General features: G+C 43.4%; 6 protein-coding genes and 2 long non-coding RNA genes across 10 annotated transcripts; 5 read left to right on the top strand and 3 right to left on the bottom strand.

Moving 5' to 3' along the window:
* Positions 1-35: 35 nt before the first annotated feature.
* LOC112073225 (guanine nucleotide-binding protein G(q) subunit alpha) lies at positions 36-1,032 on the top strand. Its single transcript, XM_024140558.2, has 3 exons — positions 36-272; positions 556-709; positions 826-1,032. Exons 1-3 carry the CDS (start codon positions 144-146, stop codon positions 1,014-1,016), a joined length of 474 nt encoding a protein of 157 aa, XP_023996326.1. The 5' UTR covers positions 36-143; the 3' UTR covers positions 1,017-1,032.
* Positions 1,033-8,577: 7,545 nt separating this feature from the next.
* LOC112073224 (TLE family member 5) lies at positions 8,578-13,907 on the top strand. The gene is given in 9 exon segments (XM_070440075.1): positions 8,578-8,611; positions 9,000-9,029; positions 9,032-9,095; positions 9,252-9,315; positions 11,010-11,054; positions 11,570-11,632; positions 11,761-11,835; positions 11,927-12,100; positions 13,702-13,907. Coding segments are annotated over 9 exon segments (636 nt in total). The 3' UTR covers positions 13,789-13,907.
* A 6,064-nt stretch (positions 13,908-19,971) lies between these two features.
* Positions 19,972-38,655, bottom strand: LOC112073223 (phospholipid phosphatase 2). 2 transcript variants are annotated; one of them, XM_024140555.2, is made up of 8 exons: positions 38,411-38,655; positions 38,208-38,307; positions 26,223-26,374; positions 26,039-26,125; positions 25,733-25,908; positions 25,591-25,648; positions 25,333-25,509; positions 19,972-24,617 (listed from the first exon to the last, which is right to left on the bottom strand). In XM_024140555.2, exons 2-8 carry the CDS (start codon positions 38,272-38,274, stop codon positions 24,462-24,464), a joined length of 873 nt encoding a protein of 290 aa, XP_023996323.1. In that variant the 5' UTR covers positions 38,275-38,307; positions 38,411-38,655; the 3' UTR covers positions 19,972-24,461. The 2 variants fall into 2 exon arrangements, with proteins under 2 accessions (XP_023996323.1, XP_023996322.1); XM_024140554.2 differs by having other exon boundaries at positions 38,208-38,654.
* A 1,511-nt stretch (positions 38,656-40,166) lies between these two features.
* Positions 40,167-48,892, bottom strand: LOC112073222 (SH2 domain-containing adapter protein F). 2 transcript variants are annotated; one of them, XM_024140552.2, is made up of 16 exons: positions 48,535-48,892; positions 47,493-47,739; positions 47,209-47,310; positions 46,795-47,047; positions 46,505-46,671; positions 46,322-46,427; positions 45,836-45,998; positions 45,599-45,718; positions 42,576-45,033; positions 41,893-41,974; positions 41,757-41,818; positions 41,567-41,633; positions 41,368-41,494; positions 41,087-41,244; positions 40,687-40,886; positions 40,167-40,604 (listed from the first exon to the last, which is right to left on the bottom strand). In XM_024140552.2, exons 2-9 carry the CDS (start codon positions 47,733-47,735, stop codon positions 44,847-44,849), a joined length of 1,341 nt encoding a protein of 446 aa, XP_023996320.1. In that variant the 5' UTR covers positions 47,736-47,739; positions 48,535-48,892; the 3' UTR covers positions 40,167-40,604; positions 40,687-40,886; positions 41,087-41,244; positions 41,368-41,494; positions 41,567-41,633; positions 41,757-41,818; positions 41,893-41,974; positions 42,576-44,846. The 2 variants fall into 2 exon arrangements, with proteins under 2 accessions (XP_023996320.1, XP_023996321.1); XM_024140553.2 differs by having other exon boundaries at positions 47,547-47,739.
* Positions 48,893-52,744: 3,852 nt separating this feature from the next.
* Positions 52,745-54,404, bottom strand: LOC112073221 (uncharacterized). Its single transcript, XR_002894485.2, has 2 exons — positions 54,304-54,404; positions 52,745-53,277 (listed from the first exon to the last, which is right to left on the bottom strand). It is a non-coding gene; the product is annotated as an uncharacterized lncRNA (long non-coding RNA).
* Positions 54,405-58,918: 4,514 nt separating this feature from the next.
* On the top strand, positions 58,919-59,828 carry LOC112073218 (interleukin-27 subunit beta-like). Its single transcript, XM_070440074.1, has 3 exons — positions 58,919-58,972; positions 59,185-59,334; positions 59,498-59,828. The coding sequence occupies exons 1-3, from the start codon at positions 58,919-58,921 to the stop codon at positions 59,645-59,647; spliced, it is 354 nt and encodes a 117-aa protein (XP_070296175.1). The 3' UTR covers positions 59,648-59,828.
* A 328-nt stretch (positions 59,829-60,156) lies between these two features.
* Positions 60,157-61,633, top strand: LOC112073217 (cytokine receptor-like factor 1). Its single transcript, XM_070440076.1, has 3 exons — positions 60,157-60,278; positions 61,121-61,350; positions 61,526-61,633. The coding sequence occupies exons 1-3, from the start codon at positions 60,248-60,250 to the stop codon at positions 61,541-61,543; spliced, it is 279 nt and encodes a 92-aa protein (XP_070296177.1). The 5' UTR covers positions 60,157-60,247; the 3' UTR covers positions 61,544-61,633.
* A 189-nt stretch (positions 61,634-61,822) lies between these two features.
* Positions 61,823-62,273, top strand: LOC139022501 (uncharacterized). The gene is made up of 2 exons (XR_011476491.1): positions 61,823-61,886; positions 62,037-62,273. It is a non-coding gene; the product is annotated as an uncharacterized lncRNA (long non-coding RNA).
* Positions 62,274-63,496: the final 1,223 nt, after the last annotated feature.

The following is a 63,496-nucleotide window of genomic DNA, read 5'->3' as shown; positions in this document are numbered from 1 at the left end:
TGCATGGATGGATTCAGGAAGCCATTTTAGAGTTTTTAGACAGTCTTATTAGTTGTTCTACAAACACAACAACACTGTTTAACATCTCTTCTCTCTCGTCCTCCGTGTCCTGGCACCTCTCCTCCCTCCGTCCATGCTCCAGGATGGTGGATGTAGGGGGTCAAAGGTCAGAGAGGAGGAAGTGGATCCACTGTTTTGAGAACGTCACTTCCATCATGTTCCTGGTAGCCCTCAGCGAGTACGACCAAGTACTGGTGGAATCTGACAACGAGGTGTGTACACACGCACTAGGGAAAGGTGGGAGAGATGGTTCGCCTTTTTGTCTACCCAGTTTCCCATAGTGAAACATTGGTGCACTAGGTAGAATTTGACTCTTTCCAGTGATCCAGGATCTGATATGCCTTTATCCCCTAATGGTTCATTTTTGGTGTTGGGGTTAGGTAATCTGATCCTAGATCTGTGGTTATCATGTCAAAGATACCACACACTCGCCGCACACATCACGGCACACACACATCAAACACCCTTACTAACTGTCCTCTGTCCCTCTGTCAGAACCGTATGGAGGAGAGTAAGGCGTTGTTCAGGACCATCATCACCTACCCCTGGTTCCAGAACTCCTCAGTCATCCTGTTCCTCAACAAGAAGGATCTGCTGGAGGAGAAGATCTCATACTCCCACCTGGTCGACTACTTCCCTGAGTTTGATGGTGTGTGTGTGTCTGTCTACAGTTACCTTCGTGATATACCATGTGTCTGATGGTTTCTGACTACCGTGATGCGGGATTGACTGTGTGTGTGTGTGCTCGTGTCTGTGCCGCCCCAGGTCCCCAGCGAGATGCCCAGGCAGGCCGGGAGTTTATACTGAAGATGTTTGTGGACCTGAACCCGGATAGCGACAAGATCATCTACTCCCACTTCACCTGCGCCACGGACACCGAGAACATCCGCTTCGTCTTCGCTGCCGTCAAAGACACCATCCTGCAGCTCAACCTCAAAGAATACAACCTGGTCTGAGAGACTCTTGCACACACACACACACTCTTCCCAGTTGCACAGCTTAGCCTACACGCGCGCGCACACACACACACACACACACACACACACACGGACACACGGACACACACACGGACACCTATGAAGCTTACACACACCTACATGTCTAGTTGATCTTTCCCCCTCCTGCTTATCACTCCAGCGATTTAAGACCCCTCTCTTCCAATATCTCTCCTCCCATCCGCTCTCTCATTCCTTCCCTCTTTCTACCCTTTTGCCATAAGCCTGTCCTCTCCCTCGTTCTCAGCAGCTTGTTAGTCTCCTCTTCTCCACACCACACATACACACACGCCATGCAGTATACAGTGACTACGGGAGGGGACAATGGGTGTATGTGTGTGAGAAGGTGAGGAAGAGGACCAGTGTGGTCAGTGAACTGTGGGTCTTTAACCCTTGAACCCTCAGTCAACTAGCCTGAGATCACATCCTCTGATTTGGTGGAAGGAGTGACCCAACCGCAAGGCAAAAAACACCTGAGAGGGTGACGTTTTACACTCTATAAGGGAGGGGCTAAAGACTGGGAGGGGGGTGGAGACGATGAGGTAACAAAGGAAGCCACTAGGACCCGAGCAGGAAGTGATGTCACACACAAGTGAGGAGTCAGACCAAGGATTCTGTTTGCACCTCGCATTGATGAATGTATACTCCGAGTGATCGTTGCAAACGCAAAAAAATATATAATTAAATATGTTATAAAGTAATTACATATGTAGACAAAATACACGAAGACTGAAAGCACCAGAGGGAGAGGAAAAAGCGAATTGATTAAATATGTGTTTCGCTGAGCTTTTTTACAAATAGTTTTTAATAATAGTAACTTGTTGCTACGTCAACTTCTATCCGACGACTAAGAAGTGGTTTGAAAAGTTTTAGAAGCGGTTAACAAAACAAAATCTCGTATTTAAAAAATTTGCAAAATTGCCAAAATATCACAAAAACAAGATGGTAACCAGAAACTGACTCTAATTTTATCCTTTACAGACGGCTGTGGTTGTTCATGTTTAGGTTTGATCACATCGCTTCCCTCCTTCACTGGTATACTGACTGATACACCGGAACCTTCCGTTTGACATCCGCAGTACCACGTTCTGTTTGATACACGCTACATTAAGATTACCGAACATCCGATACTCGCTACTATGTTCTGATTGGACAGTTGCTGAGGGGGAGGGAGTCATGTATGGATATGATGTCATCACCGTACGGTACATCAGTCTGTGAAAGAATGACATCACGTGTTAAGTCGCCCAGCGACCCAATTAGATGTGCTCTGGAGATTCTGGGCAATCCATCCCCACAAATGACACGGTGGCATCCATTATTCCAGACACACAGGAAGCTATATGTTGTTTACCTTCTTTTTTTTTTACTGTATAGACACTTTTGTTTGTTGATGAGAGGTGGTTGTTGATTGGTGGGAGCAGGAGACGTAAGATCCTGTCTCCCAGATGGCCAGGCAAGCATACTCTGAAGTCAAAAAGTTATTGTTTGTGTATATTTCTGTTTGTAAATATATGTACACAGAAACGCTCCTGTACAAAAACACTCTGTGGTACAGTACACCATCTTTGGCAACAACAGAAAAAAGAGAAGAAAATCCATTTTTTTCCCGATAGTGTACTGTTTTTGTTTTCCTATGAATTTACTAGTATTTATACTGTGATTCTGGATTTGTTTGATTATTGATAATCAGTTGATTATAAGAGGACTACACACATAGAGGGCTGCAGTGAGAGGAAAGGAACAGTCTCAGAACAGAGGTTCTTAACCATCAGGAGCCTTCTAGTCTAGAACCTTCAGAACATTCTAGATCCTCGGCTCTCCTCTGCAGCTTCTCCCTACTAACACTAGAGCAGATTAGTTATTCACAATATGTTGACAAAAGACATGATATTAAAAGAGTAACTAAATAAAGATTTTTTTTTTTTTTTTAATTTATCTAATAATTTATGGAACCAGGTTTGAAGGTGTTGATAATTTGACTGCTTTTGTTTCTATCATGTTGAAATGCGGTCGGGGCTAGACTTGAGTCTAAACTGCTGTAACAAAACAAACGTCTACTATAGTATGTACTAAATCTCTGCTTTCTTTTTTTMTCTTAAGACAATTCCAGATGTACTTTGCCATTCTATCTATATCCATGTTAAATTCTATGGTTTTCTTCTCACATTAAGTCAYTTTGTTTCGTTTCATTGATGAAAACTTGTATTTCTCCTCTTGGGTTTCTAATAGGCACAGCTCTGTAACTGCATACATAGGAAATGTACCATATGAACGTAGGTGAATTTTTATAACCAGTGATTGGAGACCAGTACGGTCTATGCTTGCTCTGTCGTTGTAATTTAAACACAGTTTGCGTTGTCGTTGGTTTGAGTTGTTTTAGTTCAAGTTCCGAGGCTTGCTTTGATAGAACCAGTGACGTTGCAGATCTACTTTTGAAACTCTTTCTACAGGCAACTTTTTCTTCATTATTCTCATTAAGGGCTATCGCCATGCACCAGACAGGCAGATGGGGGAGAACTAGTAGAAGACGGGGCTCAATTCGGTTTTCAATTCATGAAGTGAGTGGAAATTCAATGAGTGAATTCAAAAATCCTAGAAAGCGATGGGCAGTAGAGGACAAGGGTACACTGTTGCATTCTGTCCTCAAGGGCTGCAGTCTTGCTGGGGTTTTTTTTCTGTTGCCTTCTAACCAAAAATGGATTTCTACCTGTGAAATCAGGTGTTTGCAATCCCCAGCCGATTGGTAACATTCATTGATCAAGTAAATGCCGGGGAGAAATGAAAACCAGCAGGAATGCGGATTTCGAAGCACTGGGTTGTGCACCCCTGGTTTTAGGTTCACAGTCAACTAAGCCATTCACTCATGAGTGTTTGTGGGATCATTTTGTTCAACAAAGACTGTGTGTGAATACAGCTGTGGTAGGATACATGACCAACACTACTATTAGAAGGTTCATTTTTTTTACTTTTTCTTTCTCTGGATCAACAGTGGATCACACAAGCTTCCAGCTCCAAATGAGGGAATCTCTCAAGCCCCAAGTTCCCTACTGCACTGTTTGATGTGTTATCATCAGGGGTGTGATCCTGGATCAGCTTACCCTCCTCCCTCAATGCTAACCTTAAAGGCCCAGTGCAGTCAAATGTGATTTTCCTGTGTTTTGTATAGATTTCCACACTGAGGTTGGAATAATACTGTGAAATTGTGAAAATGGTGATAATGCTATTTTAGTGTAAGAGCTGTTTGAAAAGACCGCCTGAAATTTCTGCCTGTTTTGGTGGGATGGAGTTTTGGTTTGTCTGTTTGATATCACCATGCGATAAATTAGTTAATAAACCAATAAAAAAAAGTTTCAAACCTCTCTGCCAATAACAGCTAGTTTTCAGTTTTCCCCTCGCCACTCACACCACTTCGACAGTCCTAGCAAAATTCATGCTTGATAAATTACTCATGCTAAGGAGCTATTTTTGTTTGTTTTCACTCAAAATGGTCAAAAATAATCAAAGGTACTTAATTGTTACCCAGAAATGACTTGATTTTGAGGTAAAAACGTCTGCATTGGGCCTTTATCCATTAGGGGGGATGCAAAACTGACCTTAGATCAGTGTTAAGGGGAACTTTCCTTCTACTGTCCTACTGCTAGTTTTACCATCCGGGGGTGTGCTTTGTGCTTGTTGAGGAGATTTTGCACATTGTCAATAGACACTCCTACAGTAGAGGCAGGGTGGTAAACCAGGTGTTAAAATGCTATTCCAAGTTAAAGCATAGCTGCGCAACACACAGCTCTAGCACACCTGTGCAGGATTTTGTTCCATACCAGCACTAACACCCCAGTCAACTGATTGAGAACTAATCATGGTTTTGGATTTAGACCGCAACTAGTTGAACCAAGTGTGTTAGTGTTGTACTGGAACTAAAGCCTGCACACTTCAGCCAGTATTAGAGGATGTTATCCAAGTATGACATGCAGTATTTAATTCAGTGTTGACCTGCCCACAAACAATGTGTTGAATACAACTCGCATACCAAACAGACAAGCACTTGGGCTCCTGTACTGCCTCCACAATGAAGGGTGAAAACAGCCCTAACTACAAGCATCTGACTTGGTGATTAATCAGTCATATTTATAGGAAACACTACTAATCTCTTGTTTACCACTTTCTGTGGGTTAATTGGTTGGCACTCCTGAAGTGTCTGCACATTAGGGGCCAGAGTTTTTCCTAGGCTGTAACTAGGACCCAGAGTTTTACCTGGTCAGATTAACATGGACATGGTGCGTATTGAGAACTTAGCTTGACTTATTTCCTTTAAATCTTTTTTGTAAGATTAAAAAAACATTACCGGAACACTATTGTATTTAGGACCACTTGATTTATTTTTTAATCTAAGGAAACCTGAGGGTTAAATGTTTTAGTTGGTGTATAAAATATACAATGCTGTTTTTGTTTTTCTTTATTTTGTATGTAAACCAAATGTAAATGATGTATTATACTGTGTGCCAACCCAACTCTCTAGAGCCAGGCTCTCTCTCTCTTAAGTGCCAATGCTGACTTCATCATCAGGGGACAGCCATCTTGGATGGTCCCATTTTTAAGAACACCAGAGACCTAAACACGTGGCATGTTCGACTACGCCACCCCTAACAAAAACTATAAGTACACATTTTTTTTTAAATTGTGTAATTATATAATTGCATGTATTTAGTGTTGGGAGGAGGTGAGGGCTCAGAAAAATGTATTGGCTGATGCAGAGACCTTTATGAAAGGGTGGAATCGGTTATTGATTGATCGGTTGGTTATTATGGATTATTGATTTGCATTACTCTCGCCATATTTCTTCATTTTTTTCTGTGTGTTTTCATGCATTTGTTTCAACCACTGTTGCCTGATCCTCATTCAAACATGAACATGATTTATTACGATCATCGTCGCCTTCTAAGAGAGAACATAATGACAAGGTATCTGTTTTAAATTGAAATAAATTTGTTCGTATACTTGCTGATTTTGTGTGTGTGTGTGGTTAATGACTAGTCTGGCATATGCCATGTCTAGAAACGACCCAAGCCCTTCTCTTCTAGCCACTATGCACTTGTGTAGTTCTCATAGGATTTGATAAGTAGGCCTTCAAGTGCCTATGGTTAGGAACAACAGGGGTTGTTTCTGGACCTGGCCATTGTTCCATCAAAGAGGGTCTATACAATATGGCTTGGCTCTATATAGAGGTTTTCCATCCTCTCTTGGTGTTATTGAAATGCTGTCATTTCTCCGAATTGTCCGTAGTCATTCTGTGACTTCTGCTAGTGAAATAGATGGGAGTGTCACAGAATAGAAATAATCAGTGATGGACATATTTCGTCTACATTGAGGATCATGATTACGAAGTTATGGGATTGGGGTTATTATACATTAAATGAGAAGGCTATTATGAGTGTTAGGGAACCACCACATCTCACACTTGCGTGCATAATCAGGGGACAGTTCTGCACACCTTCCACCGGGGGCACACGGCAGCAGCAACACTTCCGCAAACTGTAATTTTATACATTTGACATCTAAAATGGGCCTTCGGAGCGCCACCTCTTTCTCTCATCACATGCAACGCCCGCTCATCGATGACTCGTACATTTTGTAGCGCAAGGGGTGGTTTCAGCTAGTGAAGGCTTGTGTGTGGACATTAGCTAGCCAGCCAGCTAACGGTAGCTAGCTAACACATTGTGGAATTGAAGACGGTTTTCAAGAACAGATTTTCGACACGATTGCCCCAATTGACAGCTATAATATCTACGAGGAATTGGACAATATACAAATCTGCTACCTAAGCTTACGTTGGCTCGCTTCTCTGTGCTAAGATTTGCTAGCTAGTTAGCTAACAAGAAAGGATATTGCTGTTACTTAGTCAACATCTACCTAGCCCAGATTTATTTTAAGATTCTTCAATCGGTGCCATATTATCTAACGTTGCACGTCTTGGTGTTCAGCCTTTTTTGGTGCCATTTGTTAATTTTTTGACAAGGAACCAAATCAAAAGCAACGCTAGCTAGCCAACAACGTTGGAGAAAAAAAACAATCACTACGCGAGACCGGGTAACTGGTGTCCTAGATAACGTTAAGATAAATAGCTAGCCAGTTAATGTTAACGTAGCTGTCTAAAAAGAAAGAAAGACGCTATAGTTGTCCAAAAACGGGGTCTATATATTTTTATCCTGGTTGCTGAGGAACACTGATAAATCCATTGACATGATGTTTCCACAATCAAGACACTCGGTAAGTAGCTAACGTTAGCATAACTAGCTAGATGATAGCTAAATTCGAGCTATTCTAGCTAACTACAGAAGCAATTAAGCTTTTATCCATGTAAGAATAAATGGGGATATCTACGATGGCCATAACGCCGTGGTATGTTTTCATTTGTGTTGTTGATGATGGTTTCAATCGCTTGTCTGTCACGCGCCCCCGGCATTTGTTTACATTCCAGGCTAGCTCCCTCTTAGCTAGCTAACGTTAGCTAAAAAGATTACTAACTACAGCAGTTTTCATTAAGCTTTGTAAATGGGTGTTTACCTTTTAGCTAGTCTATAATATTATACTAAACGTTTGCCACTCATTAGTAACGTAATGTGACATATTTGAACAGGGATATCTCAGCAAAGTGACATGTGCTAATAAAACGTAGCTAACTAGATTGCGGAGACAAATTCGCAAACTTTTTTTCTTGTCAGTCTTTCAGTCAAACCTAACACGTAAGGGCATGTGTAATTAAGTCAATTCATACAATCATAATTAAAAGTTAACTATCAATTGAATGCTCAATCAAGGGTGTCTTTAATTTGGATCCTTGATTTACATTGAAGTCCCAAATACTGCCAGCCACTATGCCATCACAACAGAAGTGGATGTAATATACAATAAAATATGCCATTTAGCAGACTTTTATTCAAAGCGACTTAATCATGCTCACATTTTATGTATGTGTGGCCCAGGGAATCGAGCCCACAGCCCTGGCGATGCAAGCACCATGCTCTACCAACTGAGCTATACAGGATGTTGTAGCTATATAACTTAGGCCTAAAGGTCTTTCAATTGAATACTGGTGCGCTAATGATGATGATACTGGTTGGGAAATAAGAATGTACACGATTTGATATGGTTGAGCCTATTTCTGTGCTTCTTCTTTCTCTTTAGCGTCCTACTACCCCCTAGGCCGGGATCCTAGTTCACACTATCAGGGTTTGCCCCTGCGTAAACCTGTCCTCTCTCAATTCCAAGGATGACCAGCCCCTCCTGGAGAGCTGTTTGTGTGTGTGCTACTGGGTGTGCAGGCTTTTGCTCTAGCCCTACTAATCACCTCATCAGGACCTTGATTAGCTAAACCAAGTGTGTTTGTGTAGGGGCTGGAGCAAAAGCATTCACAGTCAGTAAGTCTACAGGATGGTAGTTGTAGAGCCCTAGTGTAATTTGGGTGGTGGCATCCTTCTACCAGTCTGAAGTAGTAAGGCCTTGGTGAGAAGCTTAACGCTGGATTATGGCTCTGACTCAGCCTGGGGTCATTCTTGTCAGTTGGTCACCTCTGGAAACTCTCATCTGACCATACTCAGACACACACATCCTCTCCGCCTGCGCTAACACCCCCCCCCCCCCCAGTAAAAGCCAGAAAAACCCCTGCTATAAGGTTAATCTCAGAGGTCAATCCCTCTGTTATTAAACATTCAATATCACCCCCATGTGTCTCACACACATACACACAGTCACAAACCGTGCCCGCCCCTTTCTATCACATACCCATACAGTCCCACATACAGGGGGAGTGAAGAAATGCACACTCAGTGAGAAGGGTAGGGGATGGAAACGCAGCTTCTCACTGATTGATGTTATCTTGTGAGCTAACTCTCTGTTTGTTGTCTGGGGATTCTGACTGTTGTATGTTTTTTATTGTGTTTCCCCCAGGCTTCCTCCCGTCCTCCCAGCCTCTCAAGTTCACACCTCCGACTCCTGCGACCGCATTAAGGACGAGTTTCAGTTCCTACAAGCACAATACCATAGGTAACACTGAAACACACACATGCTCAGTCACACACTCAAAATACCCACACACCCACAAACACTCAAGTCACAACACTGCATGCACTCAGATTCCAACATGCACTCACTCATATACACAGACATGTCCGTACCAAATGTTGTCATATATCCAATCAGCTTGAAGATGGAGTGTGACAAGCTAGCTAGTGAGAAGTCAGAGATGCAGCGTCATTACATCATGGTGAGTGACATCATCACCTCTTCTTTTACTTTTAGCCTACCTAGGATACACATTGGCCATTACTGCAGTTCTCTGATATACTGTACCAGTCGCAGGTTTGGACACCTACTCATTCCAGAGTTTTTCTTTTATTTATACTATTTTCTACATTGTAGAATAATAGGGAAGACATCAAAACTATGAAATAACATATATGGAATCATGTAGTAACCAAAAACGTGTTAAACAAATCAAAATATATTTTATATTTGAGATTCTTCTAAGTAGCCACCCTTTGCCTTGATGACAGCTTTGCACACTCTTGGTAGTCACCTGGAATACATTTCAATTAACAGGTGTGCCTTGTTAAATGTACATTTTTATGGAATTTCTTTCCTTAATGCGTTTGAGCCAATCAGTTGTGTTGTGACAAGGTAGGGCTGGTATATAGAAGATAGCCCTATTTGGTGAAAGATCAAGTCCATGTTATGGCAAGAATAGCTCAAATAAGCACAGCGAAACGACAGTCCATCATTACTTTAAGACATGAAGGTCAGTCAATCCGGAAAGTTTTTTCAAGTGCAGTCGCAAAGACCATCAAGCGCTATGATGAAACTGGCTCTCATGAGGACCGCCACGGGAAAGGAAGACCCAGAGTTAACTCTGCTGCAGAGGATAAGTTCATTAGAGTTAACTGCACCTCAGATTGCAGCCCAAATAAGTGCTTCAGAGTTTAAGTAACAGACACATCTCCAACTCAACTGTTCAGAGGAGACTGCGTGAATCAGGCTTTCATGGTTGAATTTCTGCAAAGAAACCACTACTAAAGGACACCAATAAGAAGAGACTTGCTTGGGCCAAGAAACACGAGCAATGGATATTAGATCGTTGGAAATCTGTCCTTTGGTCTGATGAGATCAAACTGGAGATTTTTGGTTCCAACCGCCTTGTTTTTGTGAGAAGCAGAGTAGGTGAACAGATGATCTCCGCATGTGTGGTTCCCACAGTGAAGCATGGAGGAGGTGTGATGGTATGGGGGTGCTTTGCTGGTGACACTGTGATTTATTTACAATTCAAGGCACACTTAACCAGCATGGCTACCACAGCATTCTGCAGCGATATGCCATCCCATCTGGTTTGTGCTTAGTGGGACTATCATTTGTTTTTCAACAGGACAATGGCTCAACACACCAATAGGCTGTGTAAGAACTATTTGACCAAGAAGGAGAGTGATGGAGTGCTGCATCAGATGACCTGGCTTCCACAATCACCCGACCTCAACCCAATTGAGATGGTTTGAGATGAGTAGGGCTGCAGAGTGAAGGAAGGGCATCCAACATGTGCTCAGCATATGTGGGAACTCCGTCAAGATTGTTGGAAAAGCATTCCTCATGAAGCTGGTTGAGAAAATGCCAAGTGTGCAAATCTGTCAAGGCAAATGGTGGCTACTTTGAAGAATCTCAAATATCCAATATATTTTGATTTAACACTTTATTTGGGGGGGGTTACTACATGATTCCATGTGGGTTATTTCATAGTTTGTCTTCACTATTCCACAATGTAGAGAATTGTAAAATAAAGAACCCCTTGAATGAGTAGGTGTGTCCAAACTTTTGACTGGTACTGTACACAAGTGTATTGAGGGCTAGGGATTGATTTGGAATTCTGCAGTATGTTAGTGTTATGTCACAAACCCCCAAATCTTCTTTTTGCAGTACTACGAGATGTCTTATGGACTGAACATTGAGATGCACAAACAGGTAGCTTATTTTCTCTCTCTTGCTCTCTCTCTCTTCCCCCTCTTCTCTCTCTGGTACTGTGTTATATTGTAAAGCCAGTGTTGTATTCTGACCATAGAGATCGGACGCAACATTGTATCTTTCCCATTATGGCATCTGTGAGAGCATTGGCACCATTGAGGCCATCTCCATTTTGAAGTAGTACATTCTTCTACTACTCCTGAGTTGGTTAACAAACTGAAAGGGTGCACACGGCCAACTAAAGTATGCTGTTTTCAACTGGTATACAGCCAAGGTTGGCGATTTACTGCCATCTGCAGTTATGGAATGTTTCCTCACGAGTATAAGTCATTGGCTGATCCCTACCGATGATCTGGATGGAATTATGTGATCCTTCCTTAACCCATAGGAAGTAACACTCAGTTAACTACTTCAAAATGGTGAGTGTACTCAATGGTGCTGCCCATTTTAAAACGGGCTTTGGACACTAGAAACCTCTCTATGATTCTGACTGTCGGTCTGTCTCTTCTCCCCAGGCTGAGATCGTGAAGAGACTAAACGGGATCTGTGCTCAGGTGCTCCCCTACCTATCTCAAGAGGTATTACACTCTCCTTTCTACACATACTTTTCTTTTAGGATAACATAATCCCATATCAACGTGCTGTACAATGTAAATCTATTTAATTCTGTACAATAGCTAAATGTGTTTGGATGTGTGTGTTGCAGCACCAGCAGCAGGTCCTAGGGGCCATAGAGAGAGCCAAGCAGGTCACTCCTCCTGAGATGAACTCTATCATACGGGTAGGCTGGTGTGTGTGCTGGTGTGTGTGTGTGTGTGACTCGTGTATGAATATGTGTGTATATAACCATGTGTATCTGTCTGTGCGTTTAGCAGCAGCTCCAGGTGCACCAGTTGTCTCAGCTCCAGGGCTTGGGCCTCCCCACGATGGCCTCTCTCCCCATGGGCCTGTCTGCTCCCAGCCTCCCTCCAACCTCCAGCGCCGGACTGATGTCCCTGTCCTCCATCCTGGCCTCGCACTCTCACTCACAGGCAGCACATGCACAGGTAACAGACACACACCTGACCCGAGCGACGCACACACCTTACACGGGCAACACACACCTCCTGGGCTCTACAGTGTGACCATTTCACTCGCATATGTGACTAAAAATAAATGTGCACTAATAGCAAAAGTGATATATTCAAGTAGGGACTTATACCCCTACAAACCAATACTGCCGTGGTTGTAGTATTTCTGCTTTTTTATGGTTGGTAATCGCACGAAGAACTACGAATAACATAATGCAACATGCAGCTCAACGTAGTCAGAGGCTGGAACTACCTCAGTAGGCTGGAAACGCAAGCCTTTGAATAGCTACCTTAAGAGGATCTGCATTCGCTTCTGTCAGGAGAAGGATGAAGAGGATCACATTTTATTTTAAATGTGTACTATGAGGAAATCGCTCTGCTTGGTTGCAAAAATGTTAACCGTTCGCCTCATTTCAGTTTGTGACAAAACAAGCAGGTAGTGTACAGAATCACTGTACAATCTAAACCGCGGTGAAATATATTTTCCATAACCAAACATATTGTATTTTCACTGTTTTGAAGCTGGTGTACAAAACTGAACGTAAAAGACGCAAAAAATTTACTTAAGAACGAGAAGCATAGAAATAGTGGACATAGAACGTATCTACCTCTTCTTAGACTAGCTTTCCATGAGAATGTCAGATCTATAACTCCACTTTTCTATGTTAATTTGGCCTGGCCAGACAAAAAGTTACATATTGCAGCTTTAAGCGACAAGATCAACAACAGGAGACCGATGTGTCTGCCAGTGATACTGATGTGGATGTGGCTGAGTCCATGGTTGTCTAGTCACCAGCAACACAAGAAGACGAAGCTTTCGCTAGCACTAAGTGACGTTGGCGCCAACGTTGCTCTGCTAGCCAGTGCCACTGCCAGCGGGAAGCATACAAGAACATCCAACAGTGAGGAAAAAGCTTTCTTGTGGTTAGAGTTTGAAGGTGAATGAAAGCTTATGTTTTGCAAGTATTGTAAGGCCGAACCAATACTTGCAAGCCAGCTTTGTGGTGTGGAATCCTCACTTAAAGGGACATGTCATAAAAATGTTTACTTCATATTCAACACTTTTCTATGTTTTGTAGTCAAAAAGTCAGAGAAAGATTAGTGTTTCCAATGACATCATTAACCAATTCTTAGACAATTTAGTATGGAGTGCCTACTTATAATTTTAACCAATTAGGAGTAGGCATTCCATACTAAATTGTCTAAGAATTGGTTGATGTCATTGGAAAAACTTATCTTCCTGTCTTTTTGACTACAAAACATAGAAATTCACTGTTTTCACATTCGTTGATGTAGTGCTGGAGATGTTGAAAAATTGTGAAACAGACACTGTTAACAGATCATTGTGCCAGCCCTAGAGACAATTAAAACACTACCTCGACTACTTTTCAATTTGCGCCTGCATTTATTTGTGTGCGCACCTAAATGTTTCTATTTAGGCGCACATGTTTTCCTTGTATAAAATACCAGCGTAGAGCCCTGACCCTGACATTCAACACCCCCCCTACAGGTAACACACACATGACAGTTCACGGCTCTCTTCCTTGTGTTTTGTTCTCTGGTCTCCTTCCCACCAGGCTCAGGCCCAGCTGGCTAAAGAAGACAAGGCCAGAGACGCAGCAGAGAGAGAACAGAGGGAAGAGGACGGAGACAAGTCCGACTGATGGTGGAGTGTGAATGGGAAGGAGTGGAGAGAGGGGTGAGACAAGTTGGACTGATGGACAACCAGGAGTGGATCTACTGTGGGAGTGCTAAGGGGAGGGGGGTGGTGAGTTGAGTGTTCATACAGTAGGTGTCACCCTGTGGTTCAGCTCTTTAGAGTTACTCTCTGGGCCTCCACTCCATCGCTTTCTTATCCTTCTTTTTCATCTTCTATTATCATCAAATCAGTTTGTCACCAAGCCTGTTGGACAGGTCTCCTCTGTTTGACTCCTTCCTCTTTTCCTTTCCTCCTCTGTTCACTATTGCCGCTGACAACCCATTGCCAACAGATACTACCCTGACCTCTAACCCAGAGATGTGGACTCGAGTCACGTGACTTGGACATTTCATGACTTGATACTTGACTTGGCAAAAAGAAACGAACACTTGCCAATCGACATTGACTTGAGAATTTATGACTGGTGACTTAACTTGGACAAGCTATGTGAGTCGAGACTTGGTTTGTCATCTTGCTCACACGGTAGGCCTCTCTGTCCTTCATATCGGAGTGCTGCAGGTTTTTTGAGTTTTGTTCTGTCTTCACCAATGATATTCACGGAAATCACAGCTCTCGCAGGCCGGGCACACAGCACGTCATCTAGCAAAGCGCGCCACTCTCCACTGTCCTGCGGTATTTATTTAGTAAACGTGATAACACATCACTCCAAACAAACAAAAGCAAGAACTCTTACAGCAGCTTACACCTAAACTGTATGAGAAGAAAACGAGATGACTTCTGTCTGATCAACTAGGCTACTGACAACAACTAGGTGGTAATGTTATGTAGCCTATTTTATAGACCAATTATTTGTGTCAGGAGAAAATGTGAATGTGATCAAATTTGGTTTAAGTTAAATTCAAACTTGAACTGGCTAGGCTACCTTGACCTTTTCAATCCAAAACTATTAACTGAAATTAATCAAACACTACTGATTTACATGGACTGTGTGAGTTACTTTTGAATTAAAGTTGCAGAGGCCTACACGATGTAAACCTGCATAAAGCAAGCCCTGTGAGTTGTATTGTCAAATTGCAATTGTTGTGTCTGTAGAGGAAACCCCTGTTAGTCAGTTTGTAAAACGCGTTGGTCCAAAATGATTGCAATGAAATTGGCAAAAAAAAACACTTAGCCTTTGACTTGAGGACCCGAAACCCAAAATTAGGGACTTGTGACTTGACTCGACCTGAGCTGTGGGACTTGACTTGGGACTTGACTCAAAGCTTAACCTTGAGACTTGCAAAATTGTGACTTGGTACCATCTCAGCTCCAACCCTTTAACCCCTGACCTCTGTTCCTCTTCTCCTAGTAGAAGTTGCCCTTAAGCTCAGATTTAAACGATCAAAACATTACTGACCTTTGATCAGTGTCTAGGGACAACTTCCTCCTGTAGGTCTCTGCTGATTGGCTGCAGAGTTACTGCTAACTCTGCTCACTGATCTCACAGACAGTGTTCTGAAAGGGCCACTTGAATAAGACAGTCAAGTGTAAAAGTCAGGAGCTAGGGTGTGTGTGTGCGCAAACTTAAGTTTTATTTTTACGAACCACCTTTTCGTATTCACCCTCCCGCCCCTGTCTGTCCACTCTCTTAACTGACCAAGTCTATGGTCCAGTCCCTAGGCACTTTCCCCTAGACAGAGGAAGTGTCCAAGGGGTAAGGGTTGATCCTGGACGGGGCCTAAATCTTAACGGGACCTAAACTTCACATCAATCATGTGCTCATTCAGATCAGATCCTATTGGTGGAAAGGGAGAGGAATACATTTGCATATGTCGTTCTGTTGGTTAGCATAGCACTTGGAGCTAGAATGTGTGGTGAGCGAGCATGTTGTCAAACCATTGAACACAGCCGTAGCGCACTAACCTATAACCTACCCTCAGACCCGTAACTGTCTTTCTAATTCGAGGCGATAAGGTTTAGTTCTTCTCCAGGACAGTAGGTGGCAGCAAAGCCAAACCAGACCCAGGGCTATATTCAATCAAACACCCATTACAGTATTTACAGACTTTATGGGTTAATTAAAATCACAGGACCCTAAAAACCTACTACTGCTGCCAGGTAGACTCCCCTCACAGGGAGATGTCTAAATGTTCAGAATAAGAAGAGCGTTTTTGGGAAGTAGTTTGTAAACCAAGACACTGTGAACTTTGCTATGGCAGGTTTGATTGAATTTAGAGAAAAACTTGGACATGAATGGTTTGTGTTTCTGTTGTGAAGGGCCCATTTATATAACTATATCAATATACATATACTTTTTTAAGCATTTTTGTATGTTTCAAAGCTGCTTTTAGTGTGTATGCGTGTGATGGAAGACGACGTTTCAGTGTAGCGTGTGTATTATCTGATGTGCTATGGAAAGAGGTACTATCCAATACCCCCCCCTCTCCTGCCCCCTTGACAATGCTGAGGAAATGTCGCCTCCTTGTTGAGCTTTGTAAATGTAATTTTTTAAACTCTTAATTTTTGTCATTGTATGTGAAACTTCATAAGTGTGTACTTGGCGATAATGTATGTCATTTGTGTTATGAAAAACCAATACTTATAGCTTCATTTAAAAGAAAAGACGTGGCGGGGAAAAGTCACACAATGTAAACCAACCAAACTGAAACATTGACTACACAACATGACTGAAAGAAGCGCTCGGCAGTAAGGAAATGTCTATGGTGCCTTACAAATAAATGACTCAATGGAGAGACTGTTTCTAGTGGTTTTTGTATGTGTGTCTGTATTTGCTTGCCTGTTTGCATACAAGAATGCCTGTGGGTATACTACAAAGCAGTATCGATGAGTTAGCCAGGTAACTTGGATGAACAACCAGAAATAATTGCTGATTTTCTGGTTTATTAAGAAAGCTTAAATTAATTTACAGAAGTATTGACCCCATGGATTTCTTCGCATGTAATTGTTAAAGGGGGATTAAAATTGATTTGTCATTTTGTCAACAATCTACACAATACTTTGTCAAAGTGGAAGATTTATTTTTTTAAAGATTCATAAAAATGTAGTGACAAATAGTCATTGCATAAGTATTCAGGTCCCGGAGTCAATACATGTTACAACAACTTTGGTATTGATTACAGCTGTGAGTCTTGGGTAAGTCACTACACCTGGATTGTGCAATATTTGCCTATTATTCTTTTAAAAATTCTTCATGATGTTGGGGATCATGGCTATGACAGCTATTGACAGCAATTATCAAGTCTTGCCCTAGATTTTCAAGGTGATTTAAGTCAACTAACTTGGCCACTCAGGAACGTTGTCTTTTTGGTAAACAACTCCGGTGAGGATTTGGCCTTTTGTGGTAGGTTATTGTCCTGCTGAATTCCTCTCCCATTCTCCCATCCGGTGTGAAGCAGGTTTTCCTCTAGGATTTGACCTGTGCTTAGCTCCATCCCGTTTCTTTTTATATAGAAAAACTCCCCAGTATTTTCCACTGACGAGCATACAGTGATGCAGCCACCACCATGCTTGAAAGTAAGGAGGCAGTTACTCAGTGTTGTGCTGGCTTTACATTTAGGCCTTAGCTGTGTTTCTTTGTAGTATTACATTAGTGCCTTGTTGCATACAAGATACATGCATTTATATTCTGTATATTTATGTTTTACTCCCATCACAGCCATTGAAGTGGTTTTAAAATCACCAATGGCCTCATGGAAACATCCCTGAGCAGTTTCATTCCTGTCCTGCAGCTCAATTCAGGACGACTATCTTTGTGTCTGGGTGGTTTAATACATCATCCACAGCATTATTATGAACTTGACCATGCTTAAAGAGATATTCAATGTCTGATTTGTTATTGTTACCCATCTACCAATCCCTGGTCTTTGTAATTGAATCTGTGCTTGAAATTCAATACTTGACTGCGAGACCTTACAGATGTATGTATGGGGGACAGAGGAAGGGTTAGTCATTCAAAAATCATGACAACCCCTATTATTTAACACAGTGAGTCCATGTAACAAGTGATTTGTTAAGCCAAATTTTACTCCTGAACTAATTTAGGCTTGCCTAAACAAAGGGGCTGAATGCTTATGCAAGCACTATATTTCAGTTAATAATTTGTTATCCACTTTGACATTAGTCTTATGTAGATTGTTGACAAAAAATGACATATTAATCCCAGTTTAACACAATGTCAAAAAAATCCAAGGGGTCAGAATACCTTTGCAAGGCACTGTGTTTTTGGTTGTTGAGTCAATTGTAGTGCCTTAAGAAACTATTCATACCCCTTGACTTATTCCATATTGTTACAGCCTGAATTCAAAATAGATGTGTTTTCTCACCCATTACCCACAATACCTCATAACGACAAAGGGAAAACATGTTTTTGGAACTTTTCACAAATGTATTAAAATAAATAGAAATCTAATTTACATAAGTATTCACACCCCTCAGGTGCATCCAATTTCCTTCGAGCATCCTTGCGATGTCGCTACAACTTAGTCCACCTGTGGCCATTTCATTTTTGGGGGGCATGAGTTGAAAAGAAACACACCTGTCTTTATAAGGTCCCACATTTGACAGCGCATGTCAGAGTGGAAATTGAAAAAATATGGAACTACCCAGACTCTGTTTAGAGCTGGCTGTCCCAATGACCACTCTAACAGAACTACAGAGTTCCTTGGCTGAGATGGGAGAACCTGCCAGAAGGACAACAGTCTCTACAGCACTTCACCCATCTGGGCTTCATGGGAGAGTGGCCAGATGGAAGCCACTCCTGAGAAAAAGGCACATGAGTTTACAGAAAGGCACGTGAAAGACCGACCATGAGCCAAAAGATTCTGTGGTGTGATGAGACATAAATGTAACTATTTGGCCTGAATGCAAAATGTTATGTCTGTAGAAAACCAGGCACAGTTCATTACCCATCTAACACCATCCCTACTGTGAAGCATGGTGGTGGCAGCATCAAGCTATTGGGATGTTTTTCAGAGGGAGGGACTGGGAGACTGGTAAGGATAGAGAGAACAATAAATGGAGCCAAATACAGGCAAATCGTTGATGAGAACCTGTTTGAGTGCAAATGACAGACTGGGGGTGAAGATATATGTTAACAGGACAATGACCAAAAGCAATGCTGGAATGGCTTCAGTCTGTGGAAAGACTTGATTGCTGTTCACCATCTAACTTAACAGAGCTTGAGAAAATCCCCAAATCCAGATGTGCAAAGCTGATAGACATACCCAAGACGACTCAGAGATGTAATCGCCACCAAAGGTGCTTGCTTCTACAAAGTATTGACTTAGGTGTGTGAATACTTATGTAATTTAGATATTTCCGTACTTAATTTTTCAATAAATTTGCAAACATTTCTAAAAGCATGTTTTTACTTAGTCACAAAGTTTTGTGTGTAGATGGGTGAGAAACTATTGAAATCATATTGAATTCAGGCTTTAACAAAGTGGAATAAGTCAAGGGGTATGAATATTTTCTGAAGGCACCATTCCCATTTCAAACCTTTTCTTTAAAAAAAATAAACCTCAGGATATTTAGGCAAATTAGCTGGCTTACTCATTGATTCTGCTTGTAGTATATCCCTATGGAGTTTGTTTTCCAACTGACAAGAGTTATCCCACAACTCAGACAAGCCTGGACAGGCCTGCAGCATCATGGGACTTCCACTGTTGTCAACAGGATAGTGTTTCAGCTGAGTACATCCAAGTACATGTCGCTGTGGCAATACTGATGTTTTTTTAACATGCAGGTTAGAATACCTAACATAGCAGGTTAGGATAATTAACTAGGCAGGTTAGGAGAATTTGGTTAAGGTTAGGCCTAGCTAAAATGCTACAGTTGTCAACAACTGTTATCCCTAATGTGACAACTAGAAGGTGCTGCACTGGTAGCCACAAATGTACAAACCATCAGTAACATAACATTGGCTGTTCTTACGAGGAAGCGCATAGAGTATACAGCAAAAGGGTTTGCAAAGAGGGTCTTTGTCTGCAAGGACCACCCAAACAAAAAAAATGGAATCATGCCCAGGGCTTTATATCAACCGTGGTTGAGGTACAGGGAATTTATACCTGCACCCTTTTCAGCAACTATTCCCTCAGTAGGCTACAGAATCAACTAACACACACACACACACACACACACACACACACACACTTTAATAAACATTTTCAAAAATCAGTCAGATGCACAATGGGCATATTAGTTCATCTTTATGCATAAACTACAAAAAAAGCAACACAGAGAAATAAAATAAAACAAATTGAAATAAAGATATGACAACATGTGCAATGTCTTCATCACTGGGTCTGGTGTGCCATCACCCCAACAAACATTGGGAAAGTCCTAGTGAATGACATGGATGAATCCATGAAGTTGAAGGCGTCCTATCCATTCATTCCATCCGTTTATCCATCCCTCCACAGCAGTAACTCTGTGGTTCTGCATGCACTTGTCTCAGCAGGAGTTGTCAGATTATAAAGGAAAAACACTTCCATAAACTCAAGTTCCCTGTTCCATCAAGAAGAAACACATTTGATTGCAGCTACAGTTTCGGTTATAGAGAAGCTTATTAAGAAATACAGTGTGGATACAAACACAATAAAATACACTACATGGCCAAAAGTAGGTGGACAACCCTTCAAATTAGTGGATTATGCTATTTCAGCCACACCCGTGCTGACAGGTGTATAAATTGAACACCCAGCCATGCAATCGCCATAGACAGACAATGACCTGTACTGAAAAGGCACCGTCATAGGATGCCACCATTTCAACAAGTCAGTTCATCAAATTTCTGACCTGCTAGAGCTGCCCCAGTCAACTGTAAGTGCTGTTATTGTGAGTGGAAATGTCTAGGAGCAACAATGGCTCAGCTACATAGTGGTAGGCCACACAGGCTCACAGAACGGGACTGCTTGTCCTCGGTTGCAACACTCACTACCGCGTTCCAAACTACCTCTGGAAACAACGTCAACACAAGAACTGTTTGTCTGGAGCTTCATGAAATGAGTTTCCCATGGCCGAGCAGCAGCACACAAGCCTAAGATCACCATGTGCAATGCCAAGCGTCAGCTGGAGTGGTGTAAAGCTCGCAATTGGACTCTGGATCTATGGAAATGCGTTCTCCGGAGTGATAAATCACGCATCTCCATCTGACAGTCCGACGGACGAATCTGGGTTTGGCAGATGCCAGGAGAACGCTACCTGCCCCAATGCATAGTGCCAACTGTAAAGTTTGGTGGAGGATGAATAATGGTCTGGGGCTGTTTTTTTTAGGTCCAGTAAAGGGAAATCAATGACATTCTAGACGATTGTGCTTCCAACATTGTGGTAACAGTTTGGGAAAGGCCCTTTCCTTTCAGCATGACAATGCCCCCATGCACAAGGCGAGGCCCATACAGAAATGGTTTATCGAGATCGGTGTGGAAGAAATTGACTGGCCTGCACAGAGCCCTGACCTCAACCTCATCGGACATCTTTGGGATTACATTTACATTTAAGTCATTTAGCAGACGCTCTTATCCAGAGCGACTTACACATTGGAAAGTTCATACATATTCATCCTGGTCCCCCCGTGGGAAATGAACCCGCAAGCGCCATGCTCTACCAACTGAGCCACACGGGACCACACGGGATTAATTGTAACACTGACTGTAAACCGGACATAATCGCCTAACATCAGTGCCCAACCTCACTAATGGTGGTGGCTGAATGGAAGCAAGTCCCTGTAGCAATGTTCCAACATCTAGTGGAAATCCTTCCCAGAAGATTGGAGGCTGTGATAGCAGCAAAGGGGGGACCAACTCCATATTAATGCCCATGATTTTGGAATGAGATGTTCGGCGAGCAGGTGTCCACATACTTTTGGACATATAGTGTATATATTAACCCTTTGCAGAAGTGTAATGTGTTTTTCAGAGAACATCTCAGTGAGTGACTCGATCATTGACACACTGACGATTATCAATAACATTTCAAAGGCAGCACATGGCATCATGATCTCACAGGACCTATTGTGTGCGCATGCAGGTAGGCAGGTTATACACAGCTTTATATATAATAAACTGGAGTAACTAATACAAGTTGCGTCAATAACATAAAAAAAACATCACAGTGGGCTAGTAGTGGTATTACATTCTTAGAGATACGACAGAAATAAACAGTTAGAAAGTAATTATTTATGCAACACTGTGTTTTACATTCCATATACTGTACATGCATGTCTTCTACAGACATGCTAGGTATCAGTAGGCCTAACATTGAACTCCACAGACCATTGGTCTTCCCCCCTCCTGGAGAACTACAGGATGAGCACACTAACCCACCCGATTCAGCTAATCAAGGTCTTAACGACTAGTTAAATCAGGTAGGTTGGTGGTGGGCGGGAACAAAAGCCTGCAGCCTAGTAGCTCCTCAGCACGAGGCTTGGAGACCGCTGTCTTGATGGAAGAAGTGTGAGAGGGTTAGCTCCAGTGTAGGTAACAAAGGGATCAAAGCATTATAAACACAAAAAAACAAACTCATTTACAAATACAAACTAGACTATTAGGTGTTAAAAAGATCTACAGGACACTCAAAAAAACTACAAACCCCAGGAAGACCTGGTTGATGCTGCTGCACAAAGGAAATATAAATGAATCATTAAAAAATGTAAAACTGTTGTTTCAGTGTTTCCTGTTAGCATAATTGAAATCTAGGGAACTACACAATAATTCTTTCTCTCTGCTAAAACTGTCTCATCCTCCATACTTTTAGTACATTTTATTAAAATACAAAGTTAAATGCATGTGAGTGGTTATACACATCTTCTCATATACACCAGTGGCGGCTGGTGGGAGAAGCTATCGGAGGACAGGGTCATTGTAATGCTGGACTGGAATAAACAGAGTCAAACATGTGGTTTCCATATGCTTGAGGTGTTTGATACGTTTCATTTATTCCAGTCCAGCCAATACAATGAGCCTACACTGATATACACACTTCTCTCACACAGACAGCCCCACGGCAGGGGCGTAGGCATGGGTGGGCCCAGCCCCCCCCCCCCACTGGGAGCAAAAACCTATTTTCTTTCTAGATATAAAAAAAAAAAAGTACTGCTCTTTCCTTGTCATTGTTCCAAATGGGACATTATTTGTAGAGCCCGACCGATAAATTGGTTGACCGATATTATCGGCCGATATTAGCCTTTCACAGAAATATTTTTATCTGCCTTTATTCCACAGATAAAGTGCCCATATTATATACATAGAATAAACAAATGTGTCTGCTCCATTTTCAATGGTTGCCTAAAGAGGGCACTCTACCAGCTGCTCATTGAACATCATTCAGCCCTAGTCCACAATGTGAGAGAAAGTAGACATGGTAGTTTGACGGTGAGTAGCTTGCCACAGCCAGCATGAGTAAATAATCAAAAGTACACTTCACCAAGCAAGCAGCCCTGTCCTCATCACATTCTCACTTTGTTAACATTAGCTGGCTAGCTAGCCAGCAAGGTAGTTAGCTTAGCTATCTAGCCAGCAAGGTAGTAAACTTAGCTAGATAGCTAGCAATCTGTGCTACGTATGTGCCAACACTGGACTGGCGCCAAAGTGAACACTCGTCCTTGATACAAAAAGAGGACTGATACTGTCGGGGCATATGATGTTAGCTAGTAGGCTAATTTAGTTAGTTTTCTGAAATATGCTATCTGCAATAAACAAGACAGTTGGCGCAGGTCTATCATTCAGGCCACGCGCTTGCATTCATTATGAGATAAGTAGCGAATGTTAGTTAGCTCGCGAAATTAAAACGTGTGACAAAAACCAGTGCAGCAAGAATTTGCATGCATAAACATTTTCAGTCATCAGCGCATGCCATTTGCAGTTGAAATGTATAGCCAATACATTTTGTATTGAATAACAGTGTTATATAAATATGGTTTCTGTAAGAAAACATTGTCGTAATGAACAGCTAGCTTGTGCTTGTCATAACGTACTCTCATTGCAAGGTTGCCATAAAGTGTTTGTTTACATGACCTTTGACTGTTGTAAAACACTAGTAAATCTACTCACCCTTATGGTAGTTTAGCACAAACACTTTTTCATACCTCTTTTCCACTGCCATAGACATTTTTAAGTTGCACCTAAGAAGGTCAACTAAACAAGCTTTGTATTCACTGTCGTATTTATAGAGAATATAATTGCTTTTTGGTGGATCTCCTGTAACCACAAATAAAATGTTCTTAAATAATGTTAACTATAATATTTAGTTAAGAAATCATCATTTAGAGTATCTGTTGATCCTTTGAAGCACAATTTGGTCTGTTTTTCATTCAACCTCTAAAAAACAATATATCGGCAGATATATCGGTAATCTGTGACTTTTCCCTCCCTCAAAATCGGTATCGGACCCAAAAATCCAATACGGGTTGGGCTCTAGTTATTTGTCGTCTTTTTACTTAAACATGCAAACATCATCAGATATAATTCATAGACAGCTATAAAACTGCACATTTCTCTCTTGGCCCAATGGCAACATTGCAGGAAGTTAGCTCCTTTCCCCAACAACAAAGCATTTTAATTTAAAAAAATTGCCCACCCAAATTTCTGCAGGCCCACCCACCAACAAATTACTGTCTACGCCACTTCCCCACGGTTACCGTGATTGTTGTGTAGAGGTTGTTGTGTAGTTGTTAGTCTGTGTTCAGGCTGAAGTAGTTGTGTAGTTGTAGTGATTGTTGTGTAGTTGTGTGTCTGGATCCAGGCCAGGTTTGGCCTCTAGGTGCTCGTCTTCAGCCGCCTCGGATCGTGGGCAGCGAGGAGGGGGGCGGAGCTTAAAAAAATCTGAGACGTAGCAAACCTGAGAGAAAAGGATCATTTATAGTCAGTAGTGCTGAGCGATTAGTGCTTTTTGAAGTCGGTTCTGTTTCAGTTCGATTATGAAAAAAAATAAATGCGTTTTCGATTTCGGTCACAATTATTATTATTTTACATAAAATGCATTATGCATTGTGGGTTAAATGTTATTACACAGAATAAAACAATACAAGTCCCATGATGGTAGTGACTGCCCATTACTGCTCATCACTTATTAACCATCATTTATTCACATTACTTTAATAAAATATCTCGGTTGTTGTGTATATTACATTTGTTTAATTTGATGACTTTATTATTTTATGCCAAGTCATCATCTTATCTCTATAGAGCTGCTGCCTATGCTTTCTGACAAAATCACTATTTTAGTAGTTCATCAAAGTTAAGAAGGCATACTTTTATGACTGCTTAATACCAACTATCAATCACTTAGATAATGTTTTTTCTGGAAACTACAACTCCCTACTACATCGCACAGTTCGGGCTTGATCTGATTTATCTCTATAGAAACTGTGCAATGTGCGCATTGAGCTCACAGAAACCCCCCCGAAATGGAATTAAAATAATTGAACTGACATCGGTCAATTAGTTGTTCCTAAACCGAAATATTACAAACATTTCGGTTTAATTGCTCAGCATTAATAGTCAGACATGAACAAACACACACACCTCCTACAACCCCCTACACACACACTCACGTTGAGCACAGCGATGAGAGTTCCCTGCAGCAGTCCCACCAGTACGTCGCTCCAGTGGTGTTTGTAGTCGCTAACCCGGGTGTATCCAACGTACAACGCAAACAACACGAGGAAAAACTGCACTGTGGGTCTGACCAGACGAGTCCACTTCCCCTGCATACGTGCTTGCACATACAACTACACACACACACACACACACCACACATTAATCGTCATCTCACGTGTGTATGAAACTCACACAAATAAAAGAACACTCACTGCTAGAAACAGCATGCTGTACATCCCGAAGGCAGAGTGTCCGGAGTAAAATGACAATCTGGAACACAGAGAGAAACATGTTGACATTGCATCACATAGCAAGAGAAGAAAGACGGACAGACAGACAGACAGACACACACACCTGGACTCAGTGACGTTTCGAGGGTTGCCGGTACAGTTGAGTTGCAGCATGTACCCAGAACACACCGTGGGATTACACACAGACAGGAAGTTAGGGCGTGGCCTGCCAATGGTGAACTTGGCCAGGTCAGTCAGTGATTGGCTCACAGCTGCTCCAAACAGGAAGGTCCCCACCACCTAGTAGAGGCACAGCACAGGCCAATTTAACCCCTTTCCTGAACCAATGAAATTGGGAAGAGGCAGCTAGCCTATCCGAGCTAAGACCACATATTGTCAGCCCAAAACTATGGCCCGTGTTCCTACTGACCTTGTAGAGAGCTGACATGTACTGGTTAAAGTTAGAGTTGGAGTGGAGACGCTTGGAGTACACCAGGTACGCTTCTCCTGTAGTTATCTATGGAGATAGGGGCAAATTCATAGCATAGCAGAGGTAAACTCGTACCATAGCGTGCCATTTTGTACATAACCATCAAGTTGTTCATCAAACTTACTATGACTATGGAGGAGGKGATGGTGACTGCAGCCATTGCCCTGTGGGAGATGGTGTCTCTTCTGTAAGGATATCTGATGCTCTCGTCATCACAGTAGATACCCCTCTGGTACGGGCTGAACATTAACGTCAAGACCGCTGACGGAAGGGCCGCTGGGAAGGAGGGAGAGCGATAGGAAGGGGCAAGGTAGAGGGAGAGAGAGGAGGGGTGTCGGAGTGGGTCAAGGGAGACAGTATCAACATGGTGCTGAACAGGCTCTGACCGACAAGTTTAAATCTATCAGCTGGACAGGAACTGTGAACAATACATGGGCATGTGAAGGCACATCTAGGCACTTATTGGTCAGCAGTATATCAGTGACCTCCGTCCCCTGGGGAGGAAGCTGCTAGCTATCGCCACACACACACACATGCGCTCCAAAGATTGTATAGTTGACCATGCCTAGAAACTGCTTCTCCAATAGAAAGCCCCAATCACGGTTGTAGGCGATGTCATGGCAACGTTGGCTAGCTAAGCTCATAAACTTCATCGGGTCTAACGATCGTCTCGCTCCGAACTGCGCCCGAGCAGGCCGTCAAATCAAAAGCCCTCCTCAGACATAAAGTTATTCTACACCAAAATGAAAACATGTCAGTTTGTCACTTCCACACAAGGTTGGAGTAACATGTTCAGCTACTTAAGACATCTAGGTTGTGCCTTTCGATTTAGAGAATATTAACAGCAAAATTAACAGAATATTAACAGCTTCTCCCATTGACTTCCCAAACCCCTGTCTGTCGAGTCTGCTTCACGAAGCGTTCCTGGAAGTTTTGCGTCGTTGTGCCTCTGGGTTTAGATACTGTGTGCGCTCTGATGCTCTTGCACGTACACACATCCATCACCATAGATACGCCTAACAGCGTAACAGCCTTAAACTTTCACCACTGAGCCCTGCTGACAAGGGAGCGGACTACCGGACGACACACAAACACACACACACACAAACACACACACACACACACACACACACACACACACACACACACACACACACACACACACACACACACACACACAGAGAGAGATGAATGTCCCAAAGTTACCATGAGAAATTCCCTTAAACTGATCTCTCACAGAAGAGACCATGGACTTTTCTTTTAACCTTTCTCCTCTTTACCGCACTCAAACCTCACTCCCTCTTTCTTTCACTCCCTCGCTCTCTCCCCATAGTTCAGTGACTCACAGACTAGAGCAGAGACTGGCACCAGGATAGACTATAAAACTGTCTCAACTGACAACACAATGGTGTACAAACACACACACTCAAATCTGACAGGACAATGGTTTTATACACTCTGATGTTTTTTCCCCCTGTTTTCATGAACCCTGTCACTAGACAACATGCTCCCCTGATGCAAACTGAACTTCCACCAGTCATATACTGAACAAAAATATAAAACGCAACATGCAACAATTTCAAAGATTTTACTGAGTAACAGTTCATAGAAGGAAATCAGTCAATTGAAATAAATAAATTAGGCTCTAATCTATGGATTTCACAAGAGTGGGCAATGGAACAGCCATGGGTGGCCTCCCAATCCGGATTAGTTTTCCCCCACAAAAGGGCTTTATTACAGACAGAAATACAGCTGTTCGGTCATGGAAACCCATTTCAGGAAGCTCCCGACAAACAGTTCTGGTGCTGGCAGTTTGGAACTCAGTAGTAAGTATTGCAAATAGAGGACAGACCATTTTTTTATGCCTTTAACACTCAGCAGTCCCGTTCTGTGTGCTTGTGTGGCCTACCACTTTGCGGCTGAGCCGTTGTTGCTCCCAGACATTTCCACTTCACAATAACAGCACTTACAGTTGACCGGGGCAGCTCTAGCAGCACAGAAATTTGACAAACTGACTTTTTGGAACCACATTGAAAGTCACTGAGCTCTTCAGTAAGGCCATTTTACTGCCAATGTTTGCCTATGGAGATCGCATGGCTGTGTTTCTATGGGTATAATAAAGTGCATTCAAAAATTATTCAGACCCCTTGGCTTTTTCCGCATTTTGTTACATTACAGCCGTATTCTAAAATGGATTAAATAGTTGTTTTCCTCATCAATCTACACACAATACCCCATATTGACAAAGCATAAAACAGGTATTTTTTCTTTTTTTGCAAACGTATTAAATATTTAAAAAACTGAAATATCACCTTTACTCAGTACTTTGTTGAAGCACCTTTGGCAGCGATAAAGAGCCTCAAGTGTTCTTGGGTATGACGCTACAAGCTTGGCACAACTGTATTTGGGGAGTTTCTCCCATTCTTCTCTGTAGATCCTCTCAAGCTCTGTCAGATTGGATGGGGAGCGTCGCTACACAGCTATTTTCAGGTCTCTCCAGAGATGTTCGATCAGGTTTAAGTCAGGGCTCTGGCTGGGCCACTCAAGGACATTCAGAGACTTGTCTCGAAGCCACTCCTGCGTTGTCTTGGCTGTGTGCTTAGGGTTGTTGTCCTGGTGGAAGGTGAAACTTCACCCCAGTCTGAGCACACTGGAGCAGGTTTTCATCAAGGATCTCGCTGTACTATGCTCCATTCATCTTTCCCTCGATCCTGTCTAGTCTCCCAGTCCCTGCCACTGAAAAACATCCTCACAGCATGATGCTGCCACCACCATACATCACCGTAGGGATGGTGCCAGGTTTCCTCCAGACGTGACGCTTGGCAATCAGGCCAAAGACTTCAATCTTGGTTTCATCAGACCAGAGATTCTGACCCCAAGTGGGCTGTCATGTGCCTTTCACTGAGGAGTGGCTTCCCTCTGGCCACTCTACCATAACAGCCTGATTGGTGGAGTGCTGCAGAGATGGTTGTCCTTCTGGAAGGTTCTCCCATCTCCACAGAGGAACTCTAGAGCTCTGTCAGAGTGACCATTGGGTTCTTGGTCACCTCCCTGACCAAGGCCCTTTTTCCCTGATTGCTCAGTTTGGCCGGGCAGCCAGCTCTAGGAACAGTCTTGGTGGATCCAAACTTCTTCCATTCAAGAATGATGGGGCCACTGTGTTCCTGTGGAACTTCAATGCTGCAGACATTTTTTGGTACCCTTCCCCAGGTTTGTGCCTCGACACAATCCTGTCTCGGGGCTCTACGGACAATTCCTTCGACCTCATGGCTTGTTTTTTTCTCTGACATGCATTGTCAACTGTGGGACCTTATATAGACAGGTGTGTACCTTCGCAAATCATGTCCAAATCAATTGCATTTACCACAGGTGGACTCCAATCAAGTTGTAGATACATCTCAAGGATGATCAATGGGAACAGGATGCACTGGAGCTCAATTTGGAGGTAAAAAGTGTTTTTAAACAATTTTATTACATTTGCAAAAATTTCAAAAACCTGTTTTCGCTTTGTCATTATGGTGTGTAGATTGATGAGGAAAAACATTACATGTAATCCTTTTTAGAATAAGCCTGTAATGTAACACAATCTGGAGAAAGGGAAGGGGTCTGAATACTTTCTGTATTATCAGACTTAGCTGAGCCTGCATTCCTGCATTTGGGACAACGACTCAAATTGTTAGGACGGAAACACGAGCATCTCGTCATTATATTCAGATATCTGGTTTCATCCACTTGCGAATTAGAAGGGGAAATTGGCGGGTGCACAGCGCACTGCTCAGATTCTGGCTTCCCCTAAAGTAAAATGATAATTACTTCTGTCTAAATAAAATAATTCAAAATACTTTACCAGACAGCTTGACTTAGCCATAGATGATGATAATATTTTATTTTTAAACAACAGTGGATTGTTTCACATCCCAAGTGCATAGGCCTATGCCTATTTCAGAAGCAAGCAATTTGGGCAGCGCATGTGGCAATAGGCTTAGCGTAAAGCATCTATAATGTGTCTTGAGTATAATTTAAAATGTTGAGACAAGAAGAAGGGGAGGAGTGTGTGACGGAGGTATGGGCGTCTCTCTCCAGAATGCATGCAATCAGCTCTCCACAATTGTTTGCCCTTCGATTGTTTATTTGTATCAATTTACCACTACATATAAACTCAGCAAAAAAATGAAATGTCCTCTCACTGTCAACTGTGTTTATTTTCAGCATACTTAACATGTGTAAATATTTGTATGAACATAACAGGATTCAACAACTGAGACAAACTGAACAAGTTCCACAGACATGTGACTAAAAGAAATGGAATAATGTGTCCCTGAACAAGGGGGGGTCAAAATCAAAAGTAACAGTCAGTATCTGGTGTGGCCACCAGCTGCATTAAGTACTGGAGTGCATCAGATTTGCCAGTTCTTGCTGTGAGATGTTACCCCACTCTTCCACCAAGGCAGTGAGAAACAAGTTTTGGTTTATTTCATAACCATAATTTAGGAGTTTTTTCAATTTTTTCGTTGTCTTTTGTTTTGAGTGCTCTTTGTGAGCAATGCTGATTTTCTGTCCTGATAATGTTAATGGAGGGAGCGCGCACGCCTGAGCACACCAACATGCTGAGTTGATACAATGTTACACTTCATTACCCATAGCACAAATCAAGACAGATAGAAAGGGAGGCAGACAGGCAGAGTAGAGATCAATGCAATTGAAATAACCTGAATTTATCAGGATATTTTATACTGTTTTTCTTTGTCAGATTTAGGCTTATGTATTTTACTTAGTTGATGATGGAAGTTATAGGGGCTCCCGAGTGGCGTCACTGCAGTACCTGGTTCGAATCCAGGCTGCATCACATCCGAACATGATTGGGCGTCCCATAGGGCGGCGAACAATTGGCCCAGCGTCGTCCGGGTTTGGCCGGGGTAGGGCGTCATTGTAAATAAGAATTTGTAATTAAATAATTTGCCTAGTTAAATAAAATGTCAAATAAAATAAGCCTACTGCAGCATTGGCCTATAGGTTCACTCTTAGTTCCATGCGCTCATGTATTCCAATGGATCACGGTGTAGGCTGTGTCCATAATGCAAAGGCCGGTGCTCTTGCGTTAATTTAATTTTAACTTCTAGATTTGTATTATTTAAATTAAGAATGTGACAATAATTTTAGAGAAATGAAAAACGTTATTATTGAAATGAAACTTGTTCCACGAAAATGTACACAGTATTAAAATATGCAGAACTGGTAGAAATGGTAGGATAACTTGTAAGCTTCCCCAAACTTGAAACTCACAAGCTGTCTTTATCATAAAACTCATTATCAAAATGTGTGAAGGCGCAAGTGCGTGCACACAGGAGGTCCCGAGAAAAAAACGTGCCCGCCTACAAAAATCCAACGGCAGTCCAACTGATTTCTTCTGGCGCCCGCCCTGCTCACATTGTCACAAGTGATGGGCATTCCGGCTCTTTTCAGTGAGCCCGCTCTTTCGGCTCTTTAAAAAAATATGTTTTGTATTTTTTCAAGTCAAACAGTTTGCGATAGTTTGACTATGATTGGTGTTAAAACAATTCTGCATATAAATGTAACAATTCAAAACAAATACGATCTGAACAGCATAATAGAATATTGCCCCATATCAAAGAAAATTAAATAACAATTTGCAAAACTGCAGAATCCCACAAATTGAAATAAATGTAAAAAAGAAGGATGCTATTACACATGTGCATTTAAAGTATAACTTTTTAATGTATATAAACAAAGTGCATATAAATGTAACAATTCAAAACGAATACAATCTGAACAGCATAATAATAGAATATTGCACCATATCAATGAAAAATAAATAACAATGTGCAAAACTGCAGCATCCCACTTAAAACATTAAACTGGTCCCTCTTTTCTCTCTCTTCTTTATTGCCATGTTATAACCAGCAGCACACAGCAATGCTGACCATATTTAGCTTTTATGAAAGATTTGCATTCAGAAATGCAAGCTGCCTCACTTTCGAGGGGCTGATGCGGTTTCTTCTCTCAGTAATTATTTGTCCCATTTTCGAGAAGACCCTCTCAGAGGGAATGGATGTGGCTACTATGCAGTCTCCCTGTCATGACTTTAGTAAGCCGTGTGTAGACAGAGGCCTTGATCTTCCTCCAGCTCAGAGGATCTGTAGATCTTTGGAGGGGCTCCTCCAAACAGGATCGGACCTCCATTATGGCATCTGCTGAGGGATTCCTTCGTGCTGCATCCCCAGTTGCTCTCTCGTCAAACAGCATCCAAACAGCAGACCTTTGTGGCACTACTGCTGGTGCTTCTGCTCCATCTGATCCCTCATCTTGCTGTTGCCCTGGTGCCTGAGCCAGCTGACTGCTGGGGCTGTCCCTCCCTGCTGCTGAGGTTATTCTGTGAAGAGCCTCATCAATCGCTCTGGCATCACTGAAGGGTAACTTCTTACACCTAGGATCAAGTGCAGTGGTTTCTGCTAGCACGTGATTATATTCTATTCTGTGTAACTTTCTGTCCGTTGATGAACACAGGGTGTCCATCAACTCTGTCACATGTCCTGTGGTTACATTTGCTTCACTCTGGCGACTGGCTGTGATTCGCTGCAGACCCTTACACAGGAGTATCATTTTTGAGGCTGTCACATAGCTGAAAAGAGAGAACAGTAACTTATTAGTTCAGGTTCATGTTTTGTCTACCGATACTACATTCTCATCTACTGCTCATATACATATATAATAGTGGATTAAATAATGATGTAGTAATAACTGCTTACTGTACCTCTCTCCACTGATCTCCACAGTGACCTGCTCAAAGGATTCCAGGACTCTGCACACCTCCTCCACCACCTCCCATTCCTCTTGGGTCAGAGCATCAACAGGTGCATTGACAATGGCCAGGGTAGAGATGATGTCATCCTTTGACTCAAGAAACCGCTTCAACATATAAAATGTTGAATTCCACCTTGTAGTGCAGTCTTGTTTAGGCCTCAGCTCAGGCATCCCCATCTGGCGTTGTGTAGACTTTAGTTTTTCAGCACCTACTGTGCTCCTGTGGAAGTATTCCACCACTGCTTTCACTTTGTCCACAGTGGGCTTCATCACCTTCAGAGCATCTCTTATAATCAGGTTGATTGTGTGGGCAAGACATGGACGATGGGTCCATTTTAAAATGTTCATGGCTTTGGTTATGTTAGCTGCATTGTCGCTAACACAACAGACCACTTTTCCATCTCCTTGCCATTCTCTGACCACTCAACAGTTCCTCTGCCAAGTTCTCTGAGGTGCGTCTATCGCTGAACTCAAAGCAGTCCAGAAGACAGCTAGACATCAAAAGATCTTCAAAAAGTGACATGTAACCGACATGTAAGAGGTGATGTCCAGCAGTCAGTGGTAAGGCAAACTGCAGTAGCTTTTCGGACTCTTTCCCGCACTGAAGCCTGTGTGCTCTCGTAAAGTTGTGGAATAAGTGATTTTGAAAGTGTTTTCCTGATTGGAATTGTGTACATTGGATTTAGACTATTGCTATAATTTCTAAAACCTCTTTCCTCCTCGATCGAAAATGGCTGGAAATCGGTGGCAATCATTTTAGCCAATTCAATATCAATTTGGCCTTGTTTTGCTACAGACATAGACTTTGGCATAAACTGGTCCATAGAAGACTGTGTTGCTGTGGGTGGCAGAGTAGGTCTACTTGACTGAGTGGATACATCTCCACGTGTGGAGGTGCTGGCTCCACCACTATCACTAGCAGGCCCGCTAGTTTCTCAAAGCTCCGCTACAGCTAGCTTCACAGTTGGGTGTACAGTTCTCATATGCCGGTGTAGGTTGTGCGTAGAACCGGCTTTATATGAGATTTTGTTTTGGCAAATTCTACACTGTACTCTAACATTGTCTACATTATTAAAATGCATCCAAATGCTACTGTGCTTCCGACTCATTTTCCAGCTGTTGTTTTCACAGCTGTCCTTCCTCTCTCTCCTCGGGTGCTAAGTGTGTGACTGAGTGAGTTGGCTCGGCCCTCCCTCATGCATCTTTGGTTCATTGGTTGACACTGCGTGTCTGATTAACAGGAACAACAGGTGAGGCTGTTAGTCTGAGTAGACCGTCAGAACGAATGTGTGCGCTTGAGCATTTAGGCCTATATTATGTATATTTTTCCTTCTTTGAATTAGTTAATTATATTCATTTAATTCTTTTGATTATTAATTTCTTAATTTTTGTATATTTTTATAAATAGATTCGGCTCTTCTGATATGCGAGCCGGGTCTTAGAGCCGACTCGTTCGCGAATGACCCACCACTAATTGTCACTCATTAGCGGCTGATGAACATGGTGACTATTTGGTCAACCTTAATTCGCTAGGGCAAGCACTCACTCAGCCACTTTGAAGTGTACTAACTGGTATTTACTTTGAAGTCATGTTGACTTTGTAGAGTGCTAGGATAACAGTTAGATAAGACAGCTCTCTGGAGAGTAGTGGTTAGGGTGAGGATGAGGTGTGCATGTGTGTAGCACTCTGCTGCAGTGCCAGAGAAATAAACACACACACAGAAACATAGAATTTTAGTAATCTCCAGTTTTATTCCAGTAAGGTTTCTGCTACAGTGTTACTGTAGCCAAGGGTTGAGTTGAACCAAGATCAGTATTGTTCCTCTCTCCAGAGAGTGGGCTGAGCTAGATTTGATAAAACAAGGAAGGAGAAAGGGGAGTGTGTGAATAAATAGATGAAAGATTGAAAACCAACACTATTAAGACAATGTGGTAACAGTGAATCTGGAATCTTGCGGAATGGCATATATTGTAACAGAACTGGTGACGACCCGTACCTGGGATCCAGTGGTACTGGAGATGTTTTAATGAACCCAAAGGAAAACTGATTCAAGCATTCTCTTCAGTATCTTCGGAAGAGGTTAGTTTGTAGCACATCTTGACCTTCCTCAGCGATGTAGGAAGAACAGCGATGTTGCACAGACTCAGAGGGCTGTGCGTTTGTGTGTCCAGTGGCAGATACAGGAAGCAGAGTCCATAGTCTGTCTTCTTTAACCCCCCACCACACAGTTATCTGGGCCGAGGGGGGGGGTCGGTCTTCAGTAACAGAATGGACAGCACGGTCAGAGAGAAAGAAGAACAGGGGATAACATTGTTTCACAATCTCATCTGGTTGATAGAAAGTCCCAGATTCCTCCCAGAGAAAACAAACATGGAGGAATGTCTGGTGAGATATGACACATGATCAACTTCCTCCTGACCTCTGACCTCACAGGAAGGAGGAACCTAATAAGTGTTCCTGTTATTCTCCAGACTAGACGCCAAAAAACGTACACAATTCCACTGTCCTACTAGTCACACCCAACAGCTACAACACACACACACACACACAMATTGATAAAATCTAGACAATAGAGAGATTCCAATAGGGAGACAGAGTACTGATCCTCTTCCTGCTCTATGGCTGTAGTAATCCCGCTGTACTGTCAGAATCCTGGTTATTTTCCACACAGGAAAAGTCAATACCCCCCCTCTCTCTCACACACATAGTTGGCACAGAGAGATGGTGTGTGTGTGTGTGTGTGTGTGTGTGTGTGTGTGTGTGTGTGTGTGTGAGAGATAGTCAGTAAAACAGCAGCAGAGTATCTTCTCTAACTCTAGTTGTGCGCAAAACCCAGAAAATCAAACAGATAAATAACAAACTAACCCAACAACAGTTGGTATCAGTCTATAGTTTGATGCAGATGCTCTTCTAACCCCAAGTCACATAAATAACAGTAAGAACTTAGAGCAACGGCACCTGCCTTAGAATGATCCTTAGAATGAACATGATCATTGTCTGCCAATCAGATTCTTCCAGAGGGTGTGTACAGGTCTTACAACAGTAATCTGTCCCATTCACACAATCACCAGTCAATATTGAACGATCTAAAGGTCCAAATGAAATTATGGATATGTTAGGCCCTTTTGTTATTATGCATATAACAGCAGAGTGCTTGGTTTGGGTGGAGTTTGGTTGGTATTTTTGTTAAAAGAGTGTGTTGCAGAAATAACTCAATGTGCCTCTGTGTGCCTCTGTGTGTGTGTGTGTGTGTGTGTGTGTGTGTGTGTGTGTGTGTGTGTGTAATGTTTCTTTGTCTGCAGTGATAACAAGGCAAAGGACAAGAGGCAAAGGAGAGGAGAAATTAGTAAAACAGAGAGAAAGAGGATAGAGAGAGTGTAAAAGAGGGATGGGAGAAAGAGAGGGATGGGAGAAAGAGAGGGATTGGAGAAAGAGAGGGATGGGAGAGAAAGGAATGGGAGAGAAAGAGGGATGGGAGAATGAGAGAGTGAGTAAAAGAGGGATGGGTGAATGAGAGAGGGAGAGAAAGAGGGATAGGAGAATGAGAGAGGGAGAGAAAGAGGGATGGGAGAATGAGAGAAAGAGGGATAGGAGAATGAGTAAAAGAGGGATGGGTGAATGAGAGAGGGAGAGAAAGAAAGAGGATTGAGGAAAAGCTTTGTCAGATCAGATCAGATCCAGTTTGTCGACTCGGCACATTCCTACTATATTAATGACACAGTGAGGAAGCTGGGCTAACACACACACGCTAACAAAACACACAAGTACATTTACATTTTTAAGTCATTTAGCAGACGCTCTTATCCCTGTCTCTTATACACATCTAGATGTGTATAAGAGACAGGTTCTAAACTGGGAATTTAAAAATCCCAATAGTTTTCTTGTCACTAATTGTAGACTGATTACTGCTACCCCCAGAGACCACTATCTATCTATCTATCTATCTATCTATCTATCTATCTATCTATCGAGAGAGAGAGAGAGAGAGAAGAGAGAGAGAGGAGAGTGGAGACAGGAGAGATGAAAGAAAAAATAACCAACTGGAGAGATTGAGGGAGGATATAATGAAAGAATAAAGAGTGATTTTACTGTCGTCAGACCCCAGGCCCAGACACGCAGCCCTCTGAGACTGTCAACAAACATGGTTACTGTCGTCAGACCCCAGGCCCAGGCCCAGACACACAGGCCTCTGAGACTGTCAACAAACATGGTTACTGTCGTCAGACCCCAGGCCCAGGCCCAGACACACAGGCCTCTGAGACTGCCAACAAACATGGTTATGCCACAAGGTGATGTCGTCTGTTAACAAGGACCATCTTACCTCCACTTAACTGTTAAACAACCCTACTCACTCACTAAATACCATGAGAGAAAGAGAGCAAGGGAGTGGGGGAGGAAGATAAAGAGTGGGGGATAGGGGGAAGAAAGAAAGAAAGGGACGAAGAGGGAAAGAGGTGGATGGAGTGGGAGATAAAGGGGGAAGGAGACTGTCCACCCAAATGTCTATTCTAAACTACAGATCCTGTAGTATTGAGAGTCCAGTACAAGTCCGAACATGCAAACCCAGGCTCCACACACACAAACGCAGCAACCAAACTGGAAGCTACAGGGCAAAGCCCAACAAGCAGGACACTTTCCATGGAATGCCAGTCAAAACAGGTGTTCTGTTACAAGTGCACACACACACACTCACAAGCAATTACAGATTATTTTTTTAAATGGTCATCATAAATTAATTGTAACTGTGAAATAGTGAACTTAAAATCACAGTAAATGTGATTATGCATTTTGTGTTACCATGCTGACTGATGACTAACCTACAATCTACAGTACTTGAATCAATACAGACCAATGCTACACCACTCCATCAGGCACTGTGACCACCTGTAATGTGCTGACAGACAATGAAAGAATCCATTAAACAAGCTATAACACGAGCAATGCTGACTCTCTTCCTATTACAATACTATTGCGGTGTGTCTGTCTGTGTGACTGGCCTTCCATGGAAAGTGTCCTGCATGTTGGTCTTTGGCCTGTGACTTGTGTGTGTGTGTGTGTGTAGCCTGCCTATCATTGTTTACAAAGTCCCCCACCATCTCAGTCTTATCAAGCATTTACCCAATAAACAATTATAGATAAACAACTATTTTATTGATTTATCGGTGGCTAGTGCTACCCTAGTGCATTGAGCATGTATAGACGGCAGAGAGCGCGAGTTGGGTCCTTGGGTAATACAACAAAGTGTTATATCAGCCATGTTGTTGGAGAGAGAAACAGGGCACTTACCGACAAACACACAGAGAACATCAACTAGAATCAGCATATTTTTCCTGTGAACTGGTAGTTCCGTCATCTTCACACTTCTCTCTCCGAAGAATTATCAAAACTGCATAAACGTTATTGGGAAAAGTTCAGTTGCAGAGGTAAGAGGAAAATAGTGTGAACAATTAGATGTGCTTGTTCTTCCGGATTTCGCTCCCGTAGCCTACCTGTTTAGGCCTACGTTCTATAGGTGAGTCAGGCAAAACCACAACTGTAGTATACACTAAACACACGGAGTGTCCTGCGCTGTCAACACACGGACATGTGTGGGTCGCGCATTGTCCACTCGCAAACAGAGATAACGGAAGAAAAAAAACGTCTGAAATCGTTTCCTCTACGGAAAGTTGATGGGCTACTTTTCCCAACTAAAGGCGTGTGTGCGTTTACACTCTCCACTACCCAGAGCTGACGTCAGAGGTTTTGTGAAAAGAAAAGTGAACCAGACCGCAGGGAGGAGTCAGAGGATGAAGAGATTTTTTTAAGAGATGAAGAGATAAAGCAGTGTTGCAGCAACATCCAGAAAACAATGAAAAAACATGCAAGATAATTGAGATGGGTCATTGAAGATGTAGGCTTTCTGATCATGTATAAATAAACGACTTTTACCCCCCACACCCATATAAATCAATCAATCACATTTATTTATAAAGCCCTTTCTACATTAGCCAATGTCACAAAGGGCTGTACAGAAACCCAGCCTAAAACCCCAAACAGCAAGCAATGCAGAAGCACGGTGACTAGGAAAAACTCCCTAGAAAGGAAGGAACCTAGGAAGAAACCTAGAGAGGAACCAGGCTGTGAGGGGTGGCCAGTCCTCTTCTGGCTGTGCCGAGTGGAGATTATAACAGTACCTTGGCAAGATGCTCAAACGTTCATAGATGACCAGCAGGGTCAAATAATACTAATCACAGTGGTTGTAGAGGGTGCAACAGGTCAGCACCTCAGGAGTAAATGTCAGTTGGCTTTTCATAGCCGATCATTCAGAGTTAGAGACAGCAGGTGCGGTAGAGAGAGAGAGAGTTGAAAACAGCAGGTTTGGGACAAGGTAGCACGTCCGGTGAACAGGTCAGGGTTCCATAGCCGCAGGCAGAACAGTTGAAACTGGAGCGGCAGCACGACCAGGTGGACTGGGGACAGCAAGGAGTCATCATGCCAGGTAGTCCTGAGGCATGGTCCAAGGGCTCAGGTCCTCTGAGAGAAGAGAGAATGAGAGAGAATTAGAGGGAGCATACTTAAATTCACACAGGACACCGGATAAAACAGGAGAAATACTCCAGATATAACAGACTGACCCTAGCCCACCGACACAAACTATTGCAGCATAAATTAATCATTGTTTTTGTTTCCTCAGGGCAATGCTGTGCCATAAAAGGTAGGCTAAAACACAAAGGAAAATCAGAAACAGAACATGTATTAAGTGAAATATAGTAGAAACAAGCACTCTTTTCCAAAGAAAATACAAGTTGGGCATAACCTGGGTATTTCACTGCCTATCCAACCAGATTCTGGGATCCATTCTTCTTCGCTGTCACTGTCCTCAAGATGACTGTCCTCACTATCAGAGGGTATGATCCAACTGCTCCATTAGGCTCCCTTTGCTCATAGAATGTCCCTGTGTGAGTCTGTATGGGCGTTGCAGCGATGAGACAACTGTAACAACCAATTGGATACCATGAAAAAGCGGTAAAAAAAAAAGAAGAAATGTTTCTTATCATGTGCTCACATGTTTTTGTTGTTTCCTGGAAGAAGTTCCCTGCCCAAATTGATACACCATACCAACTGCCTCACCTCATTGGATTGTTGAATTTAAAAGAATTCACATGGGAGGTTGTAGGGGCAAAATGGTTTTCTGCTGCCTTAGTGCAACTATGTGCAGTAGAAGGGTTAACAGGAGAGGGAATATTCATTAAGGATATTACATCCTTTTTCAGGTTTTCTAAATCTGTCACCTACTACAATTGCACACTAAAATATATAAGGTACACTTTTACATTCAGGTGGTTTTCGCTTTATGTTTGTAATGTGCGTTGTAATGTTCTAGGTCCGTGACAACTCCCCTTTGGTGATAGTAAAAGTCACTTCAGTTCAGTTGAATGAACAGCCCGCTGTGGAACGTCACAGCACTAAACAATCCACCTTCTAAAGCCAGCGGTCCCACTGGACCAGAACAAAGACCCAGCAACATGTCTCAATGATATCGTAGATGGGCTTTAATATGGAGCAGTGGTGATCAGGGACATAGACATGCTGTATAGGAGACAGTATCTGAAGAAGAGGCGGCTGGAGGTACTGCAGAGGTGTGAGATGAGATGCATTCGTCTATTTGCCCTTGCATTTCCGCGGCAGGGGCAGACAAAGCTCCTGTGATAAACAAACAGACAAACTAATGTAATTTTTATTCAATTATTTAAATGAATGAGTACATAAGAGAAACACAGCTCACCTGTAGGCGCGGCGAGGCGCTAGCGGAGCGTGCAGCTAGGGTAACCGTGTACGGGTTGTAGCCTTGGAACAGTGCCTTCCGCTGGTTGGGCCGTGAAAGGACCTGCACCCGCTCACTGGCTACTGCCTTCCTCACTGGCCCAGGCACTGGCCAGATAACTGGACGGTCCTGGGCATACTGGGGGTGGACAGACTTAGGGACTGGGAGAGGGGAGGTGGGATGGGGAGGAGGAAGGAGACGGAGAGAGTAATGGAAAAAGAGAGCGTGTGTGCGAGACAGGTAGATAGAGTAGCAACAATTTTCAGGCTAAAAATTACCACATTTACTTTGCAATGTAGTTGGATGGCCGTTATTAAACGTTACTGTCTGAGGTAAATACGAGGTATCTTAAGTGTCTTACTGGCAAGGAGCTGTAGTCGGGAGGAGGTTGCAGCTGGGTGGGGGGGGTGCCAGTGAGGTCTTGGATGAATGGGGCGAATAGAGACCCTGCCTCCGCTTGGGACAGGCCAACTGGCAGACCCTAGGACTGGCTACTGCAGTCTGCACCGCTGTGCTCAGCTAGAGAGAGAGAGACACACACACACAAAGAGAGGAAACAAGAGAGATAGCTAGATATGGAGAGATATGGAGAGACACAGATAGAGAGGATTATACATTGAGGTGTGTGTGTGTGGTGCTCACGGAGGCCAGTAGGGGGCGGTCATATGCCCAGCCTGCGGTGGGGAGGCGGGGCAAAGCCAGAGAACACACTCTATTGGATGGATAGGCACTCAGAGCTGCTACACTGACCTCCCATTGGGGAGATGATCTGGAGAGGGAGGAGAGTCATCATGCATTATACACATCATTAACATACTGTACAACAATTATGAAGTGTTACCTGCTCTGTTCAAACCCAGAATGAAGCCGCTTCCTGCCACACAGCTGGGACCAGTGGGGCGTCAACTCTACAACAAAAACAGTAGCATTAAAAAGGTCATTATGAAGTCAATTATCCACAACACAAACATAGAGACAGAAAGAGAGAGTGAAAAAGGGATAGGGACAGAAAGAGAGTGGGGTGATCTTACCAAACGAGGTGGTGGAGCCATTTCTTTCAGGTGGGAGTTCATCTAGCCAGTAGACTGACCGTCTGGAAGGAAAAGAATCAGTCAGTCTGTCAGTGTGTGTGTGTGTGTGTGTGTGTGTGTGTGTGTGTGGCAGTACCGGTCAGGGAATCGGAGCAGGTTGGGTTTGGGCTGAGCGAGTTGCACCATCCGGGTAGTCATGGATACGTGAGCTGCTGAACCTTAACAAAAAGATGGCTGTTTATTGCTCAGGAGGTTGATGGCACCTTAATTGGGGATGACGGGCTCGTGGTAATGGCTGGAGCGGCATTAGTGGAATGGTATCAAATACATCAAATATGGGTTCCATGTGTATGATGCCATTCCATTAGCTCCTTTCCAGACATTATGATGTGCCGTGCTCCTCAGCAGCCTCCACTGGTTGATTGTATTTTCCTTTAAATGTCTCTGAACACAGCACCTTTTCTTCAATGGGAGACAAGTACAAAGTCAAAGGGATAACAATAACACCTCATTATGACATGTAAATAGGCTAACAATGGCATAAACATGACATAAGAGCTGTCATGACCACTAGTAAGAAAATATTTTCAACTTTCTCTCAAATATGCTGTCAACTATGCACTGGATGCCAAGTTGCCAACGACTTTATTTACTACTACAGTATGAATAATTCACCTTGAACAATGATAACATAGGCTAGTGAGTCAGTTCATGAGTACACAGTATTAATCAGATACGTTTTTATAAAGTAAACGCAATATCCACGATTAGCAGCCTAAAATATTTGCACACATCACGTTATTTTATCACGTCGCCTACCTGCCGCTGCCACGCGATCAACTTGGGGTGTGTTCGTAAAATCGCTCTGGAGTGCCAGAGTGCGCTCTGTGCGTTCGTAAATTTAGAGAAATGTCAGATTGTCCGTTCGTAAATTCAGAGCGCACAGGACGCTCTGGCCGAGGAGTAGGGTTGATCCGAGCGTTCTGACCTCACAACGGCAGTCGAGCACCCAAGCTAACTGGCTAAAATTGGCTAGCTTGCTAGCTACTTCCAGACATAAATGAGAGAACACCTCACTCTGACAATTTTACTCGCCCAAGCAGAGCAGGCTAGGCTCATGTCATCTAGAGAGTTGGTGACTGTAACTGTGCTGCTGGCAACAATTTAATAACTTTTTTTGCCGACATTTCCTGATACATGTAGTATTCAACAGGTGTTGTGCGTTCATAAATCCATTAGCTAGTTATTCTGCGCTCTGATACACTCAGACTAGAGTGCACTGAAATCTGAGTAGGGGTGCGTTCGTAAATGCACTCTGGCTATCTACTCCAAATTCAGATCACTCTCGTTTGTGCCAGCGCACTGAATAACTGATGAATTTACGAACGCGCAAAACCCATTGAATATTACCGGTTGGTAGACGTTGGCAAAAAAAACTATGAAATTGTTGCCAACAGCAGTTAGTCACAAACGCTCGAGATGACATCTAAAAAACCTAATCTGCTCTGCTATGGCGAGTGAGGTGTTCTTTCATGTGTCTAGAAGTAGCTAGCAATCTAGCCAACTTTAGCCTGTTAGTAGTCAAGCACCCAAGCTAGCCAAATCGTCCAGCGTGCGCTCTGAACGCTCCGAGAGCGAAACAAATTTATGAACGCCCAGAACGCAGTCTGAGCGCACACTGGCACTCCAGATTGAATTTACAACCACACCCTAACTAGCCAAAGTGAATTTACGAACGCACCCATGATGTTTATCCTTGTTTGCGCTGATACTGACCCTTGGTGGTTGCTATGGTGACGCCAGTGTCTATATCATCCGTCATGTCACGCAGAGTGATGTGAAAGCCATTCATAATCAGGACCTTATTGAACGCACATGCTGGTATTTTTTCGATTTCTCTTGCAATTTCAATTTAAACACTCGCATGCCAATTAGAACGAAGCAATGATATTAGTATGGACAATGGAAAGTAGTAAATATATTTATCTGAACAACCCTTATCCCTTCCCTCTACCTGTGTATATGGGGTTAGACTTAACAGTTTTTTAAAAACAAAATCACACTTTATTTTCATAGAACACGAGAAAACCTTACAAACAGCACCACAGTAACAAACCTACCTATTATTCTTTAGCTTTCATGATCAAAGTCCAAAAAACATTCACACTTTAACACACAACTACACTGAGTGCACAAACATTAGGAACACCTGCTCTTCCCATTACATTCCGACTAGGCGAAAGTTATGATCCCTTATTGATGTCACCTGTGTCCATGAAGTGGAGGAGACATGTTAAAGGAGGATTTTTAAGCCTTGAGACAATTCAGACATGGATTGTGTATGTGTGCCATTCAGAGGGTGAATGGGCAAGACAAAATATTTAAATGCCTTTGAACAGGATATGGTAGTAGGCACTCCGGTTTGAGTGTGTCAAGAACTGCAATGCTTTTCTGTGTGTATCAAGAATGGTCCACCACTCAAAGGACATCCAGCCAACTTGGGAAGTGTGGGAAGCATTGGAGTCAACATGGGCCAGTATCCCGGCGAACTGAGGCTGTACAGAGGACAAAATGGGGTGCAACTCAATATCAGGAAGGTGTTCCTAATATTTTGTACACTCAGGGTATAATACCAGCATTCATTCATATAAGTACTGAAAAAGCTTTCAAGCACACATTTCTATAATAGCTTTCCACTATAGCGATGTAGCGTTCTACTGTATAGCACTATTGGATGAAACTCCCACCCTGGTACAGCTAGCTAATCAATGTGCCAGACGGATGATCGATAACACTATTGACATACAGTAACCTGCTCTGTTACAGCATTTTCCTTTGGCCATATAATACAGTAACCATTGTGGTTTCCACCAGAACCATGTTGACGCGCTAAGAATAACATCACACAGCTCCACAGCAGCCCTGTCAGCATCTCCGCAGACGACAGCACCTTCTGTATTAGTATCACAAATAGCCGTGTCCCACTCTATTGCCTATATAGTGCACTAATTTTGATCAGAGTGCACTAAAGTAGTGCACTACATAGGCAATAGGGTGCCAGTTGGGATGCAAATAATGAGTGGAGAAGGGTCAGAGGGTCTGTACTATGACAGGGTAGAGCAGAGACAGGTGTTCAGCTCCTCTGATAGGTAGTTTGTGCTTGGTGTAGTAGTGRATGACCTCTGGTACAGAGGAGAATGGAGGACTGTTCTCTCCCAGGACGTAACGACTCTCTGAACTCCGAGTGAACTTCATATGCATGAAGCCCTGACAACTCCTGAAAGACAGAGGAGAGAGAGAAAAAGAGAGCAGCATTATAAAATCCTTAACACCTTATTAGGGCCTAGATAAATATGGAAAACACATTTACGACGATGTGATTGGCATAATGTAGAACATCAGGAAGGCTTCCTGAGTGGTCCAGTGGTCTAAGGCACTAGGGTCCTGGGTTGAGTCCAGGCTCTGTCGCAGCCGGCCGCGACCGGGAGACCCATGGGGCGGCGCACAATTGGCCCAGCATCGTCCGTTTTAGGGGAGGGTTTGGCCGGCAGTGATGTTCTTGTCCCATCGCGCACTAGTGACTCCTGTGGCGGGCTGGGTGCAGTGCACGATGACACGCCAGGTGTTTCCTCCGACACATTGGTGCGGCTGGCTTCCAGGTTAAGCGGGCGTTGTGTCAAGAAGCAGTGCAGCTTGGCTGGGTTGTGTTTCGGGGGACGCACAGCTCTCGACCTTCGCCTAACTACTAACTACCAATCGGATACCACAAAATTGTGGAGAAAAACAAACTAACCAAAAAGATAACACCAGGAGAATGAGAGAGGGAGAGTGTGTAAAGGTACCTGAGGGAGAGAGAGTAGTCTTGTGGGCAGGTCTGGCTCTTCCTCACCAGGTAGGAACTCTCTTTGCACAACGTCAGTAGAGTCTCTGCCTCCGCACGACTCACAGCACCGTGGTACCACCTGCAAGGGGGACATATTACTGTGTGACGCATAGCAAGGGACACAAAATTGTGACACACGGCCAGGGGGAGCTTCTTAAATTATACTGAGAGTCAGTGGTTGAGGGGAGGAACTTACACCTGTCTCTCCAGGGGCAGGCAGGGGTCCACTCTCTCACCCAGGATAGGGGGGGTGTCACCAGGCCTCCGAAGGCTGGCTGGGGCTGTGGGGCTGGTCCTGGGTAGTYTGGCCTGGTCTGACTGGGCTAACGACTTCTCCCACTCTGCCCCCTCAAACTTCACTACAAATGGAGAGTTTTATTAGCCAACTACTTAAATACCTGGGCAACAGGTAGCGGTTAAGAGAGTTGAGCCAGTTACCGAAATGTCGCTGGTTCGAATCCCGAGCAGACTAGGTGAAAAATGTGCCCTTGAGCAAAGCACTGAACCCTGATTGCTCCTGTAAATCGCTCTGGATAAGTGACTCAAATGTAAAACTGCAGCATCTACTGAGTGCCTCCTACACCAGAATAGATCAGAGCACTGGTGTACTTGCTAGAGCTTTAGAGATTATGTATTTTAGAGCCCAACAATTCAGTGATGCTTTCCTCTATTAGATATCTACCTGCTAGAGCTTTGGAGATGTTGTCCTTCTTCCATTCCCAGGGCTGGTCRTACTCCTCTGCTGGTCTCTCATCGTCCTGGGGCAGCCTGCTCTCTCTGACCTCTCTCTGGAAGAGGAGGAGGAGGAGGAGAGGATGTAGGAGGATGATGAAATCAAAACAGAGAAGAAGAAGAAGATTGTTACCTGTTCGTCCCTGAGGAACTCTCTCCCCTGCTGCTGCGGTGGCGCCCCCCGGTGGCGATGTCGAGTCCTCTCATCGTAGGGGTCATCATAGAGTTGATCTCCGATCCCAACCACAACCCTTTCACTGCCCACTCCTGGCTGGCCCCGCTCTGGGCCCTGCTGGAGCTCTACACACACAATCAATTCATTAACTGTGAGTCTATGCATCTCAGTAGTACGTCAGTCATTTTAGACAGCCAGGCGTGAAGTCCAATGTGTGGGTGTGTAGGCAACAGCTAAAAGGAACCAACCTGTGATGACCCTCTGGGCTTCAAAGGGTTCCATGTAGCTGCTGCTGTCCCCTGGACGGAGACTGAGACCTAGGATAGGGTTAGGGCTGAAGGCTACCAGGGTAGGACTGGTGATGGGGCTGAGGCCCAAGATAAGGTGTGGGCTAGGGTTAGGCTCCCAATCTGCTCTAAGCCGTGGAACTGGTCTGGCATCAAAAGGGTCCGAGTAGTCAGTGTCAGAGTTCCCTACTGCTGCAGGAGCAGAGGGAAGCACCTGGAGAGAGTGATGGACGGTGGGTGTGTTAGAGAGGAAAAAGGGTAAAAATATTTTTTTTAAATACTAAAGAGTCAAAGCCATAATGAGGAGAATCATGTGGATACAAAGAACATGAAAGAGGGAGATCAACAATAAAAACAACAACTGTCAAGCCATACCGGTTCCTGGTGGATGGTGACGGGGCTCAGGGGGATCTTACTGCGACTGAACTCCTGAGAGTCCACCTTGATCAGCCTGTGTTTGGGAGACACCACCTTCACCTGGAATACATTATAACAACCTTTAAAGACATGTAATAACATGGTCATAACACCTGTAAAGCCATGTGTTTGATACTGTTAGATCCACCCCATTCCAGCAATTACATTGAGCCAGTCCTCCTATATCTCTGCCAACCAGCCCCCTCTGCTGTAATAACAGCAGAAGATATAACATTTCCCACCTCTGCATCGTTGGGAAGGACAGAAGCGAAGGCGGGAAATGCATGCAGGCTTACTGTCCCCCTGCAGCCACCGTAGCAGCCATTTTGTGGTTTCTCTGTGCTCTGGTAGGGGTCTTCAAAGTCCAGGTCTTTCTGGGCTCTGTAGGCCCTCAGGATCTCACTCTCTGTGTAGTCAGGACGTGGAAGCTGGGGGGCGTCACGACGGCTGCCGAAGTTCAGGTAGTCCTTCAACCACTTTGCCATGGGTCTGAGGGAAGGAGAATAAAGCAGAATATTACATCATATCTAACTAACACTGTCAACACTTCCAATAATGTGCTTACCGTGACAATGGAGTCAGTAAAAACAATACACACTGGCATTCAGTGGACGCTTATCAAGCTGGGTGTGTGAGGGAATAAAACACTGGGTCTGGCAGTCAGTCATTGGACAATGTAAGTGATCAGGGTAGGTCAGACAATTTATCTAAGAGGAATATTAACGTTCTAATGTAACTAATTACATAACTTGCTTGGTATGGGTGCAGTGGACATGAAAGGAGGAAAGACTGGCATGATAGACCTGAGCAGGAAAAACTCTGGGCCTTAGTTGTTTAAAGGCCCATATATATAACATATTGAGCAAAAGAAAGGACTTTTTCAATCACACTAGCTAACGTTACCTATGTAACCTTTGCTTTGTGACATGAGGATCGGAGCTAGATAAAGCTAGGTAGCCGAACTGGAATTCATTCATCAAACTAACGTTTGAGAGAGTAGCAACTGTTAGCTGGCTAGATATTGTACTGTATTTTCAGATAATTTTATTTACAAGGCTATATTTCGTTTGAATCTGGAAAGCGACAGACAAGTTAGTCAGTCATGGATCTAACGTTACCTACTACGAATGTTTGGCCATTGTCTGGCTAGCTATAATCAGCTGATGTTAGATAGCTAACGTTAGTCATGTTTGGTGCAACATTGAAGACATAACGTTAACTAGCTAACGTTAGCTATGCAGCTTATATTTGCATAATAAAAAACGATACACTGTCAATACTTACGTTTTGATGGAAATCGGGGCCGTTAGCCAATGACGTATTTAATTGTGTGTCCACCCCCCATGAATTCACAGAAATGTCATTGTAGCTAGCTAACGTTAGCTAGTTAACTTGCCTCGTCTTGAGCTGAATAAAACAAGTTTGCTTGCCACGAACGTAAATTAACTACACTACGTCAGTCAGTCCGTTTAAAACAAAGATTAAATGCATTTTGTAGGATAGTATTTCAGTTAGCTAGCTAGTTGGCTAACGTTAAAATTTCTATCTAGCTAACTAATTCGACTAGTTTAGCCAGAAATGGTTAGCTCACCAAGCTACAAAAACAACGGTTAGCTAGCTACAATAAAGTATTCTTCGGTGGGGTTTAACGGCGGTTGGCATCGAATATTAATGGCCCATTACCGCCACCAAATGGACTGGAGTATAAATCCATTATACTTCGTAATACAAAAAAAGTATTGCCAACCAACACTTCACTCATTAAAAACCCACCACTCCATTCCACTATTTTGAACCTATCTGATCCTATACCAGGCAGATGGTCTGGGAGGACGGGACACTACCATTCAACACACCCTCTTCTGCTTTAAAATCTTGTAAACCCAAGTATGTCTCTGCAGCTGCCACCACAACACCTATTTTCTGTGATTTTCCATTCCATTCCTGCAGGACAGTTGACAACCATAGCAATAAACACTAAAAAGCCAACCTTACTGAAGCACATTGCATTCGTAGGCCTATCACTCTGTACTGGCAAAATTCTACAACTCACCTGGAGCCTCTTAGGATCCCTTACCCTTGACGCATCTTCCTCTACTTTCTTCACTGCCTTAGCATACAACACATTCTGTACAACTCTGACCCTGGCAACTTCAACCTGCCTCTCTGACACTCTAGACTTCTGATCCCCAGTAACATGAGCACCCCTACAGTTAGCCCAATATTGGACTAAAGGAGCCTCACGTTACTCATTAGTCCAAGGACCTTACATGTTCTGTTAAATTGGTGAATTGGCTCTGGAAGCCAAAACAGACAAATACTCCATCTAAATGTGAATCGATTCTCAATTGCAGTATTGTTCTAGAAACATAAATACTTCTACTTTCATATCACAAATGCAAAAATATACACTTACTATCCACTGTTTTACCAGTTAAATTATTATTTTTTGTCACATGCACAGGGTCGCATTTGTAATTGCAGGGTACAGTGAAATGCTCACTTTTGTGTCTGTAAGTATACAGACAAGGAGGCATACAAAGATATGTCAATTGGTGTTGGTATGTTATGCAGATCACATTTACCATCCTCCTCCCTTACTTCTTCAACAAATATCCCATAGGCCTCTACATTATGGACAAGGTATGTGTATGAAAAGCATTATCAAAAGTTATTTTATATTCAGCATATTCTTATAGACTACATATTCTTACCTCTGTGGATTGATATCCATTGAATTGTGTCCATTTTCTGTTTTAGAAAGATTTGCACAAATATGAAAAGATAGATGGTATCATCATAAAACAATATCAATTTACATCATACAAGGGACAAACTTTACCTAAAAATGTAGGAAATCTTAAAGATGTTCAGTTGGGCAGTTAGGTTCCTGCAATAACCCCCACCAACAAGGAGGTTACACCATGAACCCGACCTCCTATGGGGTTCTTGGAAGAACCTATCGGGGGCCCTTTTGAGTTCCAAGAACCCTAAGGTTCTTCCAAGAACTTTGAGGATCTTAGAAGAACCATTGTTGAACCCCTCATTTTTTGAGTGTAGGCCGTATTTGTACTGTTTAACCATACAATTGTCCTGTGTGGGGCGGCAGGGTAGCCTAGTGGTTAGAGCATTGGACTAGTAATCGAAAGGTTGTAAGTTCAAATCCCTGAGCTGACAAGGTACAAATCTGTTGTTCTGCCCTGAACCCACTGTTCCTAGTCTGTCATTGAATATAAGAATTTGTTCTAATCTGACTTTACTAGTTAAATAAAGGTTAAAAAAACAGTATCTTTAACACCGTTGCAGCTGACAGTATTTGTGGCATCTGTCTTCTGTTGACACACGGGTGTTCGTAGTCCACTCTGTCATCTGTCTGTTTTCCATAAACAATAGCTGTATCACATCGCCATGTGGGAATCTTAACCCTAGCCCTATAAAGTTGTATCAATTAAACCTCTTTTTTTAAATATGAAAGATAAGGTCCTTATGCTTCCAAAACCATACCGCAAGCGACGCGTGTTAATGTTAAGACCGAGCTTTGTCGTCCTTAACAAAACTCCCCCCTACAGAAGACTCCTTTGTCTAATGATTCTTATGTGTAATGGAACTGATAGTCATGACCAAGGGCTACCCTACAGTTAACACATGCTGCTTTACTGATGCTACAAAGTCCTTTGTCCCATGCCCTCCTGCACACATAGGAATCTCCCTTCTACACACTGCTGCAACATAAGCTTGGCACCTGAAACACTGTAGTGGGTTCGGCACAAAAGCTCTTACGGGATAACTGATATAGCCTAACATGACTTTGTCGGGTAACGACTCAGAATTAACTCAAAAGGACCGACAGTGACTCTTCTGTTTCACCATGCTCGCCACCAGTCTGCGTTGCACCAAATGGCAGGCGTCACAGACACCGGGAATCATCTATTTCAGTTGCTCCACCTCCACCCTTACCTCAGTAATCACACCTTTCAACGACACCCTGTTTCTGAGAGCAAAACTAGTAACAAGTCTTGTCCCCAGCTCCCTCTGGGTGGAAGAAACACAAAAAAATCATCACAAGTCCACTTCGGGTTACCTTCACTGATTCAACAGTACCCAATTCCATTTTCACCCAACAAGAAACCACATATGGGTCAGCCAAAAGGCAGGGGTCCACTTTCTCCAAAAATGTCACTTCTACTGGACCAGAATCATCTTTATCATGACAATCAGTGTGAGGCAAGGGCTCAGAATCTTCACCACATAGTGATAAGTGATATCTGAGCGAAACTGAGAATGAATGGGCCAACATTTCATATTTTCTTTACTGACAAAAAAACAAAAACTTTGGCGTATATTTCTAATATTTAACGCAGGCTGTCTTTGAATGTTTTAGCTAAATATATATATACACACACACATTTAACAAAAACTCCACCTACAGGGCACGTGCCAGCCTGCCAGGAGAGCTCAGCAGCTCAAATAAAGAGCATGCCAAGCCCCTTTCGGAAAGGTACCCTACCATACCGGCAGATGACAATGTTGATCTGGCATGGAGTGTCATCTTTCATTCCAAACACATTAGTAGCCAGCAGTACATTTGAACCGCCCCAACCACATCCACTTCAACAGAGCCACGGCACGATGCAAGCGTGTCACAATGAATGTGCAGGCAGAGAGTTGACATGCTGTACAGCATTGGAGACGGGGGCCAAATCTCCTTTTCCATGCCAGATGAGGTGGAAGAGAACATCTGAATTTTCTAGTTCCTCAGGACAAGTGGGGAGTATGACTGTGAGAGAGCAGTTTTTGTTGTTGTTGCCATTGTTACAATCACTTGATTGTTGTTGAGTCAAGTACACACCAGTTCCTGTTTAGTATCCAATTTAGTGTGATAACTTGAAGTTCAATCAAGGAGCATTTTAGGAAAAGTTATGCTTCTGTCACATTGATTTCATGTTCTAAACTCACAAAGCAGCCTATTACAGCTGAGAATTGAGGTCTTTGGGTAAAGTTGTGTGTAGATGAAATGATCAAGTAAACTCTATTCTTTATGGCAGGTAGCCTAGTGGTTAGAGCATTGGGTCAGTAACCGAAAGGTTGCTAGATTGAATCCCTGAGCTGACAAGGTAAAAATCTGTTGTTCTGCCCCTGAACAAGGCAGTTAACCCACTGTTCCTAGGCCGTCATTGTAAATAAGAATTTGTTCTTAACTGACTTGCCTAGTTAAATAAAGGTTAAATAAAAATAAACATTTGTATTTCTATCTGCAACACAGGCCTACATTTACAACCTCCACACCCAGTGTCTCTCCAGGACCAGTTCAGAGACCCCTGCCCAATAACACACAACTGCAAAAAACACTTAGCTAGGACCTAAAGTACATTTTTATGACTCCAGAAAAGTCAGACATTGTACTCAAATCCGTTTTTTTTCAGATTGGGTAGGGCACAAGAGAAAATAGTTTAGAATGTGCCACAGTGCAAGAAAACATTTAGTGAACCACTGATTTAGGGTAAAATATGTATTTAATGAAAAGTCAAAACATGACATACACCTTTACAAAGTTGGAGGAGGGTAGTTGGTAGATGGACATTTCAAAATGTATTTTCTAAAATCACAGGTGAAAACTAATTACATTGGGGGTAAGGGTCACAAAGCAGGATGATACAATTCAGCCCTTTAACTCTCCTATATACCCTGAAACAAATACAGTAGTTTTAAATCACAGGCATCAAATTGCTTACCCCTTTCTTACACCTAATAACCATCCTTGTGTTGTGATCTTGAAAATCCCAAACCGTTCTGGGTTGTGTGGAACAGGTGAATTGCCCAACATCATATCAACACAATTCCATATCACGAAGTTCAGACAGACTGAGCATTTTGATTAGCCAAAGCGTCGCCAGCCTTTCTCTCATTCACTGTTGTTGCTGTCATCACTGTCGGAATAGGCCCCCAGGAGGCTGAGCGACGACGACCCATTCTGTGCTGTGATTGGCTTAGTAGCCTCCATCGGTACGATAGCAGCTGCCTTTGAAACTGCAAAGCAGGAAGTACCGAGGTAAGAATGACAGAAATAGCAGTAAAAGTATCTTCAGCCATACAACACGTAGAGCAGAGTGACTTCCTGCGGTGCTAACAGACAAAATACTGCTACAATTGTCTCTTCTCAGGCTGCACTGTCCATTGAGGCATTGGTAAGAGCCAATAATGACAGCGTTGACAGTAATGAATCCTGTTGTTATTGACTGCTGTAAAAGGCGTCCGCATGCTTTACAGCTGGAAGAATTCTTGCATATATTATGGCTATGTTTTGGTCTGTTTTCAGTGAGGGTTGCCCCCAGGAAAGAATAGTGTGCGCCCGAACAGCTGAAGTTCAGAGCCCAAGTCTACGCCCCTTCGTCAGTGATTGGTCAACAGTAGAGATTCTTCAATAAAGTCTTTGTTGTTATTCAACGAGTCGTCTCGTTTATTAATGCAAATGTTTTCATTGAGAAATACTGCACCAAACATCTTAGTTAGATGTAAAATTGCGCGACTAAGATCTCCTCGTCAAAATTACTTCGGTCGCCAGCTGTACAGTGTTTCCTCTGACACATTGGTGCGGCTGGATTCCGGGTTAAGCGAGCAGTGTGTCAAGAAGCAGTGAGGCTTGGTGGGGCCGTGTTTCGGAGGACGCATGACTCTCGACCTTTGCCTCTTCCGAGTCCATACGGAGTTGCAGTGATGGGACAAGACTAACTCCCAATTGGATTCATCACGAAATTGGGGAGAAAAAGTACAACAAAATAAAAAATGTATGCCAGATTTCTTGAGTTCTATTTTGAGGAAGTGTACACTGGCTACAATGTCTCAAAATGCACAAAGTACTATTACTGCTTTTTTCTCATTTTTCAAGCGAAGGTCTTTTAAAGGAGTATGTATGCAAGCACACTAGTTCGGCTAAGCGCCTCCCAAACTGAAGCATGCTGACGCCTTAAGCAGGAAATCACCTCGGTGTATACGAAGTCATTTCGATATTGCAGTTTCTGCCATAAAGCTTCTGTTAAAGCCTCCATAGCTCACCTGTCTGTGTGTTAGAGCCTGCAGGAGTTACTGTGGTATCAGGTTTAGGGACAGAGGTCGCTGGTTTCTTTCTCACCACCAGTGATCCCAGTGCCCCTCCACCTCCCAGCCCCCCCACACTTCTCTCCCAGCTCTCCACCTTGGCCTTCTTCACCCCCCCCACTGACAGGCCCTGCAGAATGACCAACACACATGAGCAATCGATGAGGCAATGTGGGTTGAACGATGGGATTGGTGATGCTGTGTTTGCGTTTGAGTATTTTGTGTTGTGGTTACCTGTGGGTGTCAGTTAGGTATCTTGCTGGTGTGGTAGGGTCAGGTAGAGGTTTGGCTGGTCTTTGCGTGGTTTCTTTGGCCTGGACTGCTGCTTTCTTCGCTTTGCTTGGTTGAGTGCAGGAGTCGGGGTATCTCCTTAAAACCCTCCTTCACTAGAGCTCTCTGCTCCATTCTCCCTGCTAATCCACATACTTATGATCCATGTGCTATTTGTTGCTTGACTTTGGTCACTTTACGCAGAGAATGAAGTAACTGTGTTTTAACAGATGGTCCTCTTGCTTCTGCGCATCATACCCTCTGTCTGTAACTCACCGTAGTCTCCCTCTCGTCGTTCTCCTATCTCTCGTACTGCGTACCGTAGTACTCCCGTCTCGTTCCTCCTCCCCGTACTCTTCATGCTCACCGTCGTTTCCCTCTGTCTTGTACTCGACCGTGTTCTCGCACTCGGTCCTCCTCCTTCTCTGTAACGTCAGCCGGTTGGTCTCCCTCTCGTCCTCCTCCTTCTCCCTTTCTTTCCGACCGCCCGAGACCCCTCTCTGTCGGTCTGTACTCACCGTGTGCTGCCTCTGTTCATTCTCTCTGTCTGTTAGCTCCCGTTTGTCTCCCTCTCGTCCTCCTTCCGTTGTCCTGCTTCTTTGGTCTCATCTGCTTCCAGCTTTTTGTATTTTGCCAGCATTGTCCTTCAAAGGTGCCAGCCGAGCCTGCCTCTGGTTTCCAACTTCCTTCGAGCGTCCTGAAGGGTTCTCCGACTCCATCTCCATCTTAGAGTTTCCCGCGTTACGGTTCTCCAACACCTAGGAACGGATAACCATCATCAGCACGCTGCTTCAACACACCATCGGTGTCGGAGTGTCGTCCGAGAAACCCGGGTAGAGAACCTATCATTCAGTTCTGTGTCAGGTTTCCAGCACTGTTCTAGGGAGGTCTACTTCATAGGGTTGGTTCAACTCTTCCTCCTCTTCTGTCCTTAGTTGCGTCTTCTCTTCCTCCTCTAGATATGTATTCTCGCGGAATTCCTGTGTGGCTGCGTGTTCCGATGGTCATATTGTGCTGTGTCTCCTGGATCAGGGGTGGCGAGCAGTACGGAACACTATGCGGTAGATGGTACACTGACACTGTTATCTAAGACAGTGCAGTTAATGTGGTTTATGACTCAGTTCTTACAAGAGTGCCAGCGCGGCAGAGGAACAGGTATGTTGATATCTTATAAGGTGATCTGGCGCCAGTCCATCGTTGTACAGACTGATGTGAAACGGGAAAGATGGGCATTCCCATGTAGACTCATGTTTCATGGGCAACAGTTCTCCTCCGGCGTTGAACTTCATTCTCCCTGTAACTGTGACTGCCCCCACAATCCTTACATGCTGGCGAAGCACAAACATTCGCTAGGGTGGTTACAGGGTCAATGATTTGCACATCCACACCGCACGCAGGGACAAGGGTCAGAGCAACACACACGGCAGCAGACAGGTGTGAGAGCGAACACACGCGCACGCGGGACATGGGTCAGAGGCAGCACAGCACGACGTACTGGCGAACAGGTCAGAGCACACACACGCACGCAGACTGGGGCAGAGGACCGCGCACGCATCGGACAGGTCAGAGCAACACACAACGCACGGACAGTACGAGGCCCAGCCAACTACAGTTTCGACGGAGCCCAGCACCGACAACACGGGACATTTCAGGAACAGAGCACACACACGCACGCAGGGACAGGGTCAGAGCACACACACGCACGCAGGGACAGGGTCAGAGCACACACACGCACGCAGGGACAGGGTCATAGCACACACACGCAGGGACAGAGCACACACACGCAGGGACAGAGCACACACACGCATTCATGCACTCACACCTCATGGTACCTGTTTCTGGGCAGGGTTGTAGAGTGTTGACATACCTCATGTTGAAGGGAGCCATCAGCCGGACCACATACTGCCTGTCTTTAGGGAGCTTGAGTTTGGGTATTTTAGCCGGGTCGAAATCTGGCGGGTAGTATTTCTACAGGAGAACGAACACAGTCAGCAGTGTAATTTAACTACGAAATATCTGATTCACATTGCCTTTATCAGTCAGTAACTACAACAACGAGAGGAAAACATACAAGAATTAGACAAACCCAATTCACATAAAGAGATGACAACATTCAACGTTTACAGCAAGAGCCTGCTCTAATCAGTATATCCTCATAAGGAACGATAGACAGGAAACATAGCTAGTTAGTTAGCTACAATGAGTACGGCTACTAGCTACATAGCTAGCTAAGCGTATTGAGCTAGCTACTACTATTGTGTACTATTGTGCTACTACTGTGTAACATTGAAGCAAAGTGTTTGCTTCAATGGCCTAGCCTGATTAGCAACACGCAGCTTGCTAGCAAACATTGCATTCGCTAAACAACTGCCCGTTTTCAGCGAATTGAGAATAAATCAAGACATAGTAAATAAGAATTGTACTTACGTTTAAAACTTTTCTTTCTGACATTCTTAATTGGAAATCAAACCTAACTTTAGCGACGAAATGGAAGGATAAACTGTGATAATGTTAGCTAAAGAGATCGCTAGCTTGCTGTAATGCGATGTTTGAGAAAAGCAGAAAATCCTTTCCGCTTCCGGGGTAGGTCCAGCCTTCATAATAAAAGTCGCTCATGTAGAAAAACACGCATTTAATATTACTCAATCTATAAATATTGTTTTATGATTTATATTTTAATTTAAAACAATTATTTTGTCCATGAACGTGGGGTTGAGTCCCTACTACGTTATCTAAGGAATAGAGTGTCAACATGGATCTGCATCACAGCAATATTATAAATTATGGATTACATTTGCCATCATAAGAGACAGGATTTCAGAATGACATCCATTAATAAGAAAAACGTAATAAAATATTTTTGTGAACTGAGGGAACAGGAATAGAACCTGAGTTGCTGGCGTGAAAGGCAATCACGCTACTGCCCTTTTCCAACATGGTTAACCTACTTGGTGGGAATTGTAAGGTGGCTCATTAGCGAGGATTGCGACAACATAAATGTTGTTTATAGCGTGAATAAAAACAGACCTGAAGATCTTTTAAATGGCTCATTGTGATAAGGCTTTTATTTCATACAGGATACCTGAAAGCTAATGAGCAACTGAAACATTTTCCAGAGTGTTTTTTTTACAGCAATACAATTCATTTCCTGTATTTAACATCATATGTTTGGTAAATTTTGTTTACAGTTTTTTATTTAAACTTTAAGTAGGCAAGTCAGTTATGAACAAATTATTATTTACAATGACAGCCTACACTGGCCAAACCCAGGACTCCCAATCACGGCCAGTTGTGATACAGCCTGGAATCGAACCAAATAAATACAATTGACCAAGCATATGATGTTAAATACAGAAAATTAATTGTATTGCTGTAAAAAAAACACTCAAGCATGAGATGCAGGGCCTTAGACCACTGCGCCACTCGGGAGCCCGAAAGAGCACACTGTGATTCAAGAATTATCCACAGACCATGCATCCATATGATTTCACCCGTGTGTGCAATACTGTACGGTCAGTCAAATGATCCTTACAGTTAAAACATTTTCTCTACTTGCTGAGACAACCTTTAATATGTCTTCCCAGAGCTGCTGTCTGTCTGAAGCATTTGCCACAGTCATTACAGCAAAATTATTTCTCCCCTTTGTGTATCATGGTATGCATTATCAAGCCTGTCCTATAAGGAAAACATTTGTCAGTCTCTGAACTGATATGATTTCTCCCCTGTGTGAGATCTCATGTGCACGGTCAAATTTCCCATCTTGTTGAATCACTTGCCACATTCTTTACAACTGTCAGATTTCTCCCGTGTGAGATATTGTATGGAGGGTCAAGTTTTCCTTACGGTTGAAACATTGGCCACAGTCTTTACAGTGATAAGGATGTTCTCCTGAGTGTAGCTTTGTATGTCTGATTAAGTAAACCTTTGTGCTGAAACATTTGCCACAGTCTTTAAACCGATACATTTTCGCTGCATGTAATTTCTTATGTCTAGTAAATTTTGCCTTCTTGTTGAAGCATTTGCCACAGTCTTTACACTGATAAGACTTCTCCTCTCTAGACCCGTGTGTACTTTTTATATGCATGGTCAAGTTTCCTTTGATGCCAAACCATTTGCTACAGTCTTTGCACCAATAAGATTTCTCCCCTGTGTGAGATCTTGCATGGCCAATTTAAGATTCCTTTGTTATTGAAACATTTGCCACAGTCTTCGCAGCGAAACGGTTTTTCCCTTGTGTGTATCCTCATATGATTAGTCAAGCCTATATTATTGTAGAAGCCTCTACCACAGTCTTTACATCGACATGGTTTCTCCCTTGCAGAACAGTCTGGATTTATTGACAGGCTGTGAGTCACTAGTTGGTTCTGGTACTCTGTAGCCCTCTCCTTCAGCTTCTGTTTTGATCTCTTCAGTTGTGATGATAGGTAGAGTGTCCATCTCTCTGTACTCCACAGTTTGGGTTTGGTCAAGATGTGAGGGCTGGGGTGGGTTCACCTGATCCAAGTCACTATTTACACAGGGAGGATAGAATATAGAGTCTTTGGTATCAAACTCCAGCTGTGAAGCCAGACCCCCGTGAATGTGACCTTGCAAGCCGTTCCAGGGAAGCTGTTAGTGAAGTGGGCCCCTCCCCCTTCCTGGTCTGACCGCACCCTCTTCCCCCTGAAGTACCAAGTCAGATACCACTGGGACAACAAGGGTACCCCACATGAGATCACTGTGAGTGCAGACTCTTATTGTGTCTGTGCGACCCTCTCTTTATCTCCTTTTCTCACTCTCTCTTTCCTCCCTCCTCTCTCTCAATCTCTCTTTCCTCTCCCCCCTCTCTTACCCCCCCCCCCCCCCACTGTCTCTATCTCTCTGTCTCCCTTTGTCTCTGTAGTTGGATCCGTTTGAGGACACCAAGAAAGTTCTACCAGGGCTGTCTCCTGAGAGGTCTTATCTAGTTCAGGTGTGTTCCATGGAACTGATGGGGCTGGGACAGAGCAGTGATTGGAGCCTACCTATTACTGTCACTATACCTGCACACTGAACACACACACATACACACTGAGATAACACAGGCATATATGCGCATGTGTACACACACATACACATACACACACACACAGCGATCCCACACATAGATCAACACAGGTCACACCCATAGATCAACCGCATTTGTAAACCACAACTTGGCTTAACAATGATAATAAAAACACTTTATTTGTAAAGCATGTTTCCAACATTGTGCTAAATGTGCTCATTAAAACAACACAGTGGTATTTAACTCAGAAACACACACATTCTCATTCTAATAGTCTGAGTCTATTATACGTGTGTGTGTGTGTTGTGTGTGTGTGTGTGTGTGTGTGTGTGTGTGTGTGTGTGTGTGGTGTGTGTGTGTGTGTGTTGTGTGTGTGTGTGTGTGGTGTGTGGTGGTGTGTTGTGTGTGTGTGTGTGGTGTGTGTGTGTGTGTGTGTGTGCGTGTGTGTGGGTGTGTGTGTGGTGTTAGGTGTATGTGCAGAGAGAGAGAATGTGAGGAGTTGAATGCCGCCCAGCCGTACTCTTGCTACATCCTCGTGACCTCGCCTCTTCACGCCCTACCGAGATCTGGGTGGAAGCACCAATCAGCTCGGCTCAGCCACCTCTGATGTCATCACCCGTGGATATCCTAGACGTGGGTGAGTGTGTGCGTACTCGTGCGAGTGTGTGTGTGTGAGAGAGACAGATAGAGAGACAGAGAGAGAGTAAGTGCCTGAACTTTGACCCTCTGGCTTTAGAGCTTTACATCTTGCCCCAGTTAAAGTTGCCCTGGGGCACATATCCAGGATCAGCTTACCTAACTCAAGACCTAACAGTAACCATTAGTGGAGAATTGTTAAAACTTGACCTAAGAAAAACATCTAGCCATCTTCATCCTACTACTTAGATCCTCAACCCGATTTTGGGGGTGAGGGAGACACACACACACACACACACCACACAACACACACACACACACACACACACACACACACACACACACACCACACAACACACACACACACACACACACACACACACCAACACACACACACCAACACACACACACACACAAATGGGGAGGACGGGCATTTTGTAGAATGGAAGACCAGACACACCCTTCCTTTTGATGAGTCATTTTCCTTTTACTCACGCTGGGTGTCACACGACACACACACACACAACACACACACACACACACACACACACACAACAACACACAACACACCACACACACACACACACACACACACAACCCTGCGATGGGGCAGGGCTAGGAAGTGGGCGATTGACGCTTTACACCACTCGAGTTACTACTCGCTGCTCCCTCATTTCCTCCACACTGAAACTAATAAACACACTAAAATACTGTGCTGTATGACTTACTCTTACGGTCAGATCCAATTAACTCAGAGAAGAAAGAAATAACATTATTTTAGACGGATCTTGCTGTTTTAAAGTAGTTCTGAGTTACGCTACCTCTTCCCCTCCCCGTCCACAGTAACAACGGACCGCCGTCAGGTGTGGAGTGTGGAGTGTGTGGGTGACCTGGAGGACCATCTGAGTGTTCGATGGGAGTCTCCCCCAGCTCTCAAAGACTTCCTGTTCAGGCAAGTACCAGATACGCTACAGGTGGAGGACATCTCAGACTGGAAGGTCATGGATGACGTTGGGAACCAGACATCATGTCGTCTGGCAGGCCTGAGACCGGGTACTGTGTATTTTGTCCAGGTACGGTGTGTGTGTGTGTGTGTGTGTGTGTGTGTGTGTGTGTGGTGTGTGTGTGTGGTGTGTGTGTGTGTGTGTGTGTGTGTGTGTTGTGTTGTTGTGTGTGTGTTGTGTGTGTGTGTGTGTGTGTTGTGTGTGTGTGTGTGTGTGTGTAGTAATCCGGGTGTGTTCTATGCAGGTGCGCTGTAACCAGTAGGGATCTATGGGTCTCGTAGGGCTGGTATCTGGAGTGAATGGAGCCATCCTACTGGCTGCTTCTACACCTCATAGTGGTGAGGACGCACACACACACCACACAACACACACACAAACACACACATAACACAAAACACACACTCTAACCCCCTTTCTCCTCCTACAGAGCGTGTGTATCAGGTTTCGTGTGACTCAAGTCTGGAGACTCCAATTCTATGTTACGTCGAGAGCTGAAGCAGTTTTCGGCTGGGTACGGAATCATGCGTATGGCTGCGGCGCATGTCAATCAAACTCTACGACAATGGAGAGTCTGGATGCAGAAGTCCCACAAAACACGCAACCAGGTAGGTAAGGATCTAAGTAGAACTCACCTGCACTCACGTACAACAACCACACACACAGGCATGTCTTATTGAATCATTTTGTATCATCATGTTTGAATCGTTCAGCTTTCTTGTGCAGGGAAATCCTCATAAGTTTTTTCTCTCTCTCAGGTCCTACAAGGGGATAAGTCATAATACGCATCACCCCTGCCTTTAAACAACCAGCAACAAAGTCAAGACAACATGTGTGTGAAAAATGGTGTCCCTAAATGCCGTGGTTTTGCATACACATTCAGCGACGGAAGAAGGGGGAGATACAATTTTGGGACAGTGTCTCTACAACAGCTGCCCTAGATAGCCTATGCTGTAATTATTTAACAAGACATGGAGGAATAAGACATGGAGGAATAGTGATCTTCTTCCTACTGTGGGAATACTGGCAGCTCTGAAAAGCTAGAGATCCACAGCACCCTCTAGTGGAGCTAAATACTGGAGGAACAGTAGAGAATGGAGGACCATAGTAATGTTTCTAGTCACATCCCAGTCTTAAACCATGACGACCCAATCGGAACTGTCTGTGACCCACTATTTGGGAACCCTGGTCTGCAGGGGAGGGGGGGGGGGCTACCGTTAAAAGACTATAGACTGACATTGTTGTCTGTAACAGTGTGGAGATCTGTCTTAATATAAGTAGGGTCAGGAGTTTTTCCTGATCATATTGGCTCTGCCCAGGAAACTCTCTGACCGTAATGCTAATGTATTTTTCTACAGAATTGTACTATCATATTTAAACTATTATGTTTTGTTATAAGTTATGTTTGGTTACTGATAATGTTATTGACTTAATTATGAATTATAGTTTGGTTTGAAAGAGTTGGAAGTCATTCTATTCACACACACTCGCACACACCCCAGACACATACCCAGACACACAGCTGTGTTCCTCTATGCACTTATAGCTGTCATGTTTATGTTACTGATGTTCACTGGGGGAACAGGAATGATGTTCTCTATATGTAATCTATACATGCTCCATTAACCCAGTTATACATGACTGGTCTTACAACACCAATGATCCTGTGCCCTGTTTTATTCTAAAAGTACTTTTGTAACAGAACATTTTACGAGTCCAATTTTCATGTTCACTACAGTGGCAAGCTTGTGGTGATATAATCGGTAGCAACCCGACTCTGTTTACCCAGCATGTTTAGGGTCAACGCCCGTGTTGTCTGTCTGATTTTGATGACATGGCTGCAGGGTCCGTTACTGCCGCTGCGGTTGCCTGTTAATAATTAACCGTGTTTGTTGGTCAGGGCTCTGCTCACAGTCTTTAGTTACCTCTCTCTGCCTCCAGCACCCTTTATGTAAAGATAACCCTTACAGTAACTTAAAGCTAGACTCAGCAAAGTGACATCATTATGCACTGCGGGTTAGATTTCTGCTTACAGAAACAGCAGCAATGCAAATTAGGGAGAGACAATAGTGGCAGTCTTGGTAATTCTGAATTCTGTTGTTGTTTATGTATGTATGTTATGCGGGAAGTTTCCCCAATATGTGCTATGATATCATATTGCTGAGTCTCTCTTTGAAGGGTCAGACTTGAAATACTCGCTGCAACACAGTGTGTACCA

The sequence above is a fragment of the Salvelinus sp. IW2-2015 genome, unplaced genomic scaffold (genome assembly GCF_002910315.2).
Source record: "Salvelinus sp. IW2-2015 unplaced genomic scaffold, ASM291031v2 Un_scaffold2190, whole genome shotgun sequence".
In the NCBI taxonomy this organism is placed as follows: domain Eukaryota; kingdom Metazoa; phylum Chordata; class Actinopteri; order Salmoniformes; family Salmonidae; genus Salvelinus; species Salvelinus sp. IW2-2015.
This window is presented reverse-complemented; position numbering and strand designations above follow the sequence as displayed.

Excerpts from the sequence above, each read along its gene's own strand:
- LOC112073218 (XM_070440074.1), top strand. The coding sequence starts at position 58,919 with ATGGTTTCTCCCTTGCAGAACAGTCTGGATTTATTGACAGGCTGTGAG. Across the intron at positions 58,973-59,184 it reads TGACAGGCTGTGAGTCACTA|ACCCCCGTGAATGTGACCTT; the intron begins GTTGGTTCTGGT and ends CTGTGAAGCCAG. Across the intron at positions 59,335-59,497 it reads GTACCCCACATGAGATCACT|TTGGATCCGTTTGAGGACAC; the intron begins GTGAGTGCAGAC and ends TTGTCTCTGTAG.
- LOC112073225 (XM_024140558.2), top strand. The coding sequence starts at position 144 with ATGGTGGATGTAGGGGGTCAAAGGTCAGAGAGGAGGAAGTGGATCCAC. Across the intron at positions 273-555 it reads TGGTGGAATCTGACAACGAG|AACCGTATGGAGGAGAGTAA; the intron begins GTGTGTACACAC and ends TCCCTCTGTCAG. Across the intron at positions 710-825 it reads CTACTTCCCTGAGTTTGATG|GTCCCCAGCGAGATGCCCAG; the intron begins GTGTGTGTGTGT and ends GTGCCGCCCCAG.
- LOC112073217 (XM_070440076.1), top strand. The coding sequence starts at position 60,248 with ATGTCATCACCCGTGGATATCCTAGACGTGG. Across the intron at positions 60,279-61,120 it reads CGTGGATATCCTAGACGTGG|TAACAACGGACCGCCGTCAG; the intron begins GTGAGTGTGTGC and ends CCCCGTCCACAG.